Source organism: Acomys russatus, chromosome 23 (genome assembly GCF_903995435.1).
Source record: "Acomys russatus chromosome 23, mAcoRus1.1, whole genome shotgun sequence".
Classification (NCBI taxonomy): Eukaryota; Metazoa; Chordata; class Mammalia; order Rodentia; family Muridae; genus Acomys; species Acomys russatus.
In genome coordinates, this window is record NC_067159.1 from 55,168,358 (window position 1) to 55,223,522 (window position 55,165).

Here is a 55,165-nt window from a genome sequence, read left to right on the forward strand (position 1 = left end):
TGACCTTAGAGGAGCTCTGACGTCAGAACTCGAGCCTTGGGCTTCCAACCCTTCAAGTTGTCACAGGTCATGTGCTCTGCTTTTCTGGGGTGTCTGCATATTGGGGATTATTCCCAAGCAAGCTTAGACAAAGCTATGCCCACGTGTCTCAGACGCTGCCAGTAGCAAACTCTGGTGATGAGAGACAAAGTAGAAAAAAGGCTCATGTATTTTCCTGAACAAAATGCCAAAATGTGTATCAGTTAGCTTTATCCACAATGCCAATGGGGGAGGACACTCGTCCATAGCAAGAAATACAAACTCTGACCTTTCCTTAAAAAGCTGGGAACTAGGGTGAGGTCTCTGTCCCCATAGTTCCCACTCAAATACTCAGGCTGCTGAGGCTCCCTCAGAAGGGAATTCATGCTGATTTTCCTATTTCACACAAACAGACCAGGAGGCTATGAGTTTATTTGTGGAGTGCCTCCGAATGTGTTTACAAGAGCAGTTTTCAGAGAGCAAACGTAGACAACGCTATGCTGAAAAGCCATTCACATCTATGTTTCTCTAAAATAGAGAGAAGCTAACTCGTGGCTCCTGAAGGGTGGATGCGCTCGGCAAACCATGACACTCTTGTAAAGAGCAGCCTCTTCGCGTACCAGACACGACTCGGTGCCAGGACTTAGTCATCTCCCTGGAAGAGCGTGGCTGTGAGTTCCAGGCCGCCGTCCTCTGCAAGCTCCTTTTCGCTGTCTTGAGTAGCGGGAAGGTCATGCCGTTTTCCTTGGTTCCTTTCATTCTTGTGAGTAAAACGTGGATTATTTTTCTCTTTGATCCTGGAACATGGGTTTGAAATGGCCTCTCTTTCCATAGCATGTTGTAGGCAGTTATAAAACCTGTGAAGAATTAACTGCAGTTACATATATGAGTATTCGGAAACAAGTGACTGAAACATGCCAGGACTGATCTATTTTTAAGTATGACAATGTCACCTTCATCACTGCTCTTTAAGAACGGCACCAACAAGTGAAGCCAGCCACCCAGCCGCCCATTTCTAGTTGACTGCTGTTTCCGTCTCTGTATGCCGCTTCCCTTCTTGCTCTGGTTCAGCTTCCCCATCACAGGATCTTCGCATAAGACCCAGCCCGGGCCGTGCTGGAGGCTCCCATTAGCCATACTTCTAACCACACTAGTGAATTAGCAACCCGCCCACGGGAGCCCAGTGACTCTAAGACCATCTCGCACTGCTCACCACTGGCTGGCCAGAACTGCAGTGCCCACATGATTGCCTTCTGAGGCTCAACATCAGGACAGGTAATAAAAGAGAAGCAGAGGGAAGGCTTCACAACAATCTAAAACGCTTCCGCCCTAAAGACACTGCTGATACCGAGAAAGACGCCCCAGACCATGGACAGGGTCTGCCGACCGCACACCTGTTGAGCATGCAGCGCGTAGAAGGAGCCCTGCATCTCAGAGCAGGACAATCCAAGTAAAGCCTGGACAAGAGCCTTGAACAGACATGTGTAAGGACAACAGGTAGACGGTCAACAGAGAGCGCACACGCTGACCACCACTGAAGCCACAGCGCACACGCTGAGCCTCTACAGAGGGGTCCTCACACTAGCCTCCTGCTGTCTGCAAGGACAGAGCTCTGAGTTCTCAGGGCTGAGAACAATGCAAGCTGTGCAGCTCTCGCGTGAGGCAGGGTGTGGCTCTCCAGAAGTTAAATGTAGATGGGCCATGCTCCTCTAGTTCTGAGTACACAGCCAAGGTACCCAGAAGTGGGAGCTGGGTGTGTGTCTGGAGAGCGATCCTCAGAGTGGCATCCCCACAGGTGCAAGGTGTCAACAACGCAGCTGTCCATCAACAGTGACAGGGAAACCAAACAAGGGATCTGAATGTTACCAGTTTATAAAAGAAAAGTGACTGATGCATGCTGCAGAACAGCTGAGCCCTCAGGTGCAGCAGCTGGTCAGGGAACACAGCTCAGTGGTAGGCTGCCTTTGGGGCATGCATAAGGCCATGGTTCAGTCCCCCTGCCCCCCATCACAGCAGAGTACACAACAGGACTCCACAACAGGACAAACTGCATGACTTCATTGCAACAGGTAGCCAGAGTCAAATTCACACACACAGAATGGGGTGTTCAGAGGGTTCAGTTTCTGTCAGGATGATGAAGGCTCTGGAGAGAGATGGTGGTGATGGCCACTAATGATGTGACTGTACGTAATGCCATTGGTTAAGATGGTAAAGGTCTGTTACACATATTTTACCACAGTAAAATGTGTGAAAAGATCAACCACTAGAAACAGACTCAGTCACTTTGCCTTCCTCATTTCTTTATTTGTAACATTATATGCCAGTATATTCAGCCCTTTATTCTCTTATATTTAATATTTTATTACACAGTTGATGAAAAGAAGAAGGTTAATGTCTTTCTTCTCAGTGCTACATGGTTTCATCCGATCCAGGTCCTGACCTCGTACTAGCAGGCAGAGAAGCCCTTCCTCTTGTAGGCAGAGGCCGACCTACAAGCTTCAAGTTTTCCACCTGGAAATCGTTATGTATCAAGTATCTATGAATTCTGTCAGTCCGTGTCTCTTCCAGGCTCCAAACTGGCTCTTTACAAAGCAGGCCACGCTCCCAGGACTGTCCTGCCTGGCTCCAGATGCTGTGGGGTCTCAGCTGTTCTCCTGGCTGAGTCACTACCCACAGAGATGCAGCCATTTTCCACAAACATGAACGTGACCTTCAACTATTAAAAATATTTTAGGGTTTGAGGAGATGGCTCAATGGGTCACAGTGCTTGCTGCACAAGCATCAGGACCAACTTCAGATCCCAGCACCCATATAAAAGGCTCGTGAGTGGTCTGCGAGGCTGTGGCCACAGCCCTGTGAGAGGAGAGACGGGGGCTGCTAAGACTTTCTGCCACCATCCCAGCTCCAGGTTTAGTGAGGAGGCCTGTGTCAAGAGGATAAGGTGAAGAGTGACAAGGCAGGACACAGGGCTTCATATACATAGGCACACTTGCACACATGTACAGATACCATATACACACACACACATGCACACACATATCACACAAACATACACCTGTACACATGTGCAGATACACACATGTCACATACATATGCAAGTTTGTACACAGGTGCACACACTATATACACACACACCATTCTCACACCCATATGTGCACACATGTGACTAGACACTCATGCATGATACCAACACGTTTGCACACCTATACACATGTGCATATGCAATACACACATATATCCCACCTACATATACATATACACACATATAATACCTACACATGCAAATTTTTTTGTTTTGGTTTTTCGAGACAGGGGTTCTCTGTGTAGACCAGGATGGCCTGGAACTCACAGCAATCCAAACGCCTCTGCCTCCCTGTTTGCTGGGATTAAAGGTGTGCACCATATGTGCACTACAAATATTTTTAAGTACTTTAATTCTTAACTTGAATTACTATGCTGCTAAGCTGTCTGTGGTTGATGAGGTATTGTTTATTGGGCTAAGATTTCCCAATTCTGTCTGCTGTCTGAACCATGAACCTGGTGCATGTGAGGTGTGCCCCCTGAACTCACTCACCCTCATGAACCTGGTCCATGTGAGGTGTGCCCCTGTATTCACCCTCATGAACCTGGTCCATGTGAGGTGTGCCCCCTGTATTCACCCTCATGAACCTGGTCCATGTGAGGTGTGCCCCCTGTATTCACACTCATGAACCTGGTCCATGTGAGGTGTGCCCCCTGTATTCACACTCATGAACCTGGTCCATGTGAGGTGTGCCCCCTGTATTCACACTCATGAACCTGGTCCATGTGAGGTGTGCCCCCTGTATTCACACTCATGAACCTGGTCCATGTCAGGTGTGCCCCCTTGCATTTACTCTCATGAACCTTGTCCATGTCAAGTGTGCCCCCCTGTATTCACCCTCATGAACCTGGTCCATGTGAAGTGTGCCCCCTGTATTCACCCTCATGAACCTGGTCCATGTGAAGTGTGCCCCCCTGTATTCACCCTCATGAACCTGGTCCATGTGAAGTGTGCCCCCTGTATTCACACTCATCAACCTGGTCCATGTGAGGTGTGCCTCCTGTACTCAGCCTCGTGCCTAAAGCCTTCGCTCTTGTAGGACCAGAAGTTCTGTGTGTGCGTCTTGCTGATGCAGACAGCTCCCAGAGGAGTGCTAATGTGCGCGCACTCTCTGAATCCACACGCAGTCTTGTAATCAGGATCTTAAGATACTTTTCCCCTGTCTTTAATTTTTCCCTGATTTTCTGTGATGAGCCTGCTCTCTTGATAGGGGCATGCAGACTATCATCTCAAAACACATTTTTGAGTCAATGAGTTTAGGTCGTAATTTGATTTTGTGGTTGGTGAGCGTGGCTCAATTAGCTTCACCAGGTGTATAGTTAGTTGATCTTGGGCTAAGTTTATAATCTTGTTGAAATTCAGGGCAGAAAATAAAGAAATTGAGCTGCTGCTTCCTGCACTCCTCCCACAAACAGCCCCAGTGGAGTAACCCTGGCAGGTAGAGACGTGGAGGTGGTAGTGAGTGTCCGTGCGGCTCACGTCTGCAGTCCGGTAGGCAGCCAGGCAGGGCAGGTGCCAGCTGCTTTCCTAAAAGCTTCATTTTAGTTAGAACATCCACACTTTGTGGCCAAGATTTACGATCAATTTCCCTAAACCAGGATGTGTCTGCTGTGGTGCTGAGACGGCCGCTGTGCATAAGAAATGAGCTTCCCCGTTTCTGACCTGGGTCAGGTCACACAGCTTCCCAGGGGAGGCATCATCATTGGTTCTAAGAATTCTAGGCCACAGGGTCAGGAGTGACAGAAAGGAAGGGCTCCCTTGTTCTGAGAGCCCAGAGCAGCAGGGAGGCCCACCACACGGTACATGCTGTTTAAGGAGCTGAGCACCTGTTCTTTGAGGTAGCATTCCCCAGGTCAGAGGTGACACAATCAGTCTACAGTGCCCTGGTAGAACCAGGCAGAGTGATTTGGTGGCTAAGGGTTGAGCCCGGGCCTTTTCTCTTAGCTGCAGTTGGACATCGCTAGGAAGCTACGGGTTTCAGGCAGAGATCCGCTTAGATGAGAGTCCGCTATACTGTCTGCATCCCACTCTGAGACCAGCTTGAGCGGCTGTTACTCAGGTCTTGAATAAAGAGTGAGGCAATGAAGACAGAATAAAAATGACTGACAAGATATTTAGGCAGTGACGCAATGTGAGATTGCCAAAGGGGGGGGGGGATAGAAGCTATATCAAATGTCCATCACTCTGTAAGTCAGAAATGTGCAGCATGGGCTGGTGAGCCACAGTGAGGCTCAGTGGATAACAGCACTTGCCACACAAGCCTGATGGCCTGACCTTGATCACTGACACCAATGCCGTCCACAAAGCTGTCACCTGACCTCCACAGCAGTGTGCTTTAGGATTGGGATGCGTGTGCCCGCATATACACGCACGCACATGTGTATACACACGCACACACACACAGATACAGCTTGCTTAGATGACTTCAGTGGCACTATGTGCACACATGGAAGGCAGCACTTACAGCATTTACTCTGTTAAAAGAGAACTGTGTGCTAGTGCATTTGCCAGGAGGCACAGTGGAGGAAGAAGAGTATAAATATGTGAATTACGGCCTAATCTCCTTCCCAGTTGGCCAACAAGGCACTTCCAGATTTGCCCCAACAGCTGGGTGCTGAGCGAGCCCCGCGACTGAGACAGATCAGACTGACATCCAGGGCAATGTGCACAAGTTCCCTTCAACCTCTGTTCCCATAGCCATTGGACTCTCTCTTCAGCAGTGTTCCTGGTGGCCACACAGCTAGCTGTGTTTGCCCAGCCTCCCTTGGCCATCTCTGAGTGCCCAACATCATGTACGCTATAACCCATGATGACCTCACCATCGGCCTCTTCTCCACACGAGGGCTAAGATTACACAAGCAGCTGGGATTCTAAGCTTAAAAGAATATGTGTCCTCATTTTCAATAATGATATAAGCATGTATGAATAGCATGGGAATAAATAATTAACGGTACCTTCCAATTCTTTTCTTGTTCTCCTCCATTTTCTTATTTGCTATAGTTAACAGGAACTCAATATATTCCTCTGTCACCATCAGTTTTCCCTTATGGCTTAAAGGAACTTCCAGTCCATGTGTACTACGGACAGCCTAGAACAGACAGCAGGTCGCAGTCAGGGCTCAGCTGGCACAGTTAACATCCATTATGGCACATGGGCCCTGGGTTCCATTAGCCAAGCTCAAGCCCAACAAAGGAGATGAAATAGCCTTCATATCACGGACAGCTTCTTCTTGAGAAGGACGTTACACATCCGTGTCAGAGAGGCAGACGGTGTCAGAGAGCTCAGTAGCTTTGTACAGTGTCCATTCCACTATGGCCTAGCACGCTTCAGCTCACAAATTAAATGAAACATCAACAGAGGCCACAAGGACAAGGCTGAGTCTCTTCAAGCATCTGCTGGAGCTGAGTTTGAGGAGACGTGCAGCACAGCCCTGAGTAGGCAGAGGACCAGCATGGCAGCAAACGCCCTGCGAACCCCAGTTGTACCGAGAATAGAAACTTACATACTGGATTTTGATGGAGTATCCCTGTGGCTGAGACAGCCCAAAGGGAGCGCAGCCCGGTCCCTGACTCCAAGAGCTCACAAACAGCCAGACAGAATCACAGTGTAACCAGGGTGTTACCACAGAAGAAGCATATGCAGCCATGTACACACACACCCACACACACCCACACACACACACACACACACACACACACGTGAAAAATACCACTAACATGACAGATGTCCTCGTCAAGTCTGGGGCTGAGATCCACACCACAGCCAATGTTTGAATGGAACTTCCAGGGACAAGGATAATTTCATCAGACATAAAAACTGAGAGGGGAGGTACTAGCCAGAGCAATGGTAGTACAGTTCCACATGGCTGGTGCACACACTCATACACAACACATACCTGGTACACACACACATGCATGTACATACACATATGCACGCAAACATACCAGGTACACAAACACATACTCATGCACACACACAGACACAACACATACCTGGTACACACACACACACACACACACACACTCACACACACATACACACACCAGATATACAAAAACATGCCCATGCACATACACACATACAGACACAACACATACCCGGTATACCCACACACCCACACACCCACCCTCCCACACACACACCACACATATGCTGAGTATCAGAGAAAAGCTTGGGAGCCTACACCATTGTAAAGTAGAGATTCGGACAATACTAGCTGGAACTGGACAGGCTGGACAAGACCTGTCAGAAATCCATCTGAGATGATCTTACAGATGAGGAAATGGATGCTGACTGCTGGCTCAGGCACAGGGCGCAGGCCTGGCTGGCAGAGGCATACAGACAGATATGATTCGACCAGTGGCTGAATGGAACAAGGGGAAGGAGAAGCAGAGGACTGAGGGAGAGGCAGAGGACCGAGGGAGAGGCAGAGGACTGAGGGAGAGGCAGAGGACCGAGGGAGAGGCAGAGGACCGAGGGAGAGGCAGAGGACCGAGGGAGAGGCAGAGGACTGAGGGAGAGGCAGAGGACCGAGGGAGAGGCAGAGGACCGAGGGAGAGGCAGAGGACTGAGGGAGAGGCAGAGGACCGAGGGAGAGGCAGAGGACCGAGGGAGAGGCAGAGGACCGAGGGAGAGGCAGAGGACCGAGGGAGAGGCAGAGGACCGAGGGAGAGGCAGAGGACCGAGGGAGAAGCAGAGGACTGAGGGAGAGGCGGAGGACTGAGGGAGAGGCGGAGGACTGAGGGAGAGGTGGAGGACTGAGGGAGAGGCAGGGGACTGAGGGAGAGGCAGAGGACTGTCCATGCTTCCCCTTGGAGCAGACATGTGGAGGGAAGGCTTTGACTGACTGTTTAGCCATGCTTCCCAAGTGCTCTGTAAGCCACCTCTACTCAGGAAATGGGCTATGTGTTAAAAACAGAAAGTCGAGGAAGCTAGACCACCAGGAATCTGACACTTCAAATACAGTATGTACTGTGCAAACAGCAAACACCACGGGAGATCAAAATCAGGCAAAATCACCACGGACTGGGTTGGCCAGGAAAGGATGTAGGATTTAAGGACCTTGGGACCGTCTAGACTGATGGCTGCCAAATTTTCTCTATGAAGAGACAGATAACAAATACCCTTGATTTTGCAGATCACACAGTATCCTGTTACTACTCAATTCTGAGGCAGTGAGATAAAACAAGCTGCATTCAATCACTGATCAGAGGGTAGAGTGGACAACAGAGACCAAAGCACTGAGGAGCTCACACAAGGTTATAAAGTATAGCTGAGGTCAGGAGGTTATCAGTACGAATGACTTGATGCCTGTGAGACTCTCTACATGGCCCAGCCACACTTATCCATTCCATCATCCCTTCATGACTCAGGATGAGGCCAGGAGAGCAAGGAATCAGGTTCAAAGTTAGTAGAGAGGACAGCATAAAACAAGGCCTCAAGTAGAAACCAGAACCCTGGACTTCCTGTCTAGGGAGGAGCCTGCCACTGACAGTCTGGGGAGCAGAAGACAGGAAGGCACTCTGAGAAGGCAGCAGGGAAAGGCAGGAGTGCTAGCAGATGGCCCAGCGACCTAGAGCATGTCAGACAAAACTTTCCTGCTGATGGCACCTTACCAGCATGGTCTTCCCTCGCTTTCCCACGGTGATGCCGGAGTTCCTGAAGCCAGAGTCAACTGCTACTGAATGCTGTAAAAAAACACGACACCCTGGGTTCTGGTTTGCCAACTAGCCAGACCTGCAGGTATGTCCCATAAGTGGCAGGAACAGGTAAGTCCAAGACCTTTAGTGCGTTTGGCTGTGTGGGCTATGCCTGTCACACATACCCCAAGAGCAGGTCTGGAAATGTCACCGAGAGGTAAAAGCAATGATCGTGAACTAAAGAAGATGTCAGACAGAAGCAAGCTTTAGACAAATAGTGCCTTCCCTAAGGAAGGACGAAGTCCCCTCGGCATCCTTCCACTCCTAAAGAAAGCCGCGGCGTGTTACGGGACACGCACTGGTGGGCTGAACATGCTGGACCTATGGAGACGCTCAGGTATCCAACTGGCCTCTAAAGGGCACAGGCCTTTCCTCGGCTCGGCAGTTCTTGACTCGGTATGGTTTTATCCTTCAGGGGCACTGTGCAGTGACAGGAGATCCTGGTGGTCGCCAGGCTGTCACAATTAGAGGGCGGTGGTAGTGGTGTTGACGTTGATGCACACGGGGTAGTTCCGCTAGGGATGCCACCAGAGTATTCTGGGGTACAAAGAACAGACATACAAGGCACAATTGGCTTCACATGTCAGAAGTACAGACATTGAGAATTTGCTAGAGTGGCTCTCCTTTTGAGATGTCATCAGTTCCCTGTGTAGGGTACCATGTGTGTTGTGTATGATTGTGTTGATGTGTCCCATTTCCAGTTCAGATCACTCGTCCACAGCAGACTCTATCTTTTAAAAACTCATTTCTCGCTCAGCCAGGCTTGACATAGGGAACCACCATCCATCCAACGTCTCAGGCTCCAAGGAGAGCTTGCCTCAGCGTTTCACCCCTCTACCCCACATACCATCCCTGCGTTCCCTTGGCTCTCTTCTCTCAGGCTGTTCAAGTCCCAACAACCCCCATGGACTTCTGTAGGAGTCTGTTTTCATCCCAGCTCTTTAACCCTCCCTACAGGGCAGCCACAGGGAGTCCAAAGACTACACCACAAGGTAGAATGTTCTACATGACTGAGTTCCTGCCTTCTATTCCAGTTTTGTCTGGCTTCCTTTTTGTTCTCCAAATACTCAAAAGCCTTTCTTGACAGTGGTCTCTGTGTTTCTACCTTTCAGGCCTTTCCCTCTGTCTGGCCTCCTCTGTGCTGGTTTCTCAGGTGTCTTGTTCCCATTCGGTGCTGTCTTTTCAGGGAAGCTTCCCAGCTGCCTGTTTATGCACTTTCCATTGCTCTACAGCACAGTGCCCTGACCACGCCCTCAACAGCCAATGAGAAACTGTTTGTCTTCTTACTGCTTGTCTCCCTCCCCTGGAATAAATACACACTCTGGGGAGACAATACGGCCTTTTCTACTTTTCTATAGTACTCAAAAGGCTGGACAGCACTGAGTGGGCTCCTGGAGGTCTGTGTCTCTACTGCACCCTGCACTGTGCGTTAGATCCCTACTGCAGCTCTGGGCCAGGAGAGTGCACCAGGCACCACTGCGATCAGTGATGGCAGCTAGACCTGGGATGGAAATGGGGAGGTAGACTCAGCAGCGAGATGAGAAGAAGACAGATCCAACTCGAGGGGAAACAAAGTCAGAGGCTGCGGAGCACGCTGCGAGGGCACCTCGAAGGTCTTCAGTTTCCCTTCACTTTCCCACAGAGATGCTTCTGGGTGCAGGGCTTTAAACGGTAGACATTGGCACCTCTCCACTGTGTAACCTCGGTCCAGTTTACACCCTGGGGCAGGTGCCTACACAAACAACCTCGTTTTGGTGTTAAGAGTTGAACTGGCCTTCAAGGCGTCAGTGATGTGCCAACCCCATGGACAACATTTCAGAAAGGACTTTATGTTGGTAATGTTGCATGGGGTCATCAGGGTGGGGACTGAAGCAACAGGGCTGATGTCCCTATAAGAGATGCCAGTGGAGTGCGTTCACAGAGGAAAGGCCTTGGGAGGACAAGGGGGAGACGTGGCTGTCTGTAAGGCACACAGAGATGTCTCAGGAGAAACCAACCTGCTGACCCATGACCTTTTGACTTCCAGCACGGGAAAAAATATCCTTTGTTTTAAATATTCCCTATGTGTTATATTATTGTGGTGTCCCTGACAGACAGGCACCCAGACTAAAATGCATGTCTCCCATCCAGACACTTGGTCTCTGGTACGGCCGCTCAATCCCCACAGGACTGACTTCTCGCACTGCCCTCTTGAAGACGACACCTGGCCTCAGGTGCTAAGGCCTGACTGGAAACTTACTCCTTCACTCCTGCTCTCCTTCACAGGCTGTCTGATCCCCGACAGCATCATTCTGTTAGCCCAGGAGCTGAAACAAATTTGACTGTCACCCTCTCATGTTCTTTGGTGTCATCTCAGGCCATTCCACCGCATCCACAGAGGCCACTATTGCTGGGTCCTGCCTACACACTGCAACTAGCCTTTAGCTGAAAAAGCAACGTGACCATTTCATTGTGGCCTACAGGCCTGACATTTCCGGCCCCCTCCCTCTCCCTCCCTGTCCTCCTGCCCTCTATGCCCTGCCCCTTCTGCTCTGTGAACACACCAAGCCCTTTCTGATCTCGGAAACTCTGACTTAGGAACATTCCAATCTGCTGAGATTAGAAACTATTGTTTCCCAGCTTTAGGCCTAACTCTTTGAATTCTTTTTTAGTCTTAGCACCAGGAACTTATTTCAGAGAAGATTGTGAGCGAGGTGCTCACACACAGTTCTACCCAGATGCTCTGTGACACATGGGGAGTGAGCGAGGTGCGCACACACAGTTCTACCCAGATGCTCTGTGACACATGGGGAGTGAGCGAGGTGCTCACACACAGTTCTACCCAGATGCTCTGTGACACATGGGGAGTGAGCGAGGTGCGCACACACAGTTGCTCACTCCCAGATGCTCTGTGACACATGGGGAGTGAGCGAGGTGCGCACACACAGTTGCTCACACCCAGATGCTCTGTGACACATGGGGAGTGAGCGAGGTGCCCACACACAGCTCTACCCAGATGCTCTGTGACACATGGGGAGTGAGCGAGGTGCGCACACCCAGATGCTCTGTGACACATGGGGAGTGAGCGAGGTGCGCACACACAGTTCTACCCAGATGCTCTGTGACACATGGGGAGTGAGCGAGGTGCGCACACACAGTTGCTCACACCCAGATGCTCTGTGACACATGGGGAGTGAGCGAGGTGCGCACACACAGTTGCTCACACCCAGATGCTCTGTGACACATGGGGAGTGAGCGAGGTGCGCACACACAGCTCTGCCCAGATGCTCTGTGACACATGGGGAGTGAGCGAGGTGCGCACACACAGCTCTGCCCAGATGCTCTGTGACACATGGGGAGTGCTCTCACTAAATTATACTTGTAATGAGACAACCCGCATGTCAGCAAGTAAAAGGTGTGAACCAACAGGTAGATCTCCGACATGCAGCTCACAGAGTTCCCTTTTAGAACTCAGCCAGAAAACCAGACACAGGCTGGTGACTCCACATGCAAGGTGCTGAGGAAGACAGCAGCCATGTGTGGGATGTGTTTTACTTTCCCAGAGATAAACAGGAGTCCCGGGCCCTAACACATGACATAAATAGCTAGAACAATCAACCATTAAATCAAAACATTAGCTGAATAAGGCACTGTCAAATCACTTAAACGGTGGCTTACAGCTTAAAGTCAATCCTACCCACAGAGGCACAAAGTCTTACCAGGAGCTGTGCGTCCTGCAGTGTCCGGCATTGCACATGGAGGATAAATGGTTCAAACTTCAAAACAGCATCGCTGGTTGTGCCATTCAGAGCTGCCATCTGAGGGAGCAAAGGTCAGCATGAGGCACGGCTGCCCCGCCCTCTCCTGACAACCCACTTCCTCCTACCCACCCACCTTCTGCTTTCCTAGAGACTGCCTCTCACTAAGCACATGCTGTCTGTAATACCTGTTTCTTCAGCTTTCTTGGCATTCTTTTATTAAACACATTATGATTTGCTTATTTTGTTTAAAATTTTTCTTACATGTATTTATTTTTTCGGGTACAGTGGGACATGTGTGCTATGGAGCCTACTGAGGTCAAGGGACAGTTACTTTGGCTCTCTCCTTTTACCACATAGAGACCAACTAAGGTCATCAGGCCTGGCAGCAAATGCCTTTATCCACCGAGCTACCTCATCAGCACTATTTGCTTATTTCTTAAAATATTTGATTTCTCATCTTCCCATGAATCTAAGCCTTCTTGACTCTTTCCAGCTGTGCCATTGCCAACAACAGTAAGCCACTGTTTGATGTAAGCCCTCAGCAGGCTGCTCTTCACGGTATGTAGTACAAAACACTGGCACCTGGAGCTGGTACATGCTTGAAACAGAGGCATGGGCATGAAGGCCTCAGCTGGGCCTGATGCCTCCTCACTGTGCAGAGGAACTGCACGCTGCATGAAGGACGGAGCCCAGGTATCACACGGAGAACTTAGAGATGGTCAGTTCTTCCCTGCTCCCTCCGTACTGGGCACACAGCACTTTCCTTGAATGCTGTATCTATTGTGCAGATGCCACAGGGGCAGCGTCAGGTCCCTTTATTGAAGGACAAAGTGGACACTGTCCCACAACGTGCTCCTCAGCTGCACTGCAGTCTTATCACGCAGGGAGTCTGCTGCCCCACAACGTCCTCCTCAGCCGCACTGCAGTGTTATCATGCAGGGAGCCTGGTGCCCCACAACGGGATGGGTGTGCTGCCCTTTCTATGCCAGGGCCTGGATCTTTCCCCACCTTGTTCTTGCTCTAAGTAAACATTATACGATGGGAGCCTGTCATGTGCTGTTTGTTCTTAGCAACTCCAAGTTATGAACCAGTCTCTTTCCTGAGTGGCCTTCTGGCCTTGCTTGCCCTCATAGTACAGTATAAACAGGTACACAGTAGACACGCAGTACTATAACTGAGCAACAATTCACATTTCTGTCGGCCTGGCACTCGTGGGCAGCACCCTTCTACCTTCCTGCCATTGATTTTAGTGAACTGTCGATCCTGACCCTGTCATTCTCCACTCTCCCTGTCAATCAGAAGCCTCCACTGCCTGGCTGTGCTACCTACTGGCAAAAGCAGCTAATCTAGCATGAAGCACCTCGTCCATGAATGTGGGGAAAAGGAAGTCTTTTTCTGCTTGGATTGCAGGCAGTGCCCCCTCGCTGCTACAGAGCAAGTGCAGGCAGCAGGAACACACAGCCTGTTCCCAGAAACACAGACAGAGGGAGCCCTCCACATGGAAGACGAGAATACCCGACCCAGCCAAGCCTCGCTCTCACCTCTGTCCTTTCATCTTTTCTGCACAGGCTGGGACTGGGCTTCTAGGACCAGGAAGGAAGGTTCTGCTAACACAGACTTCCCATGCTCACCGGACACTGCAGACAGCTGAGCACAGCTGTGAGGGTGTCCAGAGCTGACCTGGAAAAGGACAGCCTGAAGGTGGCCACAGAGAGAGGGCAAGTCCCTTCATCTTGTATAATTTGCTCTACATGCAAAGCTATTAAATAATAGAACTGAAATGAAAGACTTGGATGCGATGCACCAAATGCCCAAACTCTCTGCTACTGAGAGGGCAGAGGGGCAGGTGCATGGGCACTTCCACTCCATCACTCCTGACCACCCAACGGGGCTGCTGTAGCTTTCTCAGCTTCATAATTTCCGGTCACTACAATTACACAAGGGAATATTCTATTTTTCCCACACATATCTAAACTGGATTTTTAAAGTTTACTTTTTAAATATTAAAACTTACCACATCATCTTTTACACAAGGTTTGTGTGTGACCAGTAGCCAGCAACAGTGCTGTTTCTGAACCCCAGAACCATTTGTGCTCTAAAAACAGACAATTTAATTATATCATTTAACAAAATAAGCACATTGCATTATATAATATGATGAGCATTCTTAAATCAGTATTCATAAAAATTACTAAAAATAATACATTCTGGGTTAAGATAACCTACAAGAAAAATCAACTCAATAACTTAGGACTTGAATGGTAAAAGTACTCAAATTTCTTCAGAAACACGGCCATGTCTTTTGCTTGCTTCTGTGCTTGTGTGGTGCTGGGGATGAAACCCAAGGCCTCAGGAATGCTGCTGAGCACACGCACCACGGGGTTACATGCCCGTCTGGCCGTGTGTTTGCTAGAAGAAAAGGACAATGAGGGGCTTTCATGCTAGCAGCCTCCGAGGGGGCACCTTCTATAGAACAGCCTGCGTAGTGCATAAGCCCTGCATGTGCTGATGCCGGTGATAGGCACTCTTGTGAACATTTTCCTCATCACTATGGAAACACCTTGCGATCTCTATATTAGACTGTATATGCGAAGAAGATGGGACCAGTGTGACTGAGCCTGTTTATCTGCAAATTGTAACAGCTAAACACAACTCCTTCCCTCGGATACTGGAAAGTGAAAGTAAGAAAGCACATGCAGGGAGATGACTGTGTCAGCAGCTCTGGAGGACTCCGCCACCGGCCTTGGAAGCGCGCCCCTGAAAGGACTGGTTTCCATATGAGATTTGACTAACTTGTATTTGGCCTTGTTCTGGCTGCCACAGACCTTGGAGCCAAAAGAGTGCTTACCCTTAACACATTCACAGAATCTAACACCATGATTTGGGACCAGCTCTCTCTGTTTTACCTTGTTTCTCATATCCTGAGTTTTCACATTTCCTTCTTTCCCAATAAGGCAGAGTAACAAGTAAATACCATCAAAGAATTAGATACATAAACTAAGAGGTTCAGAGAGATCCTGAGACAGTTCAGAGTGAACAGCTACTACTGAGTGAGTGCTGTCCTGTCTGCATCTCTCTGCGTATCCAGGAGAAGATTGGAGCTTGGGGACTCATGCCTCAGGTATGTGGATATAGGGGAAGCCTTGCAGGAGAACAGCTAGGATCACAGGTTCAAGGCCTCCTTGCTCTATGGAATGTATTCAAGGCCAGCCCACAGAACTTCGACAGACCCTGTTTTAGAAGGTTAAAAACAGCAGGGGCGGCTGGAGAGATTACTCAGGGGTAGAGTCTCTGCTGAGCACGTGTGAGGCATAAGTTCAGCTCTTAGCACTGCCACTCCTGGATGAAGACCAGGAGCAGAAAAAGGTAACTAAAGGTCAAATAGAGGGCAGTTCAATGTGGCAATCAGTTAAAATGAGGTTAGCGTTGAAGGGCACAGCACAATATAAATTTGCATTTCCTGAAGTAAGAAATGTGCTACAACGTTCTGGCATAGATGTTTAGCCAAGAAAATCCTGATTTAAAAGGTATATATATATATACATGTGTTGTGTAACATGGTTTGGAGGAGAAAAATTAAGTGTTTCAGAGACTCATCAGGAATGTTCTGAACAAACACAGATGGGGCAGTGGCGTGGGCAGCTAGCTTGTGAACAGAAAGCCTGCGCTGAGACCTCGAGTGATAGAACGCAAACGTGAACAGGCCTTGCAGATATGAGACTTCAATAAACGATTAACCAAGCTGGACCTAAAAACTGTGCCCATGCATGTGCGGTCTTCGAGGCTCTAGATACAATAACAGTAATAAAATGAATACCAGCCAACTTGTAATGAGTAGTGGTGTGGGCCAGGCAAGAAAATGCTGGAGATAAATCCTATTTCGTTCACACAAAGCCCTATGCAACAAATGTCGTCTAGTTATCGCCAGTTCCTGTGACAGGAAGAGGATGACAGAATGTAAATTTCCTAACAGTCAATACTTCCTATAACTGGCTAGAGTGCTGAGCCTGAAGCTTCATCTTCTACATGTCCTGTTGGGAAAACAGGCGGCCAGGGCTGCAATAATGGAGTGGGCCACTAGGAGGAGGCAGGGACCCCTTAACCTTAGCGAGCCCACCTATATATAGAGTGACAAGCGACAGCTAAGCGCTGTTCAAGGGAGGATGGGCGTGAGACTAAATTCCTCTAGCGTCCCGTAAACCTAATTTTCTAGCTGTTGCCACTTAACTAGGTCACCATCACTTGGGGGCGGGTGGGTTGTTGGCACCACAGCACCGACTGTAAAGGGCCCGGGTGGGTGACAAACTCCGCTTTGGAAGCCCAGGCAACCGAGGTCGCGCCCCGCACGGCCTCACCCCGTCCAGGAGGAGGATGCGGCCTGCGCAGGAGCTGGTGGTGAAAAACTCGTCCCGCGAATTCAGGAGCTCCACAACCTCCACCGCGCCCTCGTCCACGCTGCCTTTCCGGCTGAGGTCCGCCTTGCTCAGGCTCTGCGTCTTCCATCGGCCGAACTCCGCGCTGCGGTCCATGCGAACGACGTCGGAGCCGGCAATCCCGGGGCTTTGGGAGTCGCCTCTTCTTCATCATGGGCGCAGCCATATTGCCGCCACGGTGGCCGAAGAGGACCAAACTTCTCTCACTCACTCAATCCGAGGACTGGAAAGAGTCAGTCACGCGACCGGAGCGGGGGCATAACGGTGAGGTGGAGCCTTGCGAAAGTTGACAGAGGCAGGCCTATCTGTTTTTCCTTTGGAACTTCTGGAGCTTAGGAGGTTTTGATTCCTACTCTAGAGGAAGGTAAGTGGTTTTTAGACGTCAGTCTTATACAAATGAACACTGCTTGGTTTTGACTACTTTTCTTTCCTTCCTTCCGTCCCGGCATACCAGCTCACCACCTGGAGGTTGCCTAGGATCCGGGGCTCCTAGCCTTGTCTATTGTCCTATGTTTCTGGGAGATCTGCACTGGAGCTGTGCATAGCAGGCGGCTGGGTGGGTCGGGCTAGGGTACGCCGCCTAATGATGCCTGGGGATTCCTACAGCCGGTCAGGCATCCTCACCCTAACTCCCTGTTCACAACTTCCCAGGTCCAGGTAGAGGACGTTCTGTGCTCTGGCTGTGTTATCATCCTTTAAACTCAGTAGCACCCATCAAAGGAAAGAAGAGAGGAGACACAGCCGAGATAGAGAGGAACAGAGAGGGGGAAAAATGTAATATTTTGTTAACTACATCTTACATGTTTACAATTGCTCAAATGCCTCAAGCCTGGTGACCAGAAAAGACCTCTTAATGATTGAAAGGTCTAAAGGCCGCCGTGGAACTGCTTGTCTGCTGTCTGTGAGCCTCTGAAGCCACCGTGACTGCCTGCTGGCCCCTGCCTGCCCTATCCATGCAGTGCTGACTGGGGTACAGGATGATCTCTGTGAAAGCAAGACCCTGACAACATCATACAGCCAAGAAGTATTGCACTGGACACTTTAGTTTTCATCATTTTTTTTTTTGCGTTTCCGAGTTATTAATGAGCCACCTATTTCCATGAGCCATTCTAGAACAGTGGCAGTACCTTTTATAGCTATTGGGTCTCTTTCTTAGCTTTAAACTAAGGCTGAGTTTAAAATTATGTCTAGAAATAAATTTTATTTTATTTTGCCCTTAAAATATCTATTTATAGTTTGCGTTTAGGTGTTTTGGCTGCATGTCTGCCCCATGTGCATGCCTGGTGCCTTCAGAGGACAGGTGAGGGCGGTTGATCTCCTGTAACCAGAGTTAGAGTCCGTTGTGAGCCTGGTGAGCCTGAGCAACCATGTTGGTGCTGGAAATCCAAATGAGGCCCTCAGCAAGAGGGTGACCATTGTCCCTTGCTGCTAACCCTAACCCCAGCACCCTCTGTTCTTAGTTAGTCATATGTCAGTAATCTGGCTTTGAAAAATTGAGCCACTAGCCCCATGTTAAGATACTTCTAAGTTTTTTCTATCCCTTTAATTTTCATTTAAACCTATGAATGAGTGAAAGTCTAGCCTAGAGGAGGAGTTTTTAATTGTGTATGTCCTAGAAATAAAGAGTAAAGTAAGAAGTAAACCAAGGTAACTGTAAATAATTTTCCCAGCATATGTAGCGACCACAGCACAGTTAACAATCCCAAGAAGTTACCCAGAGCTCCAGATCAACCTGGTGTACGAAGTGAGTTCTGGGCTATCCAGTGTGAGACCTGTATCCAGTGTGAGATCTGTATCCAGTGTGAGACCTGTATCTAGTGTGAGACCTGTATCCAGTGTGAGACCTGTATCCAGTGTGAGACCTGTATCCAGTGTGAGACCTCGCGTAATGAAAGGCTACTGTGCTGTCAGGTTCTCTCTGCCGTGCCAGGCAATCCCCACAAGTAGCCTATACTAGAGAGCTGGTACCATCAGCATAGATTAGCTCCCTGTAGAAACCTATCCTTTGTTTTTCTACTCTATTTCCCAATTAATGGGTATTGAAGAATGCCCAAGTAGATGCCTTAATTAGAAAATAAGTGCCGCAGCCTGAAGCCTGTTGACATTTCAACCCAATGTCTCACACATCCCAGAATTAATTTCTGAGAAACTAAAGACAGTCTATGCCAACATTTCCAAAAGTGAATTTGGAAGACTGTATGTTAACAAAACTCTTAAGACACTGGCTTTGGGCTCTCTCTCTGCGTTGACCTCTGTGACCTGCCCGAATCTCTCAACCTCTTTTTGTGTCTTCTCATTCATTTGTACATGGGGCCTTGCACAAGGTAACAACTTTTGCTTGTACCTGTTGTGAAGATAATTAAATGAATGGAAATTTTTTTTAAAGACCTGTACTCTTTAGGGAAGGCTGGGTGTTATTCGTAGTTGCTGTTAGTATGTCACACTGTTTTATCCCGTGGGTTTCCCTTTGACACAGCACCAGTGCTATGAAGTGGATGAGGCTCCTGTCTGTGGTTGAGTCAGAGGCAGTGAGTGTAGACTGCAGCCTGATCAGTAAGAAGGCGCAGGCTCCGTGGGGAGAAACAGAGGGCGTGGCCATGGCCAGGCCCTCTTGGCAGAATTAGGACAGAGTGATGGGAGGACACGATGAGGGCCAGTCTCCTAGACCCAGGACAGAGTGAAGAGAAGCCTCTGGCTTCCTCCTTCCCGTCTGTCCCTATGTGTCTTCCTCTCCAGCCCTTCAAAATGTTAAAAAAAAAAAAAAAAAAGTAAAAATAAATAAATAAATAAATAAATAAATAAATAAAATGAGTTAGCAACATATAGATTCTGGTTTAAAACAAATTTGATTTTATTTTTGAGGCTAATGATGTCTATTGGAAAGATAGGTGTGTGGGAAGTAGATAAGGAGGCCGTAAATAGAGACTGAAAGTGGAAGAAGAAGAGTGAGGCAGGGCAAGCCTGTAATCACAGCATCAAGATGGCACAGGCTGCGTGATTGAGAATTGGAGGCCAGTGTCTGTTGCAAGGTGTGTTCACGGCCAGCCTGATCCACATAGGCAGACCGTCTCAAAAAAAACCAAAGTCCATTGGGTAGATCTGGTGCCATAGTTTGAGTGGAGAGTGGGGTCTGACTTTCACATGAACTCTGGTGCCCCATATTTGACCATGTCCCCTGGATGGGGAGGCCTGGTGGCACTCAGAGGAAGGACAGCAGGCTACCAAGAAGAGACTTGATGCCCTATGAGCATATACAGGGTGAGGAAGTCCCCCTCAGTCACAGCCATAGGGGAGGGGAGTAAGGGGAAAATGGGAAGGAGGGAGGAATGGGAGGATACAAGGGATGGGCTAACAATTGAGATGTAATATGAATAAATTAATAAAATATATTTAAAAAAAAACAAAGTCAGGACGTAGAGCCCAGCTGTAGATGCTTAGCGTGCTTAAGGGCCTAGGTTCTCACTACAGCCCAGCAATGAAAGAAAAGAAGAAAGAAAGAAAGAAAAAGTTAAGTATCTTCCCCCCTCTCTCCCTCTCTGTCTCTCTGTCTCTGTCTCTGTCTCCCTCTCCCTCCTTCTCTCTCTCTCTCTGTCTCTTTGTTTCTGTCTTTCTCTTTGTCTTTGTGTCTCTCTGTCTCTGTCTCTGTGTCTCTGTCTCTGTTTCTCTCTCTCTCTCTCTCTCTCTGTGTGTTGTGTGTGTGTGTGTGTGTGTGTGTGTGTGTGTGTGTGTGTGTGTGTGTACCGTACCATTCATAGCAGCCTTTACCTGTTCTGGGTTTTGCACAGTAATTCACTATTGAAAAGTGAATTTGAGTGCAGCAGCTGTGACCTGCAGCACAAAGTCGTCCGACTTACTTACAAGAGACTCTCAGGATCAGGACTGTTGACTGTTGATGCTCCCTCACAGCAACCCGGTCATTGGGCCCTTATTTGATATTCGAGCCCCTCCCCTCCTGTACCTCAGGCCAACTGTGTGCAGCTCTGCCCTAACTGCACTAGGTCTCAGTGTCCCCGGAAGGTGCTAGAGGTTTAGAAGGTGCTGGGTGAGACTTCCCAGTGTGTTGGAGATGTCAGCACCCCGAAAGCAATCCCTCACCCATGCTCCCCATCCCCGAGCAAGCCTTACAACCCCATGTGAGCCCACGGCACACTTTGTGGAGTTGCGTGTTGGCTTATTGCACGTTGGTTTGTTTCTGAGACGATAAGGAGAGTTTTGTTGCATCTAGTCTCTCCAGGGATGTGAAGAACAGGTGACGACACTCACAGTTGCTGCGGAGAAGTGCGTGTAGTGTGAACAGCCACCAATGCCGCTTAGTATTAGTGACTTGCTTGACTTGTTTTCTGCACCGGAGAGAAAACTCTGAATCCATATTTCTCAGTTTCTGATGTGTTAACAAACACCTCCTAAGTGGCAGCAGAATCTAACCATTTCATTTTATTTGTGTGAAGAAATTATGATAAGTCAAAGTTAAAATTATGGGCATATGGCTAAAACCTGGTCATCACATCTCTAGCAGTATGGTTTTCCAGTTACATAATTTCATTTGCTAATTAGCTTTGCTTTTCTTAGAGATTATTTTTAACTTAGTTTTCTCTTCCTTTTAATAGTAACAGGAGGACAGAAAGGTTACCTGGGCCTTTGTAATGTGTAAACAGCTGCATTACTTTTTCAGTTTCAATTTACTGTGAGGTGGCTCGGTGGGTAAAGGCACTTACCACTAACCTAGCCCCCTCAGATTGACCCCTGGGCCCACGTGGTGAGATGAGAGAACTGACTCCTGGTTGTTGTCTAGCCTCCACACCTGTGCCTCCTTTCACATATGCATATATAAGCACGTGTAATAAAAACTTAAAAAGCTACAGGAAGTATAAGGTTTCTATAACCTGAGAAACTTCAAAACCTTAGAGCTAAAAGGGTAATACCACAATTCAGTACAGTGCAGCTGGGATGAAGTTATCAGCTACACGAAATGATTCAGACAGCGCCCTACACGGGCATAGACGCTCTGGCAATTTCTAGCATTGACTTTACGGTACTAATTGATTCTTCTAAGTTGGCCCAGAGGTAGTTTGGAGGCTTTAACTGTGTCCGTAACGCTTTAGGTTTTTACGAGGTTAGCTTGTTAAAGCTAGGCATAGATGGGTTTATTCCTTGTTTTTCTCTATATGTTTGCAACATTTCATAATCTGACTAAAGATCTCTAAGTCAAATGTTAGCTCATAGAATTCCTGACACTGCAAGCCAAGCTTAAGCAAAAGAAAACATCAGATCATATGTAGGTCCAGATGTTTTTGTTTGCATGTTTGACTCCCTTGTTGAAGGCACTGAATCCCCATAGGAAGGTAGGCCGGAGTATTTTGCTTTGTAGCTTTTCTAGATGAAAGGTCCTTAAACATGAAATGAGATCAGGGCTAAGCTCCTGGCTTAAATTGTTGTTTGCAAAATTGTTTGATCTGTGTCCTCTAAGGGGTGAGAAAACACAGCGATAGCCTCGAGACAGCATGAGAATATATTAATTCTTTTCCTTCGTGTCTAGATACCATGGCAACTGGGCAGAAGTTGATGCGGGCCATTCGAGTGTTTGAGTTTGGTGGCCCAGAAGTGCTAAAGCTCCGGTCAGACGTGGAGGTTCCTGTCCCACAAGACCATCAGGTGGATACTGACTCAGTTCAGGCAGTCCCTACTCAGAGCAGATGCACAGTGAAATAACACATGTGATAATTAGTCAAATAGACACCCGAAAAGGAAGCACTTCTGGCTGCCACAAAGTTCCTGATGTTGAAAATCAGCTTTGTAGTGTAGTAACAGGATTTTAATGGAGTCATGAGAATTCTGAGTAAGTTTTGCTATCGGGAGCCTCTATGTTTTTTATTTTTCACATGGTGGGAAAGTAATTTCCTCTTGGCATTAATGCTTTGTTATATTGGGCCTGAGAGAATTCAATTGGAACTTAATTGTCTCTAGCGATTTTTATCAAAATCCTTTTGACTCAGCTGGTATATATTTATTAAGGCACATCCCCCTAGTCTAGTGTCCTTAGCCTTATAAGTGTTCACAGCTTATCTGTTGAGGCCCATTTCTTTCACCCTCTTAGTAGGTTTTTAACAATCCTGAGTTTATCCAATTTGCCCAAGAGACTCTCATTCCATCTTTGTGCGTATTTCCTGAGTCCTATGGAACTTCTGCCTGTCTTTAAGGCCTTCTTCTGTGAGACTCCCTTTACTCCGCTAGCCGAGATAGAGGCTCTGAAGTAGACTGAGCTGCTCTGGCAGTGCAGGGCTCAAACCTGGGAACTCCAGCATGCTAGGTAAGCATCCTACTAATGGCCTACACACCCAGCCCCCAAACAGTTTACACCCCTCAGCCCCCCAAACAGCCTACACACCCAGCCCCCAAACAGCCTACACCCCAAGCCTCTAAACAGCCTACACCCCCAGCCCCCAAACAGCTTATACCCCCAGTCCCTAAACAGCTTATACCCCCAGCCCCCAAACAGCCTACACCCCCAGCCCCCAAACAGCCTACACCTCAGCCCCCAAACAGCCTATACACCCAGCCCCCAAACAGCCTACACACCCAGCCCCCAAACAGCCTATACCCCAAGCCTCTAAACAGCCTACACCCCCAGCCCCCAAACAGCCTACATGCCCAGGTCCCCAAACAGCCTACACCCCAGCCCCCAAACAGCCTACACCTCAGCCCCCAAAGAGCCTACACACCCAGCCCCGAAACAGTTTACACCCCCCAGCCCCCAAACAGCCTATACCCCAAGCCTCTAAACAGCCTACACTCCCAGCCCCCAAACAGCCTACACCCCTAGCCCCCAAACAGCCTACACCCCAAGCCTCTAAAACAGCCTACACCCCCAGCCCCCAAACAGCCTACACCCCCAGCCCCTAAACAGCTTATACCCCCAGCCCCCAAACAGCCTACACCCCCAGCCCCCAAACAGCTTATACCCCCAGCCCCTAAACAGCTTATACCCCCAGCCCCCAAACAGCCTACACCCCTAGCCCCCAAACAGCCTACACCCCAAGCCTCTAAACAGCCTACACCCCCAGCCCCCAAACACCCCCAGCCCCCAGCCTATACCCCAGCCCCCATATAGTCTACACCTCCAGCCCCCAAACAGCCTACACCCCAAGCCTCTAAACAGCCTACACCCTCAGCCCCCAAACTCATCTTCTCTGATAGATGTGACCCCCAAGATCTCGGTGGTTCAGCAGCAGAAGATTATTCCTGGTTCCTGCTGTGCTGGTGGGGAGCCCTTCTCCACCAGTGACGTGGGGACCAAGGCTCTTTTCACCGTCAGCTTCTTGGACTTTAGTGTGGAGCTCTCTAGGGAGGAGAGGTTGTCTGGGGACGCTTCAGTGGGCCAGGCCTGCGAGCAGCTCTCAGTGCTTTGACTCACTCTGCTGTGGCGCCACCTCTATCTCCTGGTTCTTCATATGTGAAGGCGGACAGGTGTCTTAGTTACTTTCCTATTGCTGTGGAGTGACATCATGACCAAGGCAACTTCTAGAAGAATGAGTTTATTGGGCCTTATAGTTCTAGGGTGTAAGGCCATGACCACTATAGTAAGGGCCTTATTTAGAGTTTCAACTGTTTGATGAAACTCTTGTCCCAGTGTACCGTGGAGAGGAAAGGGCGTATTTCACTAACTCTTCATCATTCAAAACAGTTGGGGCAGGAACCTGGAGGCAGGAGCTGATACAGAAGCCATAGTGGAGTGCTGTTTACTGGCTTGCTCAGCCTGCTTTATTATAGCACCGAGGACACCAGCCCAGGGGTGGCACCACTCACAGTGGGCTGGGCCCTCCTGTATCACTATTTAAGAAAACACCCTATAGGCTTCTACAGCACAACCTTACGGAAGCACTTTCTCAGTTGCGGTTCTTGCTTTCAGATGACTATAGTGTGTTCAGTGCTTATACTGGAAACTGTCTGCCACACCAGGAAGTAATGGTCTTCCTACATAGCTCAGAAGAGGAAGTGGGCTGATGGAGACACAGAGGTCTCTGAAACACAGCTCTTTAAGTATCTTTTACTGTTTCTGGAAGGTTTTAAATACAGTGTATAAGCCAATCTACCTTACTTCCTACTCAGGATACAGGCTTGTTGAAGGCAGGGCTCCTTTGGTCTTGCTTTGTTGTCTCCATTTTCTAGGTCTGTCATTATCCTTACAGTGTCATTGTAAGGCAGTGCCTCCATGCTTGGTGCAAACTGAGTTGTATTGTCGTTACAGGTTCTAATCAGAGTCCATGCTTGTGGTATCAACCCAGTAGAGACATACATTCGCTCTGGCAACTACAGTCGGAAACCTGCCTTACCCTACACTCCGGGCACGGATGTAGCCGGGATCATAGAATCTGTTGGAGACAGTGTATCTGCTTTCAAGGTATTCCATTCTTAATTGCTTCTATTTTTATTTGATAGCATTTTTATGAAATTTAATTATAGCTTTAAAAGCTTTCAAAGATACTTCTTGCACGTTTTCTGCCACTTGGGGGACTCCTAGCTAAAAAAGAAAGTATTTCTTATCCAGAGGCCTTGGTTGTCTGCACTGTTGGGAATCTATACTGGATAATTTCTGTGTCACCACAGCTGTCGAAGGCACCGTGGTCTCCTAGAAATGTGTGAGTGAAGAAAGCAATAGAGAGATGACGGATGGCTCAGCTTTTGTCAAATACAGACAGAGGTTTTTAATTTCCTTTCACAAAATGGAGGAAAAGTTAACTCTTGGAGGATCAATAAAGCAGGAGCATATGCAAAGTTACTGTGCAGTTCTGGAGCTGAGATCGGGCTGTCCTTACTGTTGACATGCCCGTCATGGCAGTGCCTCTGTAGCATGGTGCTGCCTGCCCTCTTCCTCTTAAGTTCTTGGCTTCTCAGCTGTGGCACCACATATACCAAAAATGTGCTGAGTAAGAGAAACGTGGTGTGTCCCTGTGCAGGACGTGTGCAGATCCTGCAGCTTTCTACTTACTTCCCAGTCTGTGGCAATCTGGCTCCTGTCCCCACTGCGTCTCTCATTCTCTCTTGCTAATGGCACCCATGGTCTCCAGACTGCGGAGTCAATGGGCCCTTCTATGTCATTATTGATCTTAACTTCACGATGACATTTGCCACTCCCGATCACTTAACTTTCTTAAACAAGCAGGAAAGCAAAGCCCAGATCTCACTGTGTTTTCTGTAGTACCATCTTTGGGGCACCCTTTTGTTTTTATGCTTGCTCTTTGGATGTGCCCTAATCCTGTTGCCTCAATCCCTCAATCCCATCCAGACCTCTGCTTTTCTGTATTCATTCTTTATTTATTTATTTTACAGTAATTCGCAGCCATAGGCAACCTCTGTTTCCTTTCTCATGCCCACTTTCTTTAGCTTAGAATATTCAGCTCAGACCTGGGACTGCACATGGGCAAGCAAACAATTGGATTCCCATTATAAGTCCAGTTCCTATGTCACTGTAGTGACTCTTCTAGTGCTCAGCAGTCCTGTGCATCTAGCTGCTCCCTTCCTAGACTGGGCAGATGCAGGGCACGTCCATCAAGCAGCCTCTTCTCCTGGGGAGCACTGTGTCCTGCAGGTCATTCCCCAGAGAGTCTGTCCTCAGCTTATCAGAAGCTGAGATGGCTGTGCTCTATGAGGCCTGACTGCCTTGGTGACAGTAGCCGTTTGAGCCCCATCTCAGTTCACCAGCCCTAGTGCTAAGATCACCAGGCCGCACCTCAGGCCTGTAGCTGAGAGTTCCTCGCTCTGCTGCAACCTCTCAGCACGATAGTCCCACTAATGCATTTGAGACAAGCCCTGATTTATGGCCTTTTCTTTTACTTTGTGAAACTTTTATCGCTTTGGAATGTCACATTTGAGTTGACTTTAATCTCTGTTCCTGGGTTGAGGCTCTACAATAAATTTTCGCTTGTCTGAGGTGAGAGCTGGGTTTTCACGGGCGCAAGAGGAAATGCTTGTCATGTCCCCTCTGCCCCCAGGCTTCCTGTACAATGTTGCCTCATCCTGGTTCCGTCCTCTGGATTGTCCTGAGCTTCCAACCCTGCCTCAGACACTGCTGTCCCTGTGGAGCTTCTTCAGTCTCCTCAGCTTAGAATCACGTCTTTTCTCATTCTCCACCTGGTCTCACCATGTTTGCGTGCTTTCCAACTGTATGCCTTCCTTCCCCTCCTCCCAGAGGTGCGTGTATCTGAGCTTTGGGACACTGTGTTGCGGTTGTTATCCTGCACAGCACTCTGAACACTGCTTTCCTTCTGGTGAGGTCTTTATTTCCCTCAAGTGCATATCAACTTTATTTATAATAAGCTACATACAGTAAGAACAGTCATGAAACAATCAGGAAAGCCATATGTAAAAGTTACATTCAAAGTGTTTAGCTCATTTGTAATTGGCAACCTTGAAGAAAATGCTATCTATCCTATCTGGGTGAGTCTGTGAGGTTTTGTACCTAAAGCATTCTCTGTCCCAGTAAAACCAATCAGGCTTGTTTTCAAGCCATGAAGTTGGGATCCATTCTAACTTAGCCTTCCTTGACTGTTCCCAGACAACTCTGTGCAGCGGCAACACTTGCCTCCAGCTCTGTTTACTACCAAGGCTTTTCCACATCCGTCCTGTAGCGTGGTGCTGTTCGGTTTTCATCTTTGTTTATTATAGGGCTAGTTTGAGATACTGACATCATCATCCAGTGTCCTAGTGCCATCTGAGGGGTGTCCTTCTGTTCTCCGTCTCCTTTAATGCTTCTTGACATAAGTTCCTACTTAGCAAAACATGCATCAAGGTTCAGTGTTTCACTCATGTTTATGAGCCCCTGAGTTGGAGACATCCGTACGTGAGTGAGTGTTTCTTAAGGCATGATTGTGAGGGTCTCCTCTACCTTGACACAGTCGGGGCCTTTGCTACTCATTGATATCTATCTCAGAAAGGCGACAGGGTCTTCTGCTCCAACACAATCTCCGGTGGCTACGCGGAGTTCACTCTGGCAGCGGATCACACCGTCTACATCCTGCCCAAGACGCTGGACTTCCGGCAGGGGGCCGCACTGGGGATCCCGTACTTCACAGCCTGCCGAGCTCTGCTCCACAGGTGAGAAGCCATAGCCAGCCCAAGCAGGCAGCTCTCCTCATCTGCCTCTGCCTGGACTCTCATTTCTGGCTGCTAGTCCTTTGAGATTGAGCATTCCCAGGGTCATGCCAATCATGGCAAAGGGGACAGACGCTGATCATTTTGAAGAAGAAAGAGTAAATCAGTCCTCAAAGTGTGGGAGTCATGTGAGGAGGTATCAGAGGACGCTGAGGAAACATGTCTTTGCCTTAGTCACCATCCTATCTCTGTGAAGAGACACCATGATCACAGCAGCTCTTTCTTATAAGGGAAAGTGTTTAATAGTTGGCTGCCTCCTAGGTCCAGAGGCTTTGTCTGTTATCATCATGGCAGAGAGCCTGGGAGCAGGCAGGTGTGATGCAGAGAGCCTGGGAGCAGGCAGGTACGAGGCTAAAGAAGCAGGTGAGGGCTACATCCTGAACAACAAGCAGAGAGTGAGCCTGGGCCAGACTTGGAAATTGAAATCTCCCAGGCCAACTCCAGTGGAAACACTTCTTCCAAGGAGGCCACACCTACTCCAACAAGGCCACACCTGATAGTGCCACTCCCAGGTGACTAAGCATTCAAATATATTAGCCTATGGGGGAGAGGGGCGTTCTTTTTGTTGTTTTTTTTTTTTTTTTTTTTTTTTTTTTTTAGATAAGATAGCCTTGGCTGTCCTGGAACTCACTCTGTAAACTAAGCTGGCCTTGAACTCAGAGACCCGCCTCCCTCTGCCTCCTGAGTGCTGGCGTTAAAGCTGTGCGCCACCGCTGCCTTGGGGAATGTTCTTTCTCAAACCACCATAGTCTTACCTTTCTCTTACTGTGACATGGCACCATTGACCAAGGCAACGTGCAGAAAAAAGTGCACATTGGGCCTTCCAGTTTCAGAGCATAAGTCTGTGACCATTATGGCAGGAGCATGGCAACAGGAAGACAGGCATGGTGCTGAGCAGGAGCTGAGAGCTTCTATCTGACCCACAACCAGGAGGCAGAGCGAGAGGTGTGTGGGTGCGGGGGGGGGGATCTTTAAACCCAAAACCCACCCTCAGTGACACTTTCCTTCAACAACGCCACATCTCCTAGTCCCAAACAGTCCAGCCAGCTGGAGACCAAGTATTCAAATACATGAACCTGTGTGAGCCCATGAGAGTCGGAGCTGGGGTACAAAAGTTCAAGGCCGTTGGATTTTCTCCTATATTCGTTATGCATTTGCAAATATTTCAAGGGAGTGAGGTTTTCTGATTAATCCAGGCCTCTTTGGTGCTGAGATGAAATCAGGCGAAGGGAGCGGGGCCAACGGGGCAGAGCAGAGCTGCTGGGGCCCACAGTCCTGGTGAGGTGAGGACAGAGGTCCTAGTGTCCAGTTGTTGCTGTTGATTCTGGAAGAGAGAGGGTGTAGTACAGAGTCCGGGACACAGGGTGCTGGATATTCTTCATGAGGGTCCAAATCCAGAGCGCACCTAGGCTGAGGTTGGGTAGTTAAAAACCAGAGGAGTTAACAAGTTAAAAGAAACAGGTTTGATCCCAGGGCATGGGAGGATCAGAAACACAGAAGCACAGGGGGCATGTGTGAGTGTTTGTGTGCTGCTCTCTGTATATCTGTGTGCACATGTATTTTTAGAATCAATTAGACATATAGTGATTAAGGATTTTAAAGACCTGGGTCCCAAACTGTAGAGGTTTACGAGGTCTAAACTTGATGGACAAGGACAACAGAATGGAGACTTGGAATGGCTGCAGTGTAAGCCTAGTAGTGTGCTAGCACAGCTGGCCTCATAGTGTACTAGCGCAGCTGGCCCCGTAGCGTGCTAGCACAGCTGGCCCCGTAGCGTGCTAGCACAGCTGGCCCCGTAGCGTGCTAGCACAGCTGGCCCCGTAGCGTGCTAGCACAGCTGGCCCCGTAGCGTGCTAGCACAGCTGGCCCCGTAGCGTGCTAGCACAGCTGGCCCCGTAGAGTGCTAGGCACAGCTGGCCCCGTAGCGTGCTAGCACAGCTGGCCTCGTAGAGTGCTAGGCACAGCTGGCCCCGTAGCGTGCTAGCACAGCTGGCCTTGTAGTGTGCTAGCACAGCTGGCCTCGTAGAGTGCTAGGCACAGCTGGCCTTGTAGTGTGCTAGCACAGCTGACCTCGTAACGTGCTAGCAAGCTGGCCTCATAGTGTGCTAGCACAACTGGCCTCTGCTAACTTCCTCACTTGGAAGTCCTCATTGATTGAATGAGGTCCACTCACACTGTGAAAGGATTCGACTATCAATTAAATGTTAATTTTATACAAAACAAACACACTGTTTCAGGAACATCTGCAATGGTGTTTGAGCAATTCTGAGGCTCTTTTCCCCATTCACACTGTTATATAGCATTACGGTCCATGATTGCGTGCAGTGGCTGTGAGGGGTTTGCGCACTTCTCTCCCTTCACTCTAGGCCTTGAGAGTAGGGAAGCGCGCTCTCCGTGTTTGTGGATCTTCTAACACGTAGTGGGGTGCATCTTATCTCGGAGTGTATTGTTGGCGATCTTATTGCCCACATTGGTGACTTGAAGGTGCCAGGGTTTCGGATACTCGGCTTAAACTCTGTCTCTCTCCCTGAACTCAGTTTTTCTGTAAGCAAGAGTGAGGAAGGCTTGGTTGGCTGCCCCCAGGAAGCCATGAGCAGGCACTCAGGGTTGGCTGCCCCCAGGAAGCCATGAGCAGGCACTCAGGGTTGGCTGCCCCCAGGAAGCCATGAGCAGGCACTCAGAGATACTGTGTCCTCATTCTAGAGTGAACAGGGTCTCCACAGAGAAGCATCTGACCGTGTCCCCGCAGTGTGCTGGACCACAAAGCATCTAGCGTTGGTGACATGACGGCCCGTGTGTATGAATAGTGATGAGTTCTTTATGCTGGCTTGGTGTCTGTCCCAGCTATAAAAGAATATAGCACAGTGAAAAGCCTGGGCAGTTTAGGGAGTGGCGTGGGGGCCTGGCGAATCAGCACTCCTTTTTAAGGGACCCATCAGAGCTGACTTTTAGGGGCCTGGGAAGGCAAAGGCGTGTTCTTAGCACTGGTCAAAGCAGCTCACCTTCTGTTACTTGGGTAACCCCTGGACCACAGGATAAAGGCTGAGCTGCAGCAAGCTTGCCTGGGGACACTGCTGGGATGCATGGGAGTGAGGGACTCTGGCTCTGGTTCAGAAGCTCAACCATCAACAAGGACTGCAGCCTAAGCATTGCAGCGAGATCCCTGCATCAGCATGGCCAAGGCGGGTGACAGACACCCAGTAGCATCTCCTGACTGGGCGCTGCATACACAGTTAAGCACATTGCAGCTCTGGGGACCATTTTTTGGGCCTTGGGATGAGAGGATATTTGGCTTTATGGTAGACTGCAGTAGCTCTTGGGCTGGTTAGCTTGTAAGGAGAGAGTGATGGCACCTCTGCTTTATCCTGCAGTGCCCGTGTGCGAGCTGGAGAAAGCGTCCTGGTTCATGGGGCGAGTGGAGGAGTAAGTATCTCTATGTTTACGTTTGTGTTTAAGTGAGCACCCAGTTATGGGTCTCACATAATAGTTCTTGAAATTATTTTACCTTGTTACGTTTTAAATTTTAAAAATGTGTTCTTTGAGAACTTCATACATGCATTTAGTGTGTTTGCTCTTATCTCCCACTATGTCCCTCCCAACGCCATCAGTACCCAGATGAGAAGCCTTGCACTCTGTAGAAAGGAGAGACTTTGGTACGGTGGAGAAGGAGCGGAGTTCACAGGAAATCTCTTTATTCCCTTTACGCTCCTGTAGAAAGCCACTGCAGAGGGATTGGCTTGCCTTTTTAAAAGGTAAAATCCAAACTGTTGGTTTTCGGAGCTGGCTGAGTCTGCTAAATCCTGGCTGGCTGGGACAGGCTGGCAGCCTGTGTATGAAGCGCCTTTGATCCTCCTGCCATATCGGAGGGAGACAGAGCGCTGGCTTTTTCCTGCCTTCGGTGTGTGCTCTGTCCTCATTCAATTCCCATTCCTGCGGGATTATGTTGAGGGTTTAAAATGAGGTGGATTTAGGAGCACAGCCGCTGTCCAGGGCCCTGCTGGGCAGTGCTTCACTGCAGTGTTAGTGAAGTTAAGAGGAAGGACAATACCTGGCAGGTAATGGCGCATGGCCTCTTGAAAAAATACTGGGAGTCTATTGTTGGCACGAAAAAAAAAAAAAAAAAAAAACAGTCAGGGTTCAGTCCCCGCTCTCCACACAACTGTGGAGAATGTCCTGTCCATTGGGTAGATCAGAGTAGGGGTTCGATGTTTACTATTGTATTGTCCTTGGTTAGTGCAGTAGTTTGAGCAGAGCCCCCTGGGCCCCGATCCACCCATCATGATGTTCTTCTTGTAGGTTTCTAGGACCCTCTGGATCCTTCTATTTCCCCATCTCCTATATTTCTCTTACCTAGAGTCCCAGTAGGATGTCCTCACCTCCCCTTGATGGGGAGGCCTGGTGGCACTCAGAGAAAGAATAAACAGGCTACCAAGATGACACTTGATAGCCTATGACCATACAGTGTGGGACAAAGTCCCCCTCGGTCTTAGACCTAGGGGAGGGGAATAGGGTGAAAGCAGAAGGGAGGAGTGGGAGGATACAAGTGATGGGATAACAATTGAGTTGTGATCTGAGTAAATTGATTAAAAAAACAGAATTTGATTGTGGGAAAATTCAGAAGATTGGAGATTCAGGATAAGAAGGCCAGGGATGCTTAGTGAATGATTCTGATAGGGGCCAGAAATCAGCCTGAAAAAAATTCAGTCATTAGAGTCTGTGCTTGTGAAGCTCCAAATGGAATAAAAACTCTATTAGGAATTGAAAAGAAAAAAGAAGAAAGTAACAGCCAGGGCCATTCGGAAGACTACTGAGTGGCCCCTCACAGAAGGGTGCTGGAGATATGTTTGCGTTGAATCCATAGTGCAGTGCTCCTCCTAATGAACTGGCTGTCTCTTCCTAAGATGGGGCCCAGCCTGCCATAGCCTCAATCACCCATGGACTTTCCAGTTGTAAGCCTATCTTAGCCCCAAGGAAGGGTTACTCCTGCTCAAGTGAGCTTCTCAGCTTTCATCGTAATTATTTTTCCTATCTTGCCCAATTCTATTGGCCTTCCAGATTGTAGAGATTTTACATTTATTTGCTGTGTGCATCTGTGCATGCTCGGGATCACAGGGATTCCCTGCCTCTACCTCGAGGTTTCTGACTTGGCTTGGTGGAGAACAGCCCAGCCTACCGATCTGGGTCAGCGTGCATCAACTTAATGCTGTCTTTGAATTAATTGTGTCAGCATGTTTGGGTTTACTAAGATGGTGGCATGGGAGTACACTCAGTGTTGGCCTCTGTCCCCTCATGTGCATGGGACACATACGCACATAGATGCACAGAGAAAGCTTGACTTTAAAAATTGCTATTAAATTGCTGCTTTGAATTTTCTTTTTAAAAAAATATTCAATAAATTTTGGCCAGGGAGCAGGATAGAAGTCCCTGGGCAACACCTATCTCTCTAACTTACATGGTAGAGGCCTTCTGCTTGTTATAAAGAATATGGTGTTTATTTGGTTAACCATAGCTGGGAGGAGCATTGAGAGGGTCTTTAAGGCCCACAAGACCTGCACAAAGCAGTGTCAGCAAGTGTTCTGAGGCAGTGGTTGACGGGTATGCTTTGCAGTCAGATTTGGTCCTGCTCTGCTGTATGCGATTTGGGCCAGACCATGGTAGCCATATTTTACATCTTACCATCCCTCATCAGCATAACACAGCCGGTGATGGAGACCTGAGCGCTCACGGGTGTCTCCTTAGGATAAGTTACACGCTAGAGCTGTGGTTCTCAACCTTCCTGATGCGGGGGATCTGTACTACAGTTCCTCATGTGTGGTGACCCCCAACCATAAAATTACTTTTGCTGCTGCTTCGTAACTGTAATTGTGCTTCTGTTAAGAATTAGAGTGTAAACATATGTGTTTTCTGGTGGTTTTCGGCGACTCCGTGAACAGGTTATTTCAGCATGAGCCACAGGTTGAGAACTGCCTCACTAGAGAGGTTTGTCGTTCCCTGCAGGCCTGGAAGGTTTTGTGGGAATGTGGAGACTATGTAATGCCAGGTTTACATTTTGTTTTTCAGGTTGGATTAGCTACATGCCAGATTGCTAGAGCTCATGGCTTAAAGGTTTTGGGCACAGCTGGTTCTGAGGAAGGGAAAAAGCTTGTTCTGCAAAACGGAGCCCATGAAGTGTTTAATCACAAAGAAGTTAATTATATTGATAAAATCAAGGTAAAGTCCTCTGCAGTTTACCAAAGTCAAACGTTGCTTCTGAGAGAATTACTTAGTTTTTAAAATAAGTTACTTTAACAACTACCCTCTTAATGAATAAATATGATTTTGCTTAATAAATAAAATTGCTTCCATTTTCATAGCTATGTGTGCTCTCATCCCTATGTGTGTTGTAATTGATTTAAAGGCACAGGCATCTAGTTTTCCAGCATTTGCTGTCATGTTTGTATTGTGTTTGCATATTAAATGAGATGTAGCCTTTCTCAAGTCAATTGAAAGATCACGTTGTAGGTAAAGCTTGCAGCTACAAGATGCTTTTACTGCAGCTCTCATGGGTGTGAACTTCCCACAGCAGTTTAGGTTCCCAGAATTACAAATCGGATGTATCTATCCAGGAGAGATGCTGCTTGTTAATGGTGTCCTTGGGGAGGCATAATCATATCCCACCCCCATGACAAGGAGCGGTCTGTTAGTTGTTCTGTATAGCACAGTTTGTATAGGATCTTACCTGTCTATTTTTCCTGGCAAGTGCCTTGCACTGACTGCTATCCCACCCTCACCTCAAGCTTGAAGTCCCTATATGTACTGCTAATAATTAACTCAACACTCACTACCTTGCGCACCCTCGAAAGCACTTCTTCGAGCTAGGAGAAGGAGAATTTCCCAAGTGCTTTATGGAGATTATTACCCAAGGAGGAAGAATGTGTGGGCGGGCATATCTTCACCATAGCACCTTGCCAAAAACTACCAGTCAAGTCTCTGATCTGTGCCATGCACAGGGGAGCTGGCACTGGTGCCCATGCTGTCTCAGCGGTGAGAGAAGACCGCTGGTTACTGGGCGACCTGACTCTTGACTTGAGGCCACGGAGGTTACCCCTTTACTCAGGTCACTGCTGGCTCCTGTTTCTCCTGTTGGCGGCCTCTCCCATTCCTCTGCTTCCTAACTTCTAGACTCTCTGCCCCCTCTCTCCTGCCCGCCCCTGTAGCTGTGCCTTTAATTTGACATCCATGCACAGCACATCCCGTCAGCTTCCAGGCTGGTCGTGTCTGTCTCCATCCTCTGGAGCCTGAGATCCTGATGGCGTCTCTTGAGACTGGCTGTCTTCCTACACACAGACTTCTCTTCCTCGTCATGTGTCTGTGCGTCTGTATGCCCTTTGTTCACCTCTGACCTGAGTTACATCTCTTGTGTCACGAGCCTGCCAGTCCTTGCCACTCGCCTGTTACCCTGAGAGGAACGCTTACCTCACCGCCTGTGTCTATTTTCAAATGTGGGGAAGGGGGAGGGGTGCGTGTGCGCCTGTGCATGGATGCGTGGAGAGCAGAGGCTCACCTTGGTGTCATCCTTTGTCATCCTCCACCTTGTTTTCTGAGACAACGCCTCAGTGAACTGGAGCTTAGCATTCATCCCCTGCCGGCTGACCTACAAGGCCAGCATCTGTGCATCTCTGTCCCAGCTTTAGGATTACAGCTTCTCCTGTGGTGCTGGATCTAAGGGAGCCAGCCCTTGCAGCAGGCAGGTTACTCTGAGCCATCTCCCCACACGCCCTGCTACCCTCCAGGTCACCCTTTTACTCTGTCAGTTCACCCCCAGCAAGCTTAAGCCTCAGTTTCCCCAGCCCTGATGAGTGTAGGTGAGCTCAGAGCCTCTCTGTCTTCTGTGTGCTCAGATATTGGCCCCTTTAAATATTTGTATCAAGAAATAACTAAAATGGACCTCGGTTCAAGAAGAATTTTTAGCTTTCTTGTCTCTTACTGAGCTTCTAGTACCTAAAACATTGAATTAATGAACACCTGAAAAATAAATAAAAAACCGAACACCTTGTTCTTTTCTATGCTGCCCAGCACATTTTATCGTCTGCAACTGTTGGCGTTTTCTTCTCCCACAATGCTGTGGTTTGAGGATGTGTTCCCCAGAGGCCTTTGAGTGTAGCTTTCCCTGCCTTCCCTGTTATGTTTAGGAGACTCCTTTTATCTCCCAGATCATTTCCTCTGAGGAACTTTCTTTGACCAGTGTAGGCAATTAAACTTAACTCTGTGTGTGTGTAACTCAGGGCTGCCCTCTGCTCACACGGGATTAGGCTTTACGTGAGACTTGTGCTTGTGGTGTTCTCCAGCCTCACTCCTGGTTTCAAGTGCACTACATCCATTCTTGGCATCCTGTCATGACGCCTGCTGCGAGTACTTATTCTTTGTTAAAATAAAACAAAACAAATGTAACATAAAAATAACTATAATATTTTTGGCTCTTCAAGAACCCATTTAAATGTAGAGAACCAGAACCTGATGGCACAGACAGAGTCAGTACAGCAGACAAGTGATAAACCACATATGGCACAGCTAAATATGCACCCAGGCAGAGATACACAGCACACTCACCCACAGATACATGCCTACAGCCCCCCTGCACAGCTACCCACCCACAGATACATGCCTACAGCCCCCCTGCGCAGCTACCCACCCATGTCCATTCACACACACACCCTACACAGAATACACATATACAACACACACACATACCCATGCCCATATGCCCCCACACACCCCACACAGAATACACATATGCAACACACACACACACACACACACACACACACTCACCCATGCCCATATGCCCCCACACACCCCACACAGAATACACATATGCAACACACACACACACACACACTCACCCATGCCCATATGCCCCCACACACCCCACACAGATAACCACTCATACAAACATACACCACACACACACACAGAACACACACACTCACCTCACATACACACACACACCACCCCTGCAAACACACAGGTACACACCCATGCCTATCCACCCCACACCCTACATAGATCACACACACAGGTACACACCCATGCCCATACACCCCCCACACACCCCACATCCCACATAGATAACCACTCATACAGACATACACCACACACACACACACAAACACAGCATAAACACACATCACCCCTGCACACACACAGGTACCCACCCATGCCTATCCACCCCACACCCCACACAGATCACACACACACACCCCCCCCACACACACACCCGCACGCGCGCGCCCTACACACAGCATCCATACATATTTTATCTGATGCCACAGAATGTGGCTGGTTGATTGGAACAGCATCTTTCCTTTGAAACATGCATCTTTAGTCTTAAAAATGTAGCGTTGACAGTCATCTGAAGCACAGTTGTATGAAATATGCTGCTAGAAAAGCGATTTTACCGCCTTTCACCTTCATCTTGTCCCTTTGTCACACAGGAGTCTCTGGGTGACAAGGAGAATGGGGTCGATGTGATTATTGAGATGCTGGCTAACGAGAACCTTAGCAATGACCTGAAGCTTCTGTCGCGCAGAGGACGCGTGATAGTAAGTGTGACTCCGCGGCACTTTGACTGTTGCTGCCCTTTTGCCCCGTTTCACGGCCGTCTTCACCTGTGTGCCTGCTGTTCCTGTGACAGGTCGTTGGCTGCAGAGGCCCCATTGAGATAAACCCAAGAGACACCATGGCGAAGGAGACAAGTATAATTGGAGTTTCTCTGTTCTCATCTACCAAGGTAGGTAAGGCGGTGTGGTTCTGGCTGGGATGTTTGCCTTGTCAGCACATGGCTGGAGAGGTAGATACAGTCAGTCTCCAGATGGTGCTTGAGAGCAGCAGTATGAACAGAATGCAGACTAATCTTAGGTGTCTCAAGACAGTATTCCATATACTAACACTGTCCCGGGCATATGCGATTAGCAGAGGATTAAAATATAGTTCTGGGCAAACTGTCAAATTCTGCAAATTTGCAAGAGGACCTTTCTGCTGTGACTCAGATTCTGAAGTTCCTCAATGCCTCCTGTCATGACTCACGTGGTCCACTGCTAAGAAACAAGTAACTACAAACTTACACATTTTAAAAATTCCTTTCCCCTAGGAAGAATTTCAGCAGTTTGCAGGCATCCTCCAAGCAGGAATGGAGAAAGACTGGGTGAGGCCTGTGATAGGTTCTGAGTACCCACTGGAGAAGGTGGCCCAGGCCCACAAAGACATCATCCACAGCACTGGGAAGACTGGGAAGATGATCCTCCTCTTATGAAGCCTGGCTCTTCCTGGGATGCCCTGCCACTGCGACGCCTGCTTCCCAGGTCTCTCCTATGTGTCTTTAATCAGCATCCATTTGATTGAGGACTTTCCGTATAGACCCAGTGGAGCGGCATTAGGGCAGAGAGCAGTGTGTTAGTGCTATCTGGTGCTGGCATGCATCCCAAAACGATTTTTCTTTCTCTTTGTTTTTTTTGTTTGGTGTTTTTCTTTTGTTATTGAGATGAGATCCTACTAAGTAGTTGATGCTGGACTTGAACTCACGGTGATCTTTCTGTCCCAGCCTCCTCAGTGCTGGGGTACTAGTGTTACATCACCACACTGAGCTTCACTTAGGAACTTCTTATACCTGTGAACAAAATGCACTAATTCAAAATAGTCCTTTCCTGATCCCCCTGGGCTCTCAGGCCCACTCACCAAGACTCTTATCAGCCGTGGCTGTCTTGGACCCTGAAGACCTCCTGGGCCGAAAGACTCCTTGTAAAACTAGTATCACCTCAGTCTATAAGCCTCTGGGAAGTGCAAAAATAAGCTGCCAGTCAATTTTCCTAACATTTCTGAAAATATTAGGGTCTGGTGTGCAATGCCTCATGGTTGTTTATAGCTTTCTGTATGTGTGACAAAAAATTCACAGTTTTACTTAAAAGTTGTAAGTTCACAAAGTTAACACGCTAAGAACTGTCTGCTTTGATTGTCATAGAATCTTAACCAAGAGTAAATTCTGTAGAAAATGATGCCTCTGTCTGTCTTGTGTGTTTGGCACAAGCCTCATTTTTAAATATCTCCTGACCTGGTGGCTGCTTATTGGGCCTGTTCTCTACTGGATTTCGTTTAGACTAAATAAAAGGACAGTCTTTTAGAAATATCACACTAGTCATATGTCCAAGAAGATAGGGTTCAGTTACTCACTTTTGGTTTTGTTTTTCTTCAAACGAACACATCCTTCTGTTTCTTGGTACATTTTCTGGGTTTATTTGTTCTGTTGAACAACAGTTTGTAGTCTGAACATGGACATGCTAAGTAGAACAGAACTCACTGTTCATGCAGTTGGGGCATGGCCACTGAAGGCTGGAGATATGTGCTGTGACCACAGGGTTTTAGCCGTCAGCATGGTCTGTGTTCAGCCAGTGTTTATCTCACTGGTTAACTAGTCTATAGAACAACATGTTAGCACTCTCAGGAAGACAATCTTGGATCCTTAGAGTAGGATTGCATGCACTTCCTAAAATGGAGTGTTCTTTTTTATGCAAAAAGATAAAGGGATGATGATTGCATGGGCGCTTTGATCTGTTCGCACATTTACCTTGTGCATAGGAGCTAACACACACACACACACACACACACACACACACACACACACACACACACGGTGCTGCTTCACAGTTGTTGGTACAGGCTGGACACTGAGTTAATTGCTAGATTCAGCGTGCTTCAGCTCAGGTGTGGTTCTGTGTTAACCTTGTACTTCTGGGTCGAGTCCTGTCCCAGCCTGTGGCTCACTGCAGTCACTGTTAGGGCTCAGGGCCCAGGCCACCTGTAGCTGTCCTCAAAGGAAGGCAGGTAACGGTTATTTCAACCCCCAACCTTCTGAATTTCTGCTCTTTAGGTCTTTGAATTCTATGACTAAGACTCAAGTTAGAGAAAAAGGTGACAAGGAAGTGTGCTCCCCAAAGCTGCACCATCAGTGCATGCACGAGAGCTCAGAGTGGGGCTGAGGGCTTTGTTGTTGCTGCTTTTTTTTTTTTGTCCTGGCTATTGATATAAAAATTCAAGCTCTTGAACTTTTTTCTTAAGGTCTTTGCCTTTTCTAACTTACTATTTCTCTGGCTTCTATTGAACTGCCTGCTCTGCAGCTCCTGAGTTCCTTTCGGTATTTTGACTGCTCATTATTTTTATCTGTTTTCCCTTATTCGCCAATGGGACAGTAGTCAGTGAAGGTCAGTCTTTTCATCATTAGCTCAGTAACCATCAAGTATTAGTCTGGGAAACACCCTGCTGGAATCTGGTGTGAACAAATACGTAAAACACGACCTACATCCCTGGCCCCATGGAATGAGGATAAGGCCCTGTGAAGGTCCTTCCCACGGAGGGGAAGTGGGAAGCCTCCAGAGAAGGAGGACGAGACATGTGTTAGGAAGGTTGCTTGAAGCAGTTCTCTCAAGCAGTTGTAGGGCTGGTGCGTCAGGGCCAGCAGGCCAGAATGTAGGTCTGGATATTTACTTTGGAGTCCCAGGCTAAATTCTGTCTGTGAAACTTTGGTTTTTCACTATTAAATCCTTCAACTAGTTGGAAAGGCCTCTGTGTACTATTGGAAGGAATTCCTTAGAGTTGCTATAATTATTTTATAAACAGATAAACAAGGCAGGGATATATGTTGACATGTAACCAACCATCAGAGGTGACCCAGGGGCACAGAATGGTCACATAATGGCACTTGGAAGTTCTACTTGCACATTTTAAGTCTTTGGATGCTCTTTGTCAGCCCTTTATACCTGCTTTGACCAAAGAACTGGGGCTGAGGATGGCCTTAGATGTGTCTGAAAGGGGCAAGAAAACCAGGGATCATGTCCTCAAGTAAACAGTAAAGCAGGAAATTGCCTGTGACCCTGGGATGCCCACAGTCCCAGGATAAAGAGCTGGTTCTCTGTACAGGTGTCTTCCAAGAGTAGTAAACCCATCAGGTCAGTCTGACCTGACTTAGCTTCCTCCCTCAGCCATGTGCCATGGCAGGTAAACACCCCGCACAGTTCTTAGCCATCTGTAAGAATGCCAAACTTCAGTATGATGCTCTTTAAAATGCCATTTAAAATTGACACAGCATTTTTATCACTTCAAAGAGCCCATAATTTAGGAACTTCCTAAGCTCAAGGAAAAGGTGTAGGGAGTGTTACGACATAGAAACCTGAGCTCACGGCTGTCTGTCATTGACTGGCAAGGCATCCGTGACGCTCCATGTGTGTCCCACTGATTCCCAGACCATTGTGTGATACAAGTGCTCATGAGAATGCTCTGGCTGTGCAGTGGGAGGAAGCCCTCCAGCCAAGAACTCAATGTAAGCACTCAGAGCGACCAGGGGAAAGCACTTCTCCAGGAGCGTGCAGGACCTTAGCCAATATTCACGCAGTCTCCGCTGACAGCACATGTTCCGTAGCTTATGAGCGGGAGAGACTGGAGTCATGACCCGGTCTCCAGGCCATCTTCTCCTTGCCGTCCCCAAAGAGATGTCCTCTGGAGCTAAGCAACTTTTCAGAAACAGAAATTGTGTTTTATAATTAGGACAGTTTATCTTCTGCAAATAAAATGTAGTGTTTAAGTGGACAGCAATGGTTTTTCAATAAAGCAACTAGAAGCCTGCTGTTCCTGGTTTATGGTTCTCAACTGTCCCTGAAAGTGACCTATGAAGACTGTAATGCTATAAAATAAAGAGACACACACCACCGTCCCCTGGGAATTTCTGACTCTTTCCTTATTTGATTCACTGAATTAAATTGGGTAGAAAGAAGTCCAAAGTCAGCCACTGCCTCTAGTCCAGGACATGGGAGCTACACTACCCGGAAAGCCACAGCCTTATTGCCTGCCCAAAGGTCATCTGAGGTCACTGCCAGGCCACTGTGTCCATCAGTTCCTTTCCCCTGTACTTTAGAATCAATTACTAGTTGTAACCAATCATCAAGTGCCAGTTGCCAACTGCACTTGCTCTGTCCCCGAGAGGCCCACGTGACACTGAGAGGTGGCAGAACCTTCAGCAGGTAGAGCTGTTAGAAGCTTCTGCATCACAGGCTGGACTAACACGGGGACTGTGGGATGCCAGCCTCTTCCCTTGCTATTTGCAGTGAGGTTAATGGGGCATCACCTACCACAAGCTTCTGCTGTGAGGAGTCATCAGGCTACAGGGCTCAGAACCACAAAGTCAACCGTTGATGGACGGAAGGCTCCAAAATAGACATCAAATAAAAACTTTTATATTTGAGTGATAGAAAAGTTTTATTTTAGTCGACTGTCTCAGGGATTATCAGGAATACCAAGCTCACCAACCCGGATTGGCCGTTGCCACCCAAAAAGTACTTTGCACACAAATGTTGATTGGAGGGCCCTTGTGTTACATCACAGGCTGATGGCAAAACCGTACTTCAGCAATGACTATTTTCTGACTATTGAAGCCAGATGATGCAAAGAATGAGGGGTCCATGCTACAATGCTGCAAGCACGTGGGTTGACAGAGAGGTTTAAGAACGTATTGGGAAGGACTGGAGATCTGTATAGACAAGAAGCAGGAGCCACATGCATATGTGACCTTGACACAGTAAGATCAGGGTGTAGGAAGGCAGAAGATCTAGTGTTAAATGCCAGATTGATTGCTGAACAACTCTGTAACTGGAGGCGATGAGTTAATAGAGTGTCAATTTGGCAATATGTAGCATTGGTGGGAGGTAAGAATTTGATGGGACAGTTGCTATGTGGTCCTTTATGCTCTGCCTTATACAAAGATATGTTTAAATTATGCTTAAACTTTAGTGGCCAAAAGAAAAGGATACATTGAACAAAAAGGAGAGGAGTGAAGAGGGATCACCCTGAAATATGGGAAGAAAACAAAACAAACAAACAAAAACAAAACAAACTGAGAAGACTTTATCACTTATAAAAACTTGGTAACTTTTCCCTAAAAAAAAAAAAAAAGAGAGAGAGAATTAGAGGGAAAAGGTTGAGAAGAGATGTGATAGAGGGCTATGATTACGTCGCCCCAGGAGAATGGGAAAAGCAATTAAATAAAAATGTTCTGGGCTAAACAACAGAGCAGTTTGTCACCCAGAGGACGAATTTTGTTTAAGGAAAACACTGCTGGTGGTGAGAGATACCCTTTAAGGTTGTTGAAATCCACATAATTAGATGTGGAGGGTTAATAGTTATTTTTCCATTGCTATGAGAAAATTCCTGACAAAAGCAACTTACAGAAGAAAAGGTTTCTTCTGGCTCATGGTTTGAGGTGCACAGTCTTCATGGCTGGGAAGGGCTGCTGAGGCTGGCGTGCCATGCCGGGCACGTTTCCTGCATGGTCAGGAGGCAGAGAGAGAAGAAGGCTGTTGCTCATTTCCCCTGTAGTTCAGTAGAGGCGCCCTGCTCATGTGCACAGCAGGGCTTTCCTCCGGTGCTAAGTCTCTGCAAACTCCTTCTGAGATGTGCTTGGAAGTCTGTCTATCTCCTTGGTGATTTAGAACCCAGTCAAGTGGACAATGAAATTTAATCACCGTAGAAAGAACGCAGAGAAGACGCATTGCTTATGTGATTCAAGATCTGGAAACTGCAAGAAAATAAACAGGGAAACTTAATGAGCTCAAAAGGTACCTGATGCGAGTATAAAAATTCATAAACAGCCGTAATGATCATTCAGAGAATATAGAAAAATTCACACGTGCAGCATTACTATGATTACCAGTTTAAAATATGGTGAACATGTAAGTAACCAAATTTATAAGAGATACACAAGATCTTTAGAAAGAGAACTCTAAGACTCTCCTGAAACTTAAAAAATAATAAAAAAAAATGTTTCTTACCAGATTGCTGTGAAGAGTCTCCTTTGTGCCCTTAAACTTCAAAGAAGCTTATAAAAAAATCTCAGTGCACATTTTTAGAAGCTTCATAAAATATTTTAAAAGACGTTTAGAAGAAAAACTTCAGGCATGGAAAAATTAGAGAGTAGCTAACTGAACTTTTAAAGACCAAGGAACTTTTAAAAATTTAGTGTGTTTGATATTGTGATGTTAATGTTAACATGAGACCATGGGGATAAATAAGAAAGAAAAGGTTATGGTTTAATAGTGATGTGTTTGTGTGTCAGATTGGCATGAAGACTGATTAGTTTTGTGACAACTTATCATAGCTTGGGTCATTTTGGAAGAGGGAATCTCACATTTAAAAAGTACTTTCATAAGAGTGTCCTGAAAGCAAGTTTGTGGGGGTGCTATCTTGATTAATGATTGCTGTTGGGGATGCAACCCACTGCGAGTCATGCCGTCTTTGGACAGGTGGTCTTAGGTTATATTAAGAAAGCAGTCTGAGCATGCCATTAGGAGCAAACCAGTATCAAGAAGTATGGCCTCTTCCGTTCCCTGTTCCCTGCCCTGCTTGACTTCCTATCCTGACTTTTTCTCCATGGTGGACTATAAGCTGTAAAATGAAGTGCGCTCCTCTTTTCAAGTTCCTTTGGTAATGTTCTTTATCCCAGCAACAGAAATCAAACTAAGAGAAATATTTTTGTTGTTCTTAATTTTTGTTTTTTAAATAGCAAATTGTCCTTTTCAAGATTTCACTCTATCTTAAAAAGCATTTTACAGTTATCTATCGTTCATATGTGTGAGTAGGTGTTAAGAACATATGACACAGTGTAGGAGCGGGTTCTTGCTGTCCACCATGTGGGTTCTACGGATTGAACTCAGATCATCAGTCTTAGCAACAAGCACCCTTACCTACAGAGCTATCTGGTGATGAAAACTATGTGATTCAAAAGGAAATGCCATGTTTGCATCTTTAGGAATGAGCTACTAGCCTTGGCTAAGTCTAAAGCTCGGGTGAACTCACAGGCTTCTACATTGTCTGGGTGCTCTCCTTGATCCGAGTTTCATGTGTGAAACTGAACTGTAAGCATCACTCCTCATGGACTCCACATCTTATCTGATAAAATATTATTTTGCTTAGAATTTGGTACTAAATTCTATCTCGGCATGTCTCCCTGTAGTCAGGGCTTTTATGTGTTCTGTGGTTAATTACAGAGTGAGTCTCAGTTTATTAAGGGGGCTTCCCTTAGTTTTGTTTACAGGCACATTACCAGAGCTTCTAAGTGCTCCTCAGATTATGTGCCCATTTTGTGTCTGTCAAACTACATTTCCACATAAACAAAAACCCTTAAGTTGCTGGAATTCTTTGTCTTTATTGCCAGCCTGCTGGTTAACCAAATAAGGAAGACTTTTCTTTGTGCTTTTTTTTTCTACAGTAATCTGACTGCATTTTTTTCTTTACAATGAAGAAAACCACTCTGCATTTACAAACTTATTTGCATCCTCTTGTTCCAGTCTTTTTTGTGTAGATGTAGCATACACACATATCTCTGAATCCCATTGTTGTGGCCTCTTTGTGAACTTTGCTTATTGAGCCCTGAATCTCCATCCTCTGTAACAATATAAACATCTCACTTCCTTTCCCACCTTGACTTCTACTGTATGATTCTCCTTTCCCAGAGCCCGCCCTTCTCAGTTTCTCTGCAATCTCCTCTCCTCACCTCATGAGCCTCCGTGTGCTTTATACACTACTTCACCTGACTTGTGGACCCAGGCCTGGGTATCCCCAGGGGTTGTGACCTGAGCCCCATGGACTAGGCTGACCTCATGCAACGCCCTGTTCATCTTCCAGTCCAGTGCTTTCTGTCTCAGAAGACAAGGAGTTGTGTGTAGTTAGCCGGGCCTGAGCTTGCCAGTCTTCCCCCTCCGGCTCCTGTGCCCCTCTCGCCCCCACGCCCGCTGCGCAGGTTCTGTGCTCAGACTGGAGGCACTGAAAGATGTTGCCCCTGTCAGACCAAGACAAGTTATCTGGGTTCACAACGCCCTGGGCCATCAAGGACCGAAATGGATTTAAATAACTCTAGTGAAACAATCTCCATTGCAACATATTTTTTCATTTACTGTGTGGTTTGGATGAGACTGAATCTACTTCTCATAACTTGATTCATTTTTGTTTACTCTTAAAACTTTTAATGACCTAATTCAAACTTATATTCTAAATGCTGGAAGTAAACAGGTCAGCAATAATTTTTAAAGTGTCAATTCAGCTTAGTAGAAAAAAGCAATTGATGTGCTTCGGTGATGACTCGCACTTGTTTTCGCTCGCTGCATTAGAGCTTGCAATTCTATTTAATTGGCATGTAATTTAATTGCCACATAAGTTATTTAATTATGCACTATAAATGGGAAGTGTTGTGTGAAAGCATCATATCTCTTTGTTGAGATTTGGGATGCCAGCTCCTCCTTCCATCTCCTATTTATCTCTGATCCATTTTTGTTGGTCACCTGTGTTGGCTGTTCCATTATATGACATATTAACTGATTTTGCCATCGTTTCTAGCAGACGTGTGTGTACATTTGTATTTTCCATTCTATTTTAGCAACAAATTAAGCAAACCAAAGTGTAATCTTCCTCACTAATAAAAATAAAGGCACAAAGGTGTGCATTATTCTTTAATGAATTATAATATCTACTGCTTCAGATCAGCAGACTGCACACTCCATTCTTTCCAAAGTTCAGTTCATTCCCCTGGAAGGTTTATCATGTGCCTTCCACTGGGAGGCTCTCCTGAGCTCACTGTCAGTTTAGATTGTGCGTGTGTGTGTGTGTGTGTGTGTGTGTGTGTGTGTGTGTGTGTGGTGTGTGTGGTATAGGTGGTGTGTGTGTGGTATGTGTGTGGTGTGTGTGTGTGTGGTATGCATGTGTGGTGTAGGTGGTGTGTGTGTAGTGTGTGTGTGTGTGTGGTGTGTGTATGTGGTGTGTGTGTGTGTGTGTGTGTGTGTGGTGTGTGTGTGGTATGTGTGTGTGGTGTAGGTGGTGTGTGTGTGTGGTATGTGTGTGGTGTGTGTGTGTGTGTGTGGTATGCATGTGTGGTGTAGGTGGTGTGTGTGTAGTATGTGTGTGTGGTGTGTGTATGTGGTGTGTGTGTGTGGTGTGTGTGTGGTGTGTGTGTGTGGTATGTGTGTGTGGTGTAGGTGGTGTGTGTGTGTGGTATGTGTGTGGTGTGTGTGTGTGGTGTGTGTATGTGGTGTGTGTGTGTGGTGTGTGTGTGTGGTGTGTGTGTGGTATGTGTGTGTGGTGTAGGTGGTGTGTGTGTGGTGTGTGTGTGGTGTGTGTGTGGTGTGTGTATGTGGTGTGTGTGTGTGGTGTGGTGTGTGTGTGTGTGTGTGTGTGTGTGTGTGTGTGTGTGTGTGTGTGTTTGAGAACCAAAATAGTAGCGTCCGAAGACGTGGTATAGAGTCTCACCTCCCTAAATGGGATGACACTGGGCCCCAAAAGGAAAGACTCATGTCATTTAATTACATCTGAGGTAATAACTACTTATTCGGTTGTTAGGAGAACACACTGGATAAAAGTCTTAAGGTTCTACACAATCTTAGCAGATGAAAATATCTTTCTCCTATAAATATCCCAGAAGTAAAGATTAAATGAGTGGATAGATTCCAGTTATCTACAGACACAGCTGACCCCAAACAAAAAAATCTGTTTTAGTGATCTGTCTGAAGAAATTTTTTTCATGTAAGGAAGAGAATAGTACCTGTCACAAACTGAGTGGTTTGTTAAGCTGGAACAATCTCTAGCATCCTAACCTGACTAAGACCTTCCATAAACTCTTTAAGTGAACATCATTTATTTGACAAAGATATGTTAAGTACCTGCCCTGTCCAGCCTAGATTCTATGGCAGATGACAGATGTCAATCCGACAGTCTGTGGTTTCACAGCATTTGCCTCTCAGTGGAGAGAGACCACATATACAGGTAAGGCTTTCATGCTGAGGCTATACAGAAAGACGCAGCAGAGCAAGGGGCAGGAGAGAGTACAAGCCGGCTCAGTTTTAGACATATCCAGGAAAGCCCCATTTTGTTTCAGACCAGGATATGTCTGTATTCTGATGATGAAAAGGAGCCTGTAGAAAAAGCTGGTTCTTGTAAGGGGCAATATTTGAACACGAGACCTATAAGACATTGAGTCCTGCAATAAATATCTGGGTGAACTGCTTTTCAGGCAAGGTAGGAACAAAATGCCAGTAGGAAGGAGTGTGCATGGTGTGTCTCAGGAGGAACAAGACCTGGTATGGCTGGGGAGGAATGAGGGAGAAGGTGCAGAGTCCTTGACATCAGCAAGGTCTCGGGGATTCCTGTACACAGATGAAAGAACCTCGATTTCAGTGTGAGGATGATGGCAATGTGGCTATAAGAGCTGGGTATAGAATTAGGAACATGATTCCATTACAGGCAGAGGATGGTCATACAGTGAAGGTGCCCGAGCTCCATTAGAAAAGTGGAGGCCAGCAGGGGGTGGGTGGCAAGGAAGACTCTTAGATCAGGACTCTAATGTAGACACTCAGGGTATTTGCCACTTCTGCTCCTATCTTGAGGACACGGAGATAGAACACTCATTTATCTGGAACGGAGGTTAATGGGCCATCGGCTACACTTTACCCACTTGTCACCAGCCAAGAGCTGGCTTCTGGACCTCAGCCCTGAGGCAGGATGTCTCTTCTACGCCCTGCTTTCCAGCAGCCATGACCAAGGGCAGGAAGAAGGTACTGCTTAATGTCATCTTTCAAGTCTTGCCTGTGTGCCTGAAATTTGGAATTTGCAGATGATAACCCCATCACAGAAGCTGGCAGCCCAGTTTCTGTTTTGGATTCAGCAGACAGGCCAGCAGGATGGATTACTGCCAAGTATGATGAACAAAACTCAGCTCCAGGACTGTGGTGGTTTGAACGGCAATGGCCCCAACAGGCTCATAATTTGGATACTTGGTTCCCAGTTGATGGATCTGTGTGGGAAGGATTAGGAGGTGTGGCCTCGCTGGAGAAGGTGTGACACTGGGGGGGTGGTATTTGAAGCTTCAGAAGTCTACACCATTCCTGGCGTCTCTCTCTCTCTGCCTCCTGCTTGTGGATCAATAGGTAAGCTTTTAGCTACTGCTCCAGCACTACGGCTGCCTGCTGCCTGCCTCTGCTATGATGGCACAGATTCAAGCTCTCTGGAACTGCAAGCTCCTAGTAAAAATCTTCTACAAGTTGCCTTGGTCATGCTGTCATATCACAGCAATAGAAAACTAACTTAGGTGGGGTCCCACATAATGGACAGAGAGAACTGTTCTCTGGAAGTTGGTCTCTGATCTCTGCATGCCCACTGGGGGCATGCATGCACATGAACACACACACACACACACACACACTGCTACATATAATATAGACTAGTAGGAGGCTCCAACAGACACTGAGTCACTCCAATCACTATCACCAGTGGAGCTACCCCAGCATCATGAGGGAATTCGTGAATTGAAGCAAGACCACCCTGGCTTCTCTATAGAGCAAAGCCTGTGACATGCCATGCAGGAGGCCATGGAACTGTCCCAGGGAGAGCGCGGTGGAGAGAGCTTCACTCAGGGCTGTCGCACATCCTCTTGCTCGTGAAACAGTTCCTGGATTCAAATAAGATGCTCATGACTCTAAATTTTTGCATATTTGTGTGGCTAGTTTAGAACAGTGTGTTTCTGTTCCACGAGCACTGACAGTACACAGCCCCGTGAACCACAGCTAATTTAAAGCCACTTTGCAACGAGAGGTGCTTATATCAAAATACTTAAATAAATTAAGGTAGCTTAGTTAGTTGTGTGTGTGTGTGTGTGTGTGTGTGTGTGTGTGTGTGTGTGTGTGTGTTCCTGTTCAGGTACGCTTGCATGCATGTGTGTGCCGGTGCATGTAGAGGCCAGAGGTCAAACCTGAGAGTTTCCCTGAACCACTCTTCACCTTAATTTTGAACTTGGAGCCATTGATTGCCCAGGTTCACTGCCAGTGACCCCCAGAGATCCTCCTGACTCTGACTCAGCCCCTTGTGAATATGTTAAGAAAATGCATATGTGTGTACACACAGACAACATGCTCTGGTTGTTTTGTTATTGTCTGACAGGTTCTGCTTATACAGCCCAGGTTGGCCTTGATGATGGCAATTTTCCTGCCTCCACCTTTCAGGTGCTAGGTTTGCATGCTCAGCCCGCTCAAGCCCAGTCTCTTATACATTGTTTTTTTTGGGGGGGGAGGGGAGAACACTGTCTAAAGTGATTATTCTTATAGACCATGTCTCACACAATGTATGGAGTTTCACAACTTTGATAATGCATGTCTGTGTACTTAGACCTCCCAGGAGGGTACATGAGCATCTGCATAATTTTTAAAATTTGGGTTGTTTTCTTGTCATTAACTTGATTTCTTTGTCTTTGTTTTGAAGTCCCTATAAGTTCTATAGCCGTGTATGTGATGGAGAAGCAATGCTTTGTTGCTAGGCAGCATTATGGAGATGAGCAAAGGCATAAGGCTTTGCATGAGATCTGAAAGTTTATACTTTTATTTTAAAAAGGTTGAATTTGATAATTGGTCCTGCTGTACAGCTGTCACAGGTCAAATGTTTAACAAGGAAGGCATTTTAAGCTGTATTTTTCTAGATTCTTACATTTTGTGGGTGAGGAAAAATGTGACGTAAGTGTATACACGGGTATGTATATATTATTTACTGTCTGAGGGTTTCTATTGCTGTAAAGGGACACCATGACCACAGCAACTCTTACAAAGGAAAACGTTTCACTGGGGCTGCCTTACACTTCCAGAGGTGTAGTCGATTATCATCATGGCGGAGTGCAGGCAGACATGGTGCTGAAGGAGCTGAGAGGCCTCTGATTGGCAGGCACCAAGAAGTGGAGTGGCTTGAGTTTCTGAGACCTCAAAGCCCACTGCTGCAGAGACACACCTCCTCCGGCCAGGCCACGCCCACTCCAGCCAGGCCACGCCCACTCCATCAAGGCCACACCTCCTCCGGCAAGGCCACACTCTTAATGGTGCCCCTCCCCATGGGCCAAGCATTCACACACTTGAATCTGTGGAGGTCATTCTTATTCAAACCACCACTATCTATCTATACTTTGATAGATGGGACTGTTTATTTCTGGAAGACACAGTGATTTTATTTTAATATATTTGTCTTCTATGACAGCTCCTATGTACAAATAGTTGTTGATAAAGGGATGCAAGTGTGTGGTGCCTTTGCTTTGATACCCAGTTGACAAGACGTGGCTTAAAAAAAAATTTAATTTCACAATTTATCATCGTAGCTGTTCGGTTAAAACTTCTAAAGCTCTCTATGACAAAGACCCAAACTTTCCAAGCGTGCCAGGATGTTGCTGTTGCTGCTGCTGTCGCTGCTTTCGTTTTTTTGGAGACCTTGAGACTTATTAATACAGATCACTGTGGCTAAGCTCTCACTGAATGCTGTTTTTGTTGAGAACAATAGCTTTTGAAAGTTTCTAAGTTTAGTTTACTGCTGTGTGCTTGAGTTTGCACAGCAGTTGTGAGCTCATACAATATAGGGTGCCTTAGCTTGTCCCTGTGACCAAGTACAGAGAAAAGGACCTGCATTAGAAAGCCAAGCTTGTTTTGTTTAAATAAATGGTCTTGTTTGTTTGTGTGCAAGCATGAAAGCCTAAAATGTCTTTCAAAAGTCTGTCATCTTTCTGAATCCACAGCTAACCCACTAATATCATCTATAGGGCAGGTCTCCACACTCCGGGCCCTGATTCAGCCGATGAACGCAATGTCCTTTCGCTGTTTGTAACATCCCTGGTCCTTGCTAATCTCCCGCTTGCCTTCACAGAGCACTCAGGTGATACTGCCCACGTGCAAGCTGAGTGGCACCACCCGCCATCAGGCTTGCTCCGCTCCAGCTGAAATTGCTTCCTTCAGGGAATGTGCACGGTGCCCCGCCCCTCCGACCCCCCCCCCCAGCTTTTCGTCGTAGGCACACACTGTGCCCAGCACCCTGCGTTCCCATGTCTCACTTTGTTCCGTGAGACTCCCTCATCCTTCAACACTAGCACCAGCAGCTCCGTGGGCCATCTCTGAAATAAAGTCAGCCTGTGGTCATACAGCCCTCTCTCTATGCTTGGTTACAGATCTTTCTAGAGGTTGTTGGGTAGATAGAACGGATTTTTCCTTGGAGTCTGGGCGACTCTTAGCGTAAGAACCAAGCTTTCCACTCTCACGTATCTCGGTGCCAATCACAGGGTCTGAATCAGACCAGATAGCCGTGAAAGACAATTTTAAAGGAATAAAAGTCACCCGGAGAGGCATAGCTTTTGTGGCTGTTGAAAAAAGGAAAATAGCCTTTACTTCTTACCAGCAGGGGGCGCACTAGCCCCACGTTTTAAATCGCTCCAGCTTTGTGGTTTTGCTTTAACACAATAATTGGGCTGCTACAGGAGGAGATGATAATTTAGGCACTGTTTACAGAATAAAGCTGATTTAACCTTCAGTTTTTCTTTAAGAGCTTTCTTCTTTTTCAAGCGCAGTGTTCCATTTGAAATTGCTAAAGTAAAATGGAAGACTTCAATTTCAAAAAAAAAAATGATTAGAGTAAAATAAAAATTTAAGATAGGGCATCAATTTAGTAACACAGGGAAAAAACTGAAGTACAAAATCAACACCTCGGGACAGTAACGGCATGATATCAGCTGCACGCACACACACACACACACACACACACACACACACACACACACACGCAGCTCACAAGCGAAATGCAGATTGAGTCTGGGGACTATCCCAACACCGAAAGGAAAAACTAGGTCTAGATGCAGTGTGCAGTCGCTAGGTTTGAAGACCTAGAACCTGGGCAAAGAACTGCACCATGTCACTGTGAACGTGACCCGGTGACACTGACAAACTGAGAACCAAGGAAGAGAGCAGAGCAAGTGAAACAGGAGCAGCTTCGGGGTGACAGATAGTCTTGGAAGCATGAAATACACGGTGAAGATAATTCTTGCAGAGACATAGTGATGGGGCTCACTGCTGGGACAGTTGAAGGAAAAGCAGTCTCGATAGCAGCCGAAGGCGCGGGACGTGTCTTCCGACACGCACTGCCTGTGTGACTGGGGCTGGGTGGGGCGTCCTCTGAGTTTGTCTGTTTTCGAGCATGAGCAAAGGGATGAGAGACAACACCTCTAAACTAGCTTTGTTCTCAAAATGCTGCACTAGCATGAGGTAATGTTAGACATATCAGTGCACACAAGAACGTCCCTCAGAGAACAGCAATATTTATTTGGGAATAACACACTGAAAAGGGGGCTCATGTGTCGTGATGAACTGTGGGCACAATAGAGAGGAGGGGCCAGGGTAAGTTAGATTTTGTCATTCTTATCATTGTATTTTCTTTTCTAGTTCTTCTAGAACTATCTTTCCAGTCTTCCCTTCCCCAGTGTGTCTGTCTATCTATCTGTCTATCTATCTATCTATCTATCTATCTATCTATCTATCTTTTGTAAAGAAGAGGGCACCTTCTGTCACTCACCAGTCATGCTACATGGGCAGTGCTAGGCAGTTCACATAAAAATCAAGAGCCCAGTCCCAATGGGCACACGCACAAAACACCCTCACACCCGAAGCTCGGAGAACATTGCAGAAGGGGGGGGGGGTGGAAAGATGGCAAAAGTCATAGAATCAGGGACTTTGCTGTGATGTCGTCTCACCAGCATGACTGCCCAAACACTGGCTGAGTAGGGGCTACAATAATAGATGCCAAAGTGGGTGGGAAAAGCCTGGGAGGCCTCAATCCCACAATAAGAACCACAGGCATCTGAGTAAGGCCAGGAGTGAGGGAGGCAGGCCTTACTAAGGAAAGAGCGCTCCAACTGGTCACCCACGGCCAAAAGCTCAGCCTTGAAAACATCCAAGTGGTGTCGTTTAGACTGAGCAGGTTATATTTGACACTGCAAATGTATATATGAATGAAATGACAATTAGAACGGTCCTGGGATTGAAGGAGAGCATGGCAGGATATACGAGAGAGTTTGGAGGGAGGAAAGGGAGAGACATATAATTAGAATATACTCACAAAAATAAACAAAATATGTCTATTAACTCACTCTTTTGTTTCAAGTATAGCAAAAATATAATTGAGTGCCATTAGTCAATATACTTGAAGAAAAACCCTATAGCAATAGATTTATTAAAGTCATAGGAACATATTTTGGGCCTGTAATGTAAAACTACCTTTCATACACAATAGTGCTTTTTACATGCAGAGTTAAAAACAAATTAGTTTTTAGAGATCACATGCTGTTATCTTGTAGTGGGTCAGTTTCCCTAAGGTCTCCTCCGTCACTAGGTGGCACCTGGTCCCTCCTCCTCAACACCCTTTTTTTTTCATGGCTCTGTCACCTTCCTCTACTAAACATGTCTGGGACACAGCAATGACAGGCATGACTGTCCAGCCACACACACACACCAAAGCACCTAGACAAAAGGTGAACCTGACAGGGCCGATGATTTCTATCTCCAGGTGCCTTGCTACAGTGTGGCTAAATGTGATGCAGCTAAGAAGCCCGGGAACTTTGGACCCACAGATCCCCAGTGGAAACTCCCATTTGCAGAGTTTCAGTGATTGTTTCATCAGATGAAATACCTCTTAGGCCTTTTGGGTGCCAGCAAATGCCACTTTCTGTTTTAAATTCAAAGGACTCATCTATTGCAGGGCTGCTCCACATTTGGAAGACAGCCTTGCCTTGGATAAATAGAAAACATTTACTAAGAAAACTAAAGTGAAAGTGTGTAACAGCAGCAATCAGTATTCCAAGGTTATTTCCATAGATGCATGCATCTGTAAGTTTCAGTGTACTTGGCAATTTCTACTTAAGAAATAAGTGGACTTGGACAGGCAACTGTGAGGCATTACCTCTACACACCTTGGCGTGCACCAGTTTTGGGACTAATGTTATTTTAGTGAACTTCATGTTGGCTGGCTAAAAAGAAACAGAGGGGAATGAAACAGTGAAAGACAAAAGGTCCAGTTTTATTGAGTTTAACTTGATAGAAGTCCACGTCCTTGATTCCTTCCTAACACTCTCTCCCACTTATCTTTGGCATTTTGTATAGGTTATATGTGAAATATTTGCTAATAAAAGGAGCCAAACAG

At 47.2% G+C, this 55,165-nt stretch overlaps 2 protein-coding genes across 5 annotated transcripts; one reads left to right on the top strand and one right to left on the bottom strand.

The window, feature by feature from the left end:
* Positions 1–412: 412 nt before the first annotated feature.
* Tyw3 (tRNA-yW synthesizing protein 3 homolog) lies at positions 413–17,139 on the bottom strand. 4 transcript variants are annotated; one of them, XM_051165800.1, is made up of 6 exons: positions 16,895–17,139; positions 14,554–14,634; positions 12,498–12,596; positions 8,716–8,787; positions 6,055–6,188; positions 414–875 (listed from the first exon to the last, which is right to left on the bottom strand). In XM_051165800.1, the coding sequence occupies exons 1-6, from the start codon at positions 17,066–17,068 to the stop codon at positions 662–664; spliced, it is 774 nt and encodes a 257-aa protein (XP_051021757.1). In that variant the 5' UTR covers positions 17,069–17,139; the 3' UTR covers positions 414–661. The 4 variants fall into 4 exon arrangements, with proteins under 4 accessions (XP_051021760.1, XP_051021757.1, XP_051021759.1 ...); XM_051165802.1 differs by lacking the exon at positions 14,554–14,634; XM_051165801.1 differs by lacking the exon at positions 8,716–8,787.
* An 81-nt stretch (positions 17,140–17,220) lies between these two features.
* On the top strand, positions 17,221–38,511 carry Cryz (crystallin zeta). Its single transcript, XM_051165779.1, has 9 exons — positions 17,221–17,336; positions 22,509–22,624; positions 25,218–25,370; positions 27,900–28,063; positions 31,492–31,543; positions 34,181–34,330; positions 37,594–37,701; positions 37,794–37,889; positions 38,250–38,511. Exons 2-9 carry the CDS (start codon positions 22,514–22,516, stop codon positions 38,409–38,411), a joined length of 996 nt encoding a protein of 331 aa, XP_051021736.1. The 5' UTR covers positions 17,221–17,336; positions 22,509–22,513; the 3' UTR covers positions 38,412–38,511.
* The last annotated feature ends 16,654 nt before the right edge of the window (positions 38,512–55,165 follow it).

Bases quoted from the DNA above. Each gene is read 5' to 3' on its own strand.
- Tyw3 (XM_051165800.1), bottom strand. From the start codon at position 17,068: ATGGACCGCAGCGCGGAGTTCGGCCGATGGAAGACGCAGAGCCTGAGC. The intron at 14,635-16,894 runs GTGAGGCCGTGC...GTCTGTTTTTAG, and splicing joins GCATCCTCCTCCTGGACGGG to AGCACAAATGGTTCTGGGGT. The intron at 12,597-14,553 runs GTAAGTTTTAAT...TTGCTCCCTCAG, and splicing joins CTTGTGTAAAAGATGATGTG to ATGGCAGCTCTGAATGGCAC.
- Cryz (XM_051165779.1), top strand. From the start codon at position 22,514: ATGGCAACTGGGCAGAAGTTGATGCGGGCCATTCGAGTGTTTGAGTTT. The intron at 28,064-31,491 runs GTGAGAAGCCAT...TTTATCCTGCAG, and splicing joins TGCCGAGCTCTGCTCCACAG to TGCCCGTGTGCGAGCTGGAG. The intron at 34,331-37,593 runs GTAAAGTCCTCT...TTTGTCACACAG, and splicing joins ATTATATTGATAAAATCAAG to GAGTCTCTGGGTGACAAGGA.